Source organism: Arachis stenosperma, chromosome 4, assembly GCF_014773155.1.
Source record: "Arachis stenosperma cultivar V10309 chromosome 4, arast.V10309.gnm1.PFL2, whole genome shotgun sequence".
In the NCBI taxonomy this organism is placed as follows: domain Eukaryota; kingdom Viridiplantae; phylum Streptophyta; class Magnoliopsida; order Fabales; family Fabaceae; genus Arachis; species Arachis stenosperma.
In genome coordinates, this window is record NC_080380.1 from 88,321,448 (window position 1) to 88,393,536 (window position 72,089).

Sequence of the window (72,089 nt, forward strand, 5' to 3'; positions counted from 1 at the left end):
CAGCCATCAAGCCTACCCATGAAAGCTCAAATTCATGTTAGAAAAACCATTAATTATTGATATTAAAATAAAAGAGTGCTCTTTTAGTGTCACTAGCTTGACATGAGTTCTTGTTAGGGTGGATGATGATTATAATGCCTCAACTTGTCTCCTCTTACTGTGAGCCTTTTTCCTGTATTTTGATGAACAATTTCTACATGCTCCATTAAGAGTATTTTGCTCACAGTATAATAATCATCATATCGTGGAGATGTGTCCTACTGTTGGTAGATTAGCCTCACTTTATTTCCCTCTGAGAACCCTTCAGTTGGAATTTTCTTGTTCTTCCACCATGTCAGGGCCTTTTTCTTGTTCTCCTTTCCTTTCCTTGGTGATCCTCCATTCTTGGCAGCAGATTTTATGTCAAGGGCCTTCTTCTTAGTGAGCAAACTTGTAACCTCTTCCTCAGCTTTCTTGTCCTCATAGCCCTTTTGTTTTTCTTCAATGTTTTCCTTCTATACTAAGGGTAAGCTGATGAATGATTCCTTGGACTTTTTCTACCAGTTTAAGTTTTCCTCCTCAATTCTCATGTAGCCTCTCTTTTCAGCCAGAGGTTGCATCTCCTTGAAGACATGTAAGGTGGTCTGCTCATCATGTACCCTCAAGGTCATTTCTCCTTTCTCCACATCAATAATGGCTCTTGCTGTGGCTAAGAAATGTCTTCCTAATATGATAGAATCACTTCCCTCTTTATCTAGATCCAGGATTACGAAATCCGCTGGAAATATGAACTTACCCACCTTGACTAAAAGATTTTCAACCACTCCATTGGGGATTACCATTGATCTATCAGCAAGTTGCAAGGACATCCTTGTGGGTTTAACTTCTTCTATAGACAACCTTCTTATCATAGATAAAGGCATCAGATTAATACTTGATCCTAGATCACATAATGCCTTATCAATGGACATGTTACCAATAGTGCAAGGCAAAAAGAAGCTCCCCGGATCTTTAAGTTTTGGTGGGAGACCTTTTTGAATTACTGCACTGTACTCTTGGGTCAAGTCCATTGTCTCCTTTTCATTCCAGCTTCTCTTCTTGTTACTGAGCTCCTTAAGGAATTTTGCATATAGAGACATCTGCTCCAATGCTTCAGCAAGTGGGGTATTGATTTCTAACTTCTTATAGACCTCCAGAAACTTAGGAAATTGTTGATCTTTGAGCTCCCTTTGCAACCTTTGAGGATATGGCAGAGGAGGGATGTAAGGTTTCACTACCTTTCCCCTGCTCTTGTGGATGCTCTTCCATGACTTGCTTTCCCTTCATTGATGCTTGTGGCTCTTCTTCCTTCTTCTTGGGACTTTCCTTGTCATGCTTGTCCTCCTCTACTTGCTTCTGGCCAGCACTTTTGTCATTCTCCAAAGTCCTTCCACTCCTTAATTGGATTACTTTGCATTCTTCTTTGGGGTTTGGAATGGTATCACTTGGGAAGGCATTGGTTGGTCTCTCAGCTACTATTTGCTTGGACAATTGTCCAATTTGTCTTTCCAAGTTCCTCAGTGAAGCTTCATGGTTCTTGTTAGCCAAATTTTGGTGCTTGATCATTTTTTCCATCATCATCTCCAAATTGGAGATTCTTTGAGATTCTTGGGGTGGTTGTAGTTGAGTGTGGGATGTTGAGGGTAGATGGAAGTTATTTTGGTTAGCTGAGGGGTTATTGGGTGGATAGAAATTGGATGTAAGGTGGTTATTTTATGGTTTTCTGTATGAATTTTGGTTAGTATTTTGATGGGTTTGATGGTTTGTGTTTCTAGAGTTATTTTGGTTTGAGTTTCTCTGCCAAGAATGCTGGTTTTAGTTCTCTCCCCATTTCAAATTGGGGTGGTTCCTCCAAGATGAGTTGTAGGTGTCTCCATGGAAATTATTTGATCCAGCTCCTTAAGTGTGCATGTATTACACTTGTTCTGGCTGTTGCTCCTCATAGCTCTCTTCTTGTTGTTTCCACACCACTGAGTCATCCCAATTGGTGATGCTCTCTTTTGAGAATGTCTCTAACCAATGTGTGGCTTTATCTCTCAATGAAAATGGGAATAATAAGAGCTTGTAGATGTTAGGGTGGACTCCATTGGTTTTAACAGTGTCACAAATCTATTGGATCTTCAGCAGCACTTCCTCCATACTGACAATTATTCTGGACCAGGGTGATCAATTGAGGTTTGAATTCGAAGTTATTTGCATGGACATTGGGGGTTAAGATACTGCTCCCACAATTCCTTGGGTTGGGGATTGTGTAGGAAGCTAAAACTCTTTTCTGAGGTTGGCCATTATTGTTAGCCACATCCTCATATGGATTAGGGATGTTACTCTTCTTCTGATTCTTCTCCAACAACTCCCTTCTCTCTTGCTTCTCTTCTCAATCTCTAAAATGTTCTCTCTGGTTCAAAATCAAAAGAGGTAGATTCACCTCTTCTACCACCTGGCATACAAACAAAATCAAACCAAAAACACAAAAGCAGGGTGGTGCACGAAAATTACACTCACACTATGTAATTCCGCACAACTAACCAGTAATCCCTGAATCCTACTCAAAATACCACAGACAAGGTTTAGACTTTTCGGATTCTCAAGAATGCTGCCAATGGATTCTAGCTTATACCACGAAGATTCTGATTAAGGAATCCAAGAGATACTCATTCAATCGAAGGTAGAACGGAGGTTGTTGTCAAGCACGCGTTCATAGATTATGAATAGTGATGAGTGTCACGGATCATCACATTCATCATATTGAAGTGCGAATGAACATTTTAGATAAAAACAAGCGTGTTTGAATAGAAAACAGAAATAATTGCATTAATTCATCGAGATGCTGCAGAGCTCCTCACCTCTAACAATGGAGTTTAGAGACTCATGCCGTCAAAGAGTACAAAGTTCAGATCTAAAAATGTCATGAGATACAAAATAAATCTCTAAAAGTTCTTTAAATACTAAACTAGTAACCTAGGTTTACAGAAAATGAGTAAACTAAGATAGATAGTGTAGAAATCCACTTCTGGGGCACACTTGGTGTGTGCTGGGGCTGAGACTTGAGCTTTTCACGTGCCTGGGCTGTTTCTGGTGTTAAACAACAGGTTGTAACCTGTATTGAGCATTGAACTCCAACTGGTAACCTGTTTCTGGCGTTTAACGCCAGAATGGAACATAAAACTGGCGTTAAATGCTAGTTTACGTCATTTATCTTTGAGAAAAGTATGGACTATTATATGTTGCTAGAAATTCCGGGCAATCGGAAAGTAAAGAAATGGTTAATATATTCAAGATAATTATGTATTTACAAAATACTGTCTCAATTCATCCTATTTCATCAGATCCGGGATGTGATATGGTTCCGAAGGATGAACTGGACAGTTCCAATAAGATTTCATTCTTGAACAAAAATCCGATAGACTTATTTGAGGGAGGGTCCCATTGGCGTGCATCCAGTAGGAATTGAACCTACGAATTCCCCTGGATATCTACTTTCCAACCCAATTAAGAGCGCGCCAATTGGACTTCTATAGCTCCAAAAAATCCATTCCGAGTGTAGAGAGGTCAGAATCCAACAACATCAGCAGTCCTTTTTCAGCCTGAATCAGATTTTTTCTCAGATCCCTCAATTTCAGCGAGAAAATACCTAAAATCACAGAAAAATACACAAACTCGTAATAAAGTCTAGAAATATGAATTTTGCCTAAAAACTAATAAAAATATACTAAAAACTAACTAAAACATACTAAAAACTACATGAAATTACCCCCAAAAGCGTATAAAATATCTGCTCATCACAGGGCACTCTATTGCTAGAGTGGGGTTATGGTTAATAGGAACAAAAATTCAAACAGTTAGTGTGCTTAACAAAAACAAAACAAAATGCTTAATCTAGATTATCACCTTACTTAATCATTGTTAATCTAAATCAATCCCCAGCAATGGTGCCAAAAACTTGATGAGGGAAAAATGATTCCACACAAACTCACCGGCAAGTATACCGGGTTGCATCAAGTAGTAAAACTCACAAAAGTGAGGTCGATCCCACGAGGATTGATTGGATTAAGCAACTTTAGTTGGGTGATAAATTTAGTTAAGCTAATAAGTAATAATTTGAGTGATTTGTGATTGACCGAAAGTAAAGTGCAAGAAATTTGAATACTGGAATTAAAATAGCAAAAACTTAAATGGCAAGTAAGGTAAATTTCTGAAACTTAAATTACAAGAAAGTAAAAGAACTGAATCTTAAATTGCAAGTAATGTAAATAGCTGAATCGTAAAGTGCAGGAAATTCAAATGTTAGAACTTAACTTGCAAGGGAAATTAAATTGCATGAAAATTAAAAGGAATTGGGTAGTGGGATTTACAACAGAACTAAACAATTGTAAATTGGAGCAAGTGCAGAAAATTCACAGCGAAAGAAATTCAAAGAAAATGAATCATCAGGGATTGGAGATACTATAATCCTTCATGAATTAATTGAGTCTCAACTCCTTTCTCAATCATATGCATAGATCTATGGCGGATTGAAATTGATTGGATCCCAATTCCTTGGCAATCCAATCTCTCTAATCACAATCAATCTTGCCAATTTCTTGATGTAATTGTCATAAGAAGAGTTAGAGAACATTTTTCTCATCCATAAGTCACACTAACTCTCAAGATCTCAGATCCTCCCGAATGGTGTTGATCAAGAGAGTAGTGAAGGATAGAGCTTCTAATTTATACACTTTCTAATTTGGTCATCCAAGTACTTGGAGTGGGCTTATTGGCCTTTGATGAAACAGATCAGAATGGGTCCTCTGTTGGTATGGTTGGAAGCTTGCTTCAGGAGAACGTAGTGATCTCAAAGTGAACACTGCATTCATTCACCAATGCGTGCGCATCCAATGTGCATGCGCGTCCCTTGCGTTGTTGCACCATCGACGCGTACGTGTACTGCATGCGTGCGCGTCGATATGATCCTCAGCTTCAACCATGCTTGCGCGTACCATGTGTGCGTGCGCGTCCCTTGGTAGCATTCATTGAATGAACGCTACGTTCACACCATGAACGCTCCTCACGCGTTCGCGTCCTGTGCGCGTGCGCATGGATGGTAAAATATCACTTCTGCGTTCTAGCATCATGTGCGCGTTCGCGCCAACCTCCACTTTTGTCAAATCGACGCGTGTGCGTCATGCACGCGTGCGCGTCGGTGACCAATTTCAAATTCCAATTCTGAAAGTATCGCAGGCGTTTATTCAGAGTGAACGTTGCGTTCTTGGCTTGAGAATGCTGATCCTCCATCCACGCGTGCGCGCCATGCACGCGCATGCGTCACTTGTGAGCGTAGTGGTGCACGAAATTGCAATCACACTTTTGTAATTCCGCACAACTAACCAGCAAGTGCACTGGGTCGTCCAAGTAATACCTTACGTGAGTAAGGGTCAATCCCACAGAGATTGTCGGCTTGAAGCAAGCTATGGTTATCTTGTAACTCTTAGTCATGATATCAATAATTCTCAGGTTTAATTGTGATGAGTAAAAGAACATGAAATAAATACTTGTTTTGCAGTAATGGAGAACAGGCTGAGGTTTTGGAGATGCTCTATCTTCTGAATCTCTGCTTTCCTACTATCTTCTTCTTCAAGCACGCAAGGCTCCTTCCATGGCAAGCTGTATGTAGGGTTTTACCGTTGTCAATGGCTACCTCCCATCCTCTCAGTGAAAATGTTCAACGCGCTCTGTCATAGCACGGCTATTCATCTGTCGGTTCTCAATCAGGTCGGATTAGAATCTAGTGATTCTTTTGCGTCTGTCACTAACGCCCAGCCTTTAGGAGTTTGAAGCTCGTCACAGTCATTCAATCCTTGAATCCTACTCAGAATACCACAGACAAGGTTTAGACCTTCCGGATTCTCTTGAATGCCGCCATCAATTCTAGCTTATACCACGAAGATTCTGATTAAGGAATCCAAGAGATATCTACTCAATCTAAGTTAGAACGGAGGTGGTTGTCAGGCACACGTTCATAGGTGAGAATGATGATGAGTGTCACGGATCATCACATTAATCAGGTTTAGGAACAAGTGATATCTTAGAATAGAAGCAAGCATGATTGAATGAAAAATAGTAGTAATTGCATTAATCCATCAAGACACAGCAGAGCTCCTCACCCCCAACCATGGGGTTTAGAGACTCATGCCGTAGAAGATACAAGAAGAAACGTGTAAAGTGTCATGAGGTAGAGATACAATGTCAAAAGGTCCTATTAATAGTGAACTAGTAACCTAGGATATACAGAAATGAGTAAATGACGTAAAAATCCACGTCCGGGGTCCACTTGGTGTGTGCTTGGGCTGAGCATTGAAGCTTTTATGTGTAGAGACTTTTTCTGGAGTTAAACGCCAGCTTTTATGCCAGTTTGGGCGTTTAACTCCAATTTTTGTGCCAGTTCCGGCGTTAAACGCCGGGAATTCTGAAGCTGATTTGCAACGCCGGTTTGGGCCATCAAATCTCGAGAAAAGTATGAACTATTATACATTGCTAGAAAGCCCAGGATGTCTACTTTCCAACGCAATTGAGAGCGCGCCAATTGGGCTTCTGTAGCTCCAAAAAATTCACTTCGAGTTCAGGGAGGTCAGAATCCAACAGCATCTGCAGTCCTTTTCAGCCTCTAAATCAGATTTTTGCTCAGGTCCCTCAATTTCGCCAGAAAATACCTTAAATCACAGAAAAACACACAAACTCATAGTAAAGCCCAGAAAAGTAAATTTTAACTAAAAACTAATAAAAATATAATAAAAACTAACTAAAATATACTAAAAACATACTAAAAACAATGCCAAAAAGCGTATAAATTATTCGCTCATCACAACACCAAACTTAAATTGTTGCTTGTCCCCAAGTAACTGAAAATCAAATAGAATAAAAAGAAGAGAATATACTATAGACTCCAAAATATCAAAGAAACTTAGCTTCAATTAGATGAGCGGAACTAGTAGCTTTTTGCTTCTGAACAGTTTTGGCATCTCACTTTATCCTTTGAAGTTTAGAATGATTGGCATCTATAGGAACTTAGAATTCAGATAGTGTTTATTGATTCTCCTAGTTAAGTATGATGATTCTTGAACATAGCTACTTTATGAGTCTTGGTTGTGGCCCAAAGCACTCTGTCTTCCAGTATTACCACCGGATACATATATGCCACAGACACATAACTGGGTGAACCTTTTCAGGTTGTGACTTAGCTTTGCTAGAGTCCCCAATTAGAGGTGTCCAGGGTTCTTAAGCACACTCTTTTTGCCTTGGATCACTTTTAAAAAATATTTTTTTTTTGCTTCAAGAATCAAAATTGATGATTTTTCATATCCTCAATAACATTTCTCCTTTTCCATTATTCTTTCAAGAGCCAACAAGTTTAACATTCTTTACTCAACAAATTCAAAAGACATATGCTCTGTTCAAGCATTCATTCAGAAAACAAAAAGTATTGTCACCACATCAAACTAATTCAACTAGTTTCAGAGATGAATTCGAAATCTTGTACTTCTTGTTCTTTTGTGATTGAATCATTTTTTCATTTAAGAGAGGTGATGGATTCATAGGACATTCATAGCTTTAAGACATGAACCTTAAATTTTATTAATCATGAAATAAGAACAAGACTCAAGATAATTATAAAAGAAGACTAATAATAATAGAAAATAGAAAATTAAAAACGAAAATTTAAATGACTCTAAAATTGATTCCTAATGATAGAGGTTATCACAGAGTTAGGACTCAACAACCTTGATTTTGAGAAGTGGATGCTCCCTCAACTTGTGGGGTGTTTGATCCTTTAAGGGAGAGCTTCTGGCGCTTCAGCTCCTGTAGCTCACGCCCCTGCTTCTCTTGTTCCTTCAGCAATTTGCAGAGCATGCAGTTTTGATTCTGCTGTTCTTCCTTAATTTGTTCCATAGCTTCTTACAGCTTAGCAACAGATGCTTCTAGGCGAGTCTAGTAGTCAATTTCAGGAAGTTCAGGGAGGAACTCATGCGCCCTCCTTTTGATAGAGTTATCTTGCATTTGCCCTTCCATTGACTTCTTGGTGATTGGGTGTTCAATTGGAATGAATTCATCTACTCCCATCCTCATCCCAGCATCTTTACATAGCAAAGAGATTAAGCTTGGGTAAGCCAGTTTGGCTTCAGTGGAGTTCTTGTTTGCAATTGTGTAAATCTCACAAGCAATCAGATGATGAATCTCCACTTCTTTTTCTAGCATAATGCAATGAATCATCGCTGCTCTTTTGATAGTGACCTCAGAACGGTTACTAGTGGGCAAAATAGAACGCCCAATGAAGTCTAACCAACCTCTTGCAATTGGTTTGAGATTCCCCCACTTGAGTTGGTTTGGGACACCTTTTGAATTAGTCATCCACTTGGTTCCAGGGAGGCATATGTCCTCTAGAACTTGATCCAACCCTTTATCTACTCTCACCATTCTCTTATTAAAGGATTCAGGATCATCCTGTAGTTGAGGCAATTTGAAGACCTCTCTTATTTTGTCCAGATGGAAGTAAATAATTCTACCTCTGACCATGGTTCTGTAGGTATGAAAAGCAGTTCCAGTCATTCTCTGCTTATCTGTCAGCCACAGATTTGAGTAGAATTCCTGAACCATGTTTCTTCCAACCTTTGTCTCAGGGTTGGTTAGAACTTCCCATCCTCTGTTTCGAATTTGCTCTTGGATCTCCGGATATTCATCTTCTTTTAGATCAAATTTAACTTCCGGGATCACTGACCTTAGACCCATTATTTTGTGGAAATGGTCTACATGTTCTTTGGTTAAGAACCTCTCTTGACTCCAAAGATCCTTTGGAGCATTCTCTTTCTTGCCTCTTGAATTGGTTTGTTTTCCTTTGGGAGCGGTTTGTTTTCCTTTGGGAGCCATGATCTTGATGAGCCTTAGCTTAGTGATCATGAAAAAACACACCAAACTTAGAGGTTTGCTTGTCCTCAAGCAAAAGAAAGGAAAGAGGAAAGAGAGGAGGATAGCAAATTCGAATGGTGGAGAAAGGGGGATGGCCGAACGTATATTTATAAGGGAGGGGGAGAGATTTCGAAAATTTTGAGGGAGATTTGAGAAGATATGGAAAAAATTTGAGAAGATATTCGAGTTTTTGAAGAAGATTTGGAAAGGATTTGAAAGAGATTTGAAGAATGATTTTAATTTTTTTTGAAAATTGAAGGTGAATGATGAAAGTTTGAAATGTGTTTATGCAGAAAATTATGGATCAAAACAAGAAAGTTTGAAAAAATTTGAAGTGGAAAGCGAAATCTCTGTCCCCCACCCATCTGGCGTTAAATGCCCAGAATGGTATCCATTCTGGCGTTTAATGCCCAAATGTTGGCCATTATGGGCGTTTAACGCCCAGCCAGGTACCCTGGCTGGCGTTAAATGCCAGAAACCCCTTCATCACTGGGCGTTTTGCTAAACGCCCAGGATGCTGCACACCTGGCGTTAAACGCCCAGAATGGTGCCCATTCTGGCATTTAACGCCCAAAATGGTACCTTTAGTGGCGTTAAACGCCCAGAATGGTATCCTGGCTCAAAGACTCTGGATGACAACTTCTTGTCATGCCACTTCTTTGCCTTTTCCTTATAAATTTTTGCATTTTCAAAGGCACTGAGTCTAAATTCATCTAGCTCATTTAGCTGGAGTAATCTTTTTTCACCAGCTAACTTAGCATCCAGGTTTAGGAATCTGGTTGCCCAGTAGGCTTTATGTTCCAGTTCCACGGGCAGATGACAGGCCTTGCCATACACAATTTGGTATGGAGAGGTTCCTATAGGAGTGTTGAATGTTGTTCTGTATGCCCACAGAGCATCATCCAAGCTCTTTGCCCAATCCTTTCTACGGACAATCACAGTCCATTCTAGGATTCTTTTTAGCTCTCTGTTAGAGACTTCAGCTTGCCCATTTGTCTGTGGATGATACGGAGTTGCTACTTTGTGGCTAATTCCATATCGGACCATAGCAGAGTACAGCTGTTTATTGCAAAAATGAGTGCCCCCATCACTGATTAGTACTCTAGGAACACCAAATCTGCTGAATATGTGTTTCTGGAGGAATTTCAGCACGGTCTTAGTATCATTATTGGGTGTGGCAATTGCTTCTACCCATTTAGATACATAGTCTACTGCCACCAGAATATAAGTGTTTGAGTATGATGGTGGGAACGGACCCATGAAGTCAATACCCCATACATCAAACAATTCAATCTCTAAAATCCCTTGTTGAGGCATGGCATAACCATGAGGCAAGTTACCAACTCTTTGGCAACTGTCACAATTACGCACAAACTCTCGGGCATCCCTATAGAGAGTAGGCCAGTAGAAGCCGCATTGGAGGACTTTAGTGGCTGTTCGCTCACTTCCGAAATGTCTCCCATACTATGATCCATGGCAATGCCATAGGATCCTTTGTGCTTCCTCTCTAGGTACACATCTGCGGATCATTCCGTCTGCACAACTCTTAAAGAGATATGGCTCATCCCATAGGTAGTACTTGGCATCTGAAATTAATTTTTTTCTTTACACCCTGCTGTACTCCTGGGGTATGAACCTCACAGCTTTATAGTTTGCAATATCTGCAAACCATGGTTCTTCCTGAATGGCAAAGAGTTGCTCATCTGGAAAGGTCTCAGAGATCTCAGTAGAGGGGAGGGACGCCCCAGCTACTGGTTCTATCCGGGACAAGTGATCAGCTACCTAGTTCTCTGTCCCTTTTCTATCTCTTATTTCTATATCAAACTCTTGCAGAAGCAACACCCATCTTATGAGCCTGGGTTTCGAATCCTGCTTTGTGAGTAAATACTTAAGAGCAGCATGGTCAGTGTACACAATTACTTTTGATCCTACTAAATAGGATCTAAACTTGTCAATGGCATAGACCACTGCAAGTAACTCTTTTTCTGTGGTTGTGTAATTCTTCTGTGCATCATTTAGAACACGACTGGCATAATAAATGACGTGCAGAAGCTTGTTATGCCTCTGTCCCAATACTGCACCAATGGCATGGTCACTCGCATCACACATTAGTTCGAATGGCAATGTCCAGTCCAGTCTGGTGCAGAAATGACTGGTGCTGTGACCAGCTTGGCTTTCAAGGTCTCAAACGCCTGCAGACACTGTGTGTCAAACACAAATAGTGTGTCAGCAGCTAGCAGGTTGCTTAGAGATTTTGTAATTTTTGAAAAATCCTTTATAAACCTTCTGTAGAATCCTGCATGCCCCAGAAAGCTTCTGATTGCCTTAACATTGGCAGGTGGTGGTAATTTTTCAATTACCTCTACCTTTGCTTTATCCACCTCTATTCCCTTGCTTGAAATTTTGTGTCCAAGGACAATTCCTTCAGTCACCATAAAGTGACATTTCTCCCAATTTAAGACCAGGTTAGTCTCTTGGTACCTTTTTAGGACAAGTGCTAGATGGTTAAGACAGGAGCTGAATGAGTCTCCATATACTGAGAAGTCATCCATGAAGACTTCCAGGAACTTCTCCACCATATCAGAGAAGATAGATAGCATGCATCTCTGAAAAGTTGCAGGTGTATTACACAGACCAAAAGGTATTTTTCTGTAGGCAAACACGCCAGAAGGGCAAGTTAATGCTGTTTTCTCTTGGTCCTGAGGATCTACTGCAATTTGGTTGTAACCTGAATAGCCATCAAAAAAGCAGTAATAATCATGACCAGCTAGTCTTTCTAGCATTTGGTCTATGAATGGTAAAGGAAAATGATCCTTTCTGGTGGCTGTATTGAGCCTTCTGTAGTCAATACACATACGCCACCCTGTAACTGTTCTTGTAGGAACCAGTTCATTCTTTTCATTATGAACCACTGTCATGCCTCCCTTCTTGGGGACAACTTGGACAGGACTCACCCAGGGGCTATCAGAAATAGGATAAATAATCCCAGCCTCTAGTAATTTAGTGACCTCTTTCTGCACCACCTCCTTCATGGCTGGATTTAGCCGCCTTTGTGGTTGAACCACTGGTTTGGCATTATCCTCCAATAGGATCTTGTGCATGCATCTTGCTGGGCTAATACCCTTAAGATCACTTATGGACCATCCAACAGCTGTCTTGTGTGTCCTTAGCACTTGAATTAGTGCTCTCTCTTCCTGTGAATTTAAAGCAGAGCTTATGATCACTGGAAAAGTGTCACCCTCTCCCAGAAATGCATACTTCAGGGATGGTGGTAGTGGTTTGAGATAGGTTTGGGAGGCTTATCCTCTTCCTGAGGAATTTTCAAAAATTCTTTTATTTCCTTTGGTTCTTCCTGATCAGGCTGAACATCCTTGAAGATATCCTCTAGCTCTGATTCTAGACTTTCTGTCATATTGATCTCTTCCACCAAAGAGTCAATAATGTCAGCGCTCATGCAGTCATTTGATGTGTCTGGATGCTGCATAGCTTTGACAGCATTCAACTTGAACTCATCCTCATTGACTCTCAGGGTTACTTCCCCTTTTTGTACATCAATAAGAGTTCGTCCAGTTGCTAGGAAGGGTCTTCCTAGGATGAGAGTTGCACTCTTGTGCTCCTCTATTTCCAGCACTACAAAGTCAGTTGGAAAGGCGAATGGCCCAACCTTGACAATCATGTCCTCAATTATGCCTGATGGATATTTAATGGAGCCATCAGCAAGTTGGAGACATATCCGGGTCGGTTTGACTTCTTCAGTCAACCCAAGCTTTCTGATAGTGGATGCAGGTATTAGATTGATACTTGCTCTAAGGTCACATAGGGCTGTCTTGGTGCAAGCACCTTCTAATGTGCATGGTATCATAAAGCTTCCTGGATCTTGAAGCTTTTCTGGTAAGCTTTTCAGAATGACTGCACTGCATTCTTCAGTGAGAAACACTTTTTCAGTCTCTTTCCAATCCTTCTTATGACTTAAGATCTCTTTCATGAACTTGGCATAAGAAGGTATTTGCTCAAGTGCCTCTGCAAACGGAATCTTTATTTCAAGAGTCCTTAGATAGTCTGCAAAGCGGGCAAATTATTTATCCTGTTTCGCTTGGCGGAGTTTCTGAGGATAAGGCATCTTGGCTTTATATTCTTCAACCTTAGTTGCTGCAGGTTTGTTCCCTACAGAGGTGGTTGGAGAAGCCTTTTTAGAGGGGTTACTATCAGCACTCTCAGGTGTATGATTCCTCAGTGGCGTTTGAGCGCCAGGACTGGGTGAGAAATGGGCGTTTAACGCTAACTTTTCCCCCTTTTCTGGCGTTTGAACGCCAGAACTGGGCAAGGAATGGGCGTTTAACGCCAGCTTTTTCCCCTTTTCTGGCGTTTCAACGCCAGGAGTATTCCTCTCTGGGCTCTTACTGTCCTCAGAGGGATTTTGGGCAGTGGTTTGGTTATCCTCTGTCAATTGTTCCTTTCTTGGCTTTTTGCTACTTTGAGCAGTGTTATTCAATGTCTTCTCACTCCTCAGTTGAACTGCTTGGCATTCTTCTGTTATTTGTTTAGATAGCTGTTGTTTTGTCTGATTCAACTGTGATTCTATATTCTTGTTAGCAATTTTGGTTTTTTGGAGCATCTCTTTAAATTCTGCTAACTGTTTTGCCATCAGGTGTAATTGCTGATTAAGCTCAACAATCTGTTCTTGAGGATTAGGATCAGTAGCTACTGCCATAGCTTCTTCTTTTGTAGAGGACTCATTGCTAGAGTATAGATGTTGATTTCTAGCAATAGTATCTATAAGCTCTTGAGCCTCTTCAATTGTCTTCCTCATATGTATAGATCCACCGACTAAGTGGTCTAGAGACATTTGAGCTTTTTTTGTAAGCCCATAGTAGAAGATGTCTAACTGTACCCACTCTGAAAATATTTCAGAGGGGCATTTTCTTAGCATACCTCTTGTTCCGAGGGTTACCTGAAACGTGTAGCTCGGTCGTCTGGAGAGACCCGAGGTGGGGGGTCAGTGGCCCGAGCTTGATATGCAGAGCGGTTGGTGGTTGTACCTGCAATGACACTCCGATGCTTAAGTTAGCATGGGTCCAAGCAGATATGTGTAGAACGTGAATGAATGCCATACCTGGGTGCTCCAGTGTATTTATAGTAGTTGGCCGTGATCTTCCCTAGATAAGATATTCTTATCTTATCTTATCTTTTTGGGAGTTTTATCTCTATCTTTGTGGAACCGCCTTTTCTAGGCCTTTTTGGCCTTTAGGCTTTGGGCTGCGTTCCTTTTGATGGGCCTTCCTTGCTTTATTGTCCGAGGTCCGACCTTGAGGCGTGAGCCTTTAGGACGAGGTCAGACCTTTTATGGATTCTCCGAGTTGGAGGAGCCCGGTCAGGGTATGAACACCTCTGTACCTCTCCCAGACATTATAAAGGGATTCATTATCCTCTTGTTTAAAGCCTTGGATGTCCAGCCTTAGCTGTGTCATCCTTTTTGGAGGGTAAAATTGATTCAGGAATTTGTCTGTTAACTGTCTCCATGTTTTTATGCTTGCTGTGGGTTGGTTATTCAACCACCTCTTAGCTTGATCTTTTACAGCAAATGGAAACAGTAAAAATCTGTAGACATCCTGATCCACCTCTTTATCACGTACTGTGTCAGCAATTTGTAAGAATTGTGCCAGAAACTCAGTAGGTTCTTCCTGTAGAAGACCGGAATACTGGCAATTTTGCTGCACCATGATAATGAGTTGAGGATTTAGCTCAAAGCTGCTTGCTTTAATGGGAGGTATACAGATGCTACTCCCATATGCAGCTGTAATGGGGTTAGCATATGACCCCAGAGTCCTTCTAAACTGCTCAATTCCACTTAGGTCCATGATGGAGAAAGGGAGATGATGCGGATATTATTTTATTTTTATTTTTTTATTTTAATTAAATGTGACCGAAAATAATAAAATAGAATAAATGAAAAATAAAATAAAATTTCGAAAACTAAAAGAAATTAAAATCAACGCAAATTGAAAACTAAATTAATTAATTAATTAAAAAGATTTTGGAATTAGCAATTAAAAAGATATGATTGAAAATTATTTTGAAAAAGATATGATTGAGAAGATATGATTGCAAATAAAAAAAATGATTGAAAAGATATGATTGAAGAAATTAAAAAGATTTGATTTTTGAAAAAGATTTGAAAAGATCAATTTTTGAAATTAGAATGTTGACTTGACTAAAAAAAGATATGATTTTAAAAAAGATTTGATTTTTTGAAGTGAGGAAAGAGAAAAATAACAAAATGACACCAAACTTAAAATTTTTAGAAAATCAAACACAAATTTTCGAAAATTTAAAGGAAAATTTAAAGTAAAAGCAAGCAATTGACACCAAACTTAAAATATGAAACTAGACTCAAATAAAAGACTCTAAACCAACAAAATAAAATACTCCTAATCTAAGCAACAAGATAAACCGTCAGTTGTCCAAACTTGAACAATCCCCGGCAACAGCGCCAAAAACTTGGTGCACGAAATTGCAATCACACTTTTGCAATTCCGCACAACTAACCAGCAAGTGCACTGGGTCATCCAAGTAATACCTTACGTGAGTAAGGGTCGATCCCATGGAGATTGTCGGCTTGAAGCAAGCTATGGTTATCTTGTAACTCTTAGTCAGGATATCAATAATTCTCAGGTTTAATTGTGATGAGTAAAAGAACATGAAATAAATACTTGTTTTGCAGTAATAGAGAACAGGCTGAGGTTTTGGAGATGCTCTATCTTCTGAATCTCTGCTTTCCTACTGTCTTCTTCTTCAAGCACGCAAGGCTCCTTCCATGGCAAGTTGTATGTAGGGTTTCACCGTTGTCAATGGCTACCTCCCATCCTCTCAGCGAAAATGTTCAACGCGCTCTGTCACAGCACGGCTATTCATCTGTCGGTTCTCAATCAGGTCGGAATAGAATCCAGTGATTCTTTTGCGTCTGTCACTAACGCCCAGCCTTCAGGAGTTTGTAGCTCATCACAGTCATTCAATCCTTGAATCCTACTCAGAATACCACAGACAAGGTTTAGACCTTCCGGATTCTCTTGAATGCCGCCATCAATTCTAGCTTATACCACGAAGATTCTGATTAAGGAATCCAAGAGATATCTACTCAATCTAAGGTAGAATGGAGGTGGTTGTCAGGCACACGTTCATAGGTGAGAATGATGATGAGTGTCACGGATCATCACATTCATCAGGTTTAAGAACAAGTGATATCTTAGAATAGAAGCAAGCATGATTGAATGAAAAACAGTAGTAATTGCATTAATCCATCAAGACACAGCAGAGCTCCTCACCCCCAACCATGGGGTTTAGAGACTCATGCCGTAGAAGATACAAGAAGAAAACGTGTAAAGTGTCATGAGGTAGAGATACAATGTCAAAAGGTCCTATTAATAGAGAACTAGTAACCTAGGATATACAGAAATGAGTAAATGACGTAAAAATCCACGTCCGGGGTCCACTTGGTGTGTGCTTGGGCTGAGCATTGAAGCTTTTATGTGTAGAGACTTTTTCTGGAGTTAAACGCCAGCTTTTATGCCAGTTTGGGCTTTTAACTCCAATTTTTGTGCCAGTTCCGGCGTTAAACGCCGGGAATTCTGAAGCTGATTTACAACGCCGGTTTGGGCCATCAAATCTCGGGAAAAGTATGGACTATTATACATTGCTGGAAAGCCCAGGATGTCTACTTTTCAACGCAATTAAGAGCGCACCAATTGGGCTTCTGTAGCTCCAAAAAATCCACTTTGAGTGCAGGGAGGTAAGAATCCAACAGCATCTACAGTCATTTTCAGCCTCTGAATCAGATTTTTGCTCAGGTCCCTCAATTTCAGCCAGAAAATACCTGAAATCACAGAAAAACACACAAACTCATAGTAAAGCCCAGAAAAGTGAATTTTAACTAAAAACTAATAAAAAATATAATAAAAACTAACTAAAATATATTAAAAACATACTAAAAATAATGCCAAAAAGCGTATAAATTATCCGCTCATCACGTAGCGTTCGTCAAATAAATGCTGCGTTCGTCTGCACCTTGTGTTTCTCTGTTCTTAAATCTTCATATTTTCACCTGTCATCAACCAAACAAGCAATTAAAGTCTCACCAAAATCACAAGATTTTGCATCATTCATAATAATCATCTAAATTGTGCATAAATCCCATGATTTTCTATAAAATCAACCATGATTGATTGAGTCAAGATAAACATGAAATTCTACTCTAATCACTTACTTATTGGGCAAGAAAGTGCATAAAACCTAATAAAAGCAAGCAAAAATGCTAGTAAAACTAGCATAAGATGACTTTTCATCACTTCTCCATTACAGAGAGTGGCATGAGATTTATACTTGACCCTAGGTCACACAGAGCCCAAAGGTCATGGTGCCTATACTACAAAGAATTAGGAAGAATCCAAGATCCGGAAGCGTCTGAGGTAGCTTTTGCTATACCAAAACATTGAGTTCTTTGGTAAGCACTGGAGGTTCTTCCTCCAAAGGTTTTATACTAATTAATTTAGCATTCAACTTTATCAGAGCTCCTTGGTACCGGGCAACTTGCTCTTTCCTAGTGCCCTCATCCTCATCAGAGGATGAGTATTCATCAGAACTCATGCACTGCAGGAGTGCATGCAAGAAAACCTCTATGGTCTCTACATGAGCCTGGGCTTTCTTTAATTCTTAGATAGGAATTTCTTCAGTGGGTGTTGAACACTCAGTAGGTATGTCATTACTGGCGTTTAATGCCAGTTCTGGTGGTTCTTTGGGCGTTGAACACCCATCATGCATCCCTTCACTGGCATTCAACGCCAGTTCTTTGCCAAGTTGGGTGTTGAATGCCAGTAAGACCTTGCTTACTGGAGTTCAATGCCAGATTCCCTGCCAGTTTGGGCGTTGAACGCCCAGTGAAGGCTTCTTCACTAGCGTTCAATGCCAGCTTCTGCGCCAGCTTGGGCGTTAAACGCCGACTGAGGACTTTCTCACTGGCATTCAATGCCATCTCATTTTCTCCAGATTTGGCCTCATCCTCAGTGGTGACGGCCTTGTACTCTTTTCTTGGGTTTACTTCAGTGTTACTAGGAAAAGTGTCAGGAGGGGTCTCAGGGATTCTCTTGCTCAGTTGACCAACTTGTACCTCCAAATTTCTAATGGAGGATCTTTTTTCAATTATGAAACTATGAGTGGTCTTAGAGAGGTTGGAGACCATAGTGACTAAGTTAGAAAGGCTCTGCTTAGGGGTTTCCATGTGTCCTTGAGAAGATGGGAATGGTGGCTTGTTATTGAACCTAGACTCTTCCACCTTGATTATTATTGAAGCCCTTCTGAGGCTTCTATTGATCCTTCCATGAAAGGTTAGGATGATTCTTCTATGAGGGGTTGTAGATGTTTACATAGGGTTCTCCCATGTAATTCACCTCCTCCATCATAGGTTGGTCAGGATCATAAGCTTTTTCTTCAGAGGAAGCTTCTTGAGCGTTGCAAGCTGTAGCTTGTATTCCAATTAAATGCTGAGAGATTATATTGACCTACTCAGTCAAGATCTTATTCTGAGCCAATATGGCATTCAAAGTGTTAACTTCAAGAACTCCTTTCTTCTAAGCTACCCCATTATTCACAGGGTTTCTCTTAGAAGTGTACATGAATTGGTTGTTTGCAACCATCTCATTGAGTTCTCTTGCTTCTGCAGGCATTTTCTTCAAGTGGAGTGATTCACCTACAGAGTTGTCCAATGATATTTTGGACATCTCAGATAGACTATCATAGAAGATACATAGGATAGACCATTCTCCTGATCAGTTGCTTGTATCTTTTCTAAGCTTCATATAGGGATTCACCTTCTTTTTGTCTGAAAGTTTGAACTTCCACTCTGATTTTCCTCAATTTTTGAGGAGGAAAGAATTTGGCCAAGAAAGCATTGACCAATTTTTTCCAAGAGTCTAAGCTTTCTTTAGGTTGAAAATCCAAAGATATTTTAGCTCTGTCTCTAACAGCAAAGGGAAAGAGCATAAGTCTGTAGACCTCAGGATCCACTCCATTGGTCTTAACAGTGTCACAAATTTGCGAGAATTTCGACAGGAATTGGTGTGGATCTTCCAGTGGAAGTCCATAGAACTTACAATTTTGTTGCAGAAGAGACACTAACTGAGGGTTAAGCTCAAAGTTGTTAGCTCTAATGGAAGGTATGGAGATACTTCTTCCATAGAAATCAGAGGTAGGTATGGTGTAGTCACCAAGAACCTTTCTTGCATCTCCTCCATTATTAGCATTGTCTGCCATTTCTTTAGCTTCTTGTTCGAGAATTTCTGAGGTTTCATCCAGAGTGTTCTACTTTAACTTGTTGTAAATAGCTCCTTAGAGTTTTTTCAGGTTAAGGATCAGGTTTAAAGAGAGACGCTTTATCTTTGTTCTTGGTCATTGTTCATACCCTGGGTCGAGTAGTCCGATCCGGGATGTTCTACTGATGAGATGACCGCCCTCTTCAGGTTAGGACAATCCGACCTCTCCTCAAAGAGCTCGGCCAAATCACCAGGAAAAACCCAAAAAGGGCCCAAATGGAGGAACACGACCTAAATCCAAAGGCAGCCCAAGCTTATAGAGATAAGGGCGGTTCTCTTGAACACAAGATGACCTCACTCAAAGATAAGATAAGATAAAGATAAAGATAACTAACTTATCTTATCTAAGAAGGTCGCTCTACACCATTATAAATACACTGGAGCACCCAGGTATAACTCATACTCTGATTCTACCAAAAACCTGCTTAATACCCTTGCTAACTTAAGCATCGGAGTCCCTTGCAGGTACCACTACCCTCCGGTGATGAAGGATCAGCAACATTGTCGGTCCAACCAGTCGGACACGGTAGCTCTAGCCACCATGCACAAGCCGGATACGTCATCTCCGATCAGTACAAAAGATCTCATCCGAGATCGACCTACAGTTTCAGGTAACCCTCGGAACATTGGCACCGTTACCGGGGAACCTAAAAATCATCCCACCACCATGGCAGACGACCATGACAACGACCACGATTCGGATCTAGAAGATAGAACGCCGTACAAAAATGCAGATGCTACACCAAAAGATATCCCGCAACCTAACGGAGACAAGAATTCACCAAACCCGGGAGCCCTTGAGACGCTTCAAAATCGTTTAAAACAACTTGAGGATGAAGCCCAGCATCAGCGAGAAGCTGGGAAGGACCTACAAAGGGAGATAAGGCGATACCGGGAATCGGAGGACAAACTCCTAAAATTCGAAGCCGATCTCACAGCCAAAGCGACTCGATCCACTCACGAGGACAGCTCCCGCAAGGACCAAGATCCATTTACCAAGGAGATCATGAAGACCAAAATCCCAAAAGACTTTAAAATACCGGATATGGCTTTATACGATGGCATGGCAGATCCCAGCCATCACCTTAGTAATTTCAGGAGTCGAATGTACCTCACTGATGCCTCAGACGCAGTCCGCTGCAAAGCCTTCCCGACTACCTTAACAAAAATGGTGATTAAGTGGTTCGATAATCTACCCCCCAGGTCCATCTCAAGCTTCGACGACCTAGCCAAAAAGTTTCTAGCCAGATTCTCTATCCAGAAAGGCAAAACCAAGCACGCCCCAAGTGTATTAGGAATCAACCAAGAAGATCGAGAAAGTCTCCACAGCTACATGGAAAGATTCAACAAGGCATGTCTTGATATACAAAGTCTGCCCACAGAGCTGTCCAACCCGGGATGTTCTACAGACAAAGCGACCGAACTCTTCAGGTCAGGACGACTCGACCTCTTCTCAAAGAGCTCGGCCAAGTCACAGGAAAGCCCAATAAAGGGCCCAAACAAAGGGACACGTCCCGAATCCAAAGGCAGCCCAAGCCTGTAGAGATAAAGGCGGTTCCCTTGAAGATAAGATGACCTCACTCAAAGATAAAATAAGATAAGATAAGATAACTATCTTATCTCTAAAGAAGGTCACTCTACGCCATTATAAATACACTGGAGCACCCAGGTATAACTCATACTCTGATTCTACTCAATACCTGCTTAATATCCTTGCTAACTTAAGCATCGGAGTCCCTTGCAGGTACCCCCCACCCTCCGGGGACGAAGGAATCAACACCACCATCAAGTTCAACAAATCAGATACAATTGTTCCGACCAGCACAGAAGATCTCATCCGAGATCGACCTACAGTTTCAGGTAACCCTCAAAACATTGGCGCCGTTGCCGGGGAACCCTGAAGTCATCCTATCAGATCTAGAGGAAAAAATGCCACATAAAAATGCGAACACTACCCCAAAAGATACTTCCCAAAACAACAACAAGAAGAACTCCCCAAACGAGGGAGCCATGGATGCATTTCAAGACCGGTTGAAACAACTTGAGGAAGAAGCCCTACGCCAACGAGAGGCCAAGAAGGACCTACAAAGGGAAATAAGGCAACACCGGGAATTAGAGAATAAACTCCTAAAACTTGAGGTCGGTGTCAAGACGAAAGCCAGCCGATCCACTCCTGAAGGTAGCAACCGCAAGGAGCAAGATCCATTCACCAAGGAGATCATAAAGACGAAAATACAAAAGGACTTTAAACTCCCAGACATGACCTTATACGACGGCAATACAGATCCCAGCCATTATCTCAGCAACTTCAGAAGCAGAATGTATCTCACCGATACCTCAGATGCGGTTCGTTGCAAAGCCTTTCCAACTACTTTAACAAAAACAGCAATTAGATGGTTCAACAACCTCCTTCCTAGGTCCATCTCAAGCTTCGACGACATGGCTAAGAAATTTCTGGCCAGATTTTCCATCCAAAAGGACAAAGCTAAACATGCTCTGAGCTTACTGGAAATCAGGCAAGGAGAACGGGAAACCCTGCGTAACTACATGGAAAGATTCAACAAGACATGCATGGATATATAGAACCTGCCAACAGAAGCCGCTATCATGGGCCTCATTAATGGCTTGCGAGAAGGGCCCTTTAGTTAATTTATATCAAAGAAGTACCCCACATCTCTGAATGAGGTGCAGGAACGAGCGGAAAAATACATCAACATGGAGGAAAACTCCCGATTAGGAGAGACCTCGAAGGCCGGGTTCACCCCCCGGGATAAAGATAAAGATTCCAAAAAGAAGGAAGATCGACATGGAGAGAAAATCAAAAAATATAACAATTACACCCCTCTTTGGGTGTCTCTTGTGGATATATACAGAGAGGTTTGCAACATGGAAAAAATACCACCAGCTCGACCACTCAAAGGCAAAAAAGGAGGAGGAAACCGGGCTGAATATTGCAAATACCATCGGATCCGCGGATACTCCACCAATGAGTGTTTCGACTTAAAAAATGTCATAGAAAAGCTCATACGAGAAGGAAAGCTAGATCGATATCTGGCCACCCATGATGATAAACAAAGAAAAAGAAGAAGAGCAGAAGATGTCGAACCAACCGCGCGATCATCTTGAACGCCAGAAAGACATGTCCACATGATACATGGCAGATTTACCGGGGGGATCTCCAAATCATCTCGCAAAAGACATCTCAAAGACGTATATCATGTCGCAGGAAAGGAGGAAGCACCTGACATCCCGGCGATCACTTTTACCAAGGAAGACGCATCCGGCGTCGCATCAGGGCATGACGATCCCATGGTCATCACTATTATACTGGCAAACGCAAATCTTCACTGCACGTTGATAGACCAGGGGAGCTCCGCTGATATCTTATTCAAAACTACTTTCGACAAACTCGGCCTGGAAGAAAAAGAACTCAGAGCATATCCGGACAGCCTGTTCGGGCTAGGAGATACCCCAGTTCAACCGATGGGATACATCTCGCTCCACACAACTTTCGGAAAAGGAAGTCAGTCAAGAACACTCAAAATAGATTATATCATAGTCGACGTAAGTTCAGCCTATAATGCCCTACTAGGTATTAAATCAGCTCGTTGCAATAGTCTCGACTCCGCATCTATGCATGAAGTTTCCAACTGCAGGAGGAATAGCCACGATAAAGGCAGATCAGAAGATGGCACGCCGCTGTTACAACGAAAGTCTAAACCTCAGAGGCAGAGGAGAAGAATTCCACACAATTGAGCTCGGTGGAGTTCAGAGGCAGGAAGAGCACCGCCCACAACCTGAAGGAGAAATAGAGAAAATCCAAATCGGGGATACTCCGTACCAAATAACCAATATCGGCACACTCCTAAAAGGAGACATAAAAGAATCACTCATACAGTTTTTACGAGACAACGCCGACCTCTTTGCGTGGAAGGCCACAGACATGCCAGGCATAGATCCCAAATTAATGTGCCATAAGCTAGCAGTCTACCCAAGATCTCGGCCGGTATAACAAAGGCGTAGAAAGCTAGGACCAGAACGCTCTCAAGCTGTGGAAGAATAGGTACGAGCTCTACTGGAGGTAGGTTTCATAAGAGAAGTCAAATACCCGCTATGGCTTGCTAATGCCGTATTGGTAAAAAAGTCAAACGGAAAATGGAGAATGTGCACTGATTATACCGATCTCAACAAAGCCTGCCCGAAAGATCCTTATCCGCTCCCAAACATCGACGCTCTGGTAGATGCCTCTTCCGGATATAAATACCTCTCCTTCATAGATGCATACTCAGGATATAACCAAATCCCAATGTACCCACCCGACCAAGAAAAAACCTCATTCTTAACCCCAAAGGCAAATTACTGCTACATTGTTATGCCCTTCGGTCTTCAAAACGCGGGAGCCACTTACCAAAGATTAATGAACAAGGTTTTTTCGGATCACATCAGAAAAATCATGGAGGTCTACGTAGACGACATGTTAGTGAAGACGCAAAATGAAGAGATGCTATTATCCGATCTGACACAAATATTCAACACCATAAGACGACATGGCATGCGACTCAATCCCGTAAAATGTACCTTCGCAGTAGAAGCTGGTAAATTCTTGGGTTTTATGATCACACAGAGAGGAATCGAGGCAAACCCGGACAAGTGCAAGGCCGTACTCGACATGAAAAGTCCGACTTGTGTCAAAGAGGTACAACAACTCAACGGGAGGTTGGCAGCTTTGTCCAGATTCCTGGCCAGATCAGCAATAAGATCTCTCCCCTTCTACGCCACTCTAAGGAATGGAAAGGAGTTTGAATGGACGGCAGAATACGAGCAAGCCTTCCAAGACTTCAAAAGATTCCTAGGACGACCACTTATACTAAGTCGGCCACAGGAAGGAGAACCGCTCATATTGTACCTCGCAGTGGGAAATCAGGCAATAGCCTCAGCACTGGTCCGAGAAGACAACAACGGGCAACAACCCATATACTTTATCAACAAAGCATTACAAGGATCCGAGCTGAACTACCAGAAAATAGAAAAGTTCGCTTGTGCTCTCATAATAACATCTTGACGACTTCACCCATATTTTCAGTCTCACACCATTAAAGTTCGGACCAACTAGCCCATAAAAGGGATCTTACAGAAAACAGACTTGGTAGGCAGAATCTTGCAATGGGCAGTCGAGTTGTCCGAATTTGACCTTCAATACGAAGCTTGGACGACCGTCAAATCTCAATATCTGGCCGACTTCATTGCGGAATTTACAAACACACCGAAAATCCCCACAGAATGGAATCTATATGTGGATGGCTCCTAAAATAAAACGGGAAGAGGCGCGGGTGTAATAATTGAAAGTGACCAGGGAACCCAAATCGAAGTCTCCCTCAAATTCGGGTTCCCTGCCTCAAACAATCAAGCGGAATATGAGGCACTACTAGCTGATATGAAGCTGGCTAGGGAGGTTGAGCTCAAAAACTTATCATCTTCAGCGATTCACAGGTAGTTACTTCACAAATAGTAGGAAGCTACCAAGCCAAAGATCCCACTATGAAAAAGTACTTGGGCAAAACTAGGGAACAGCTTGGACAACTCGGAGAGTATGAGATTCGTCACATACCCCGAGAATAAAATGTCGGGGCCAATGCACTCTCAAAACTAGCCAGCACCAAACCAGGAGGCAACAATAGAAGCCTTATCCAAGAAATTCTACAGAATTCATCAATCTCAGAAGAAGAAAAAGTCCTAGCCATAACAGGTCGCGATCAGGGATGGATGACTCCCATAATTAATTACCTCAAAACAGAAGCCCTCCCTACAGATGAGAAAGAGGCAAAGAGGTTAAAACAGGAAGCACAATACTATACCATCATAAATAACACTCTATACAAAAGAGGGAATTCAATACCATTACTAAAATGCGTGCCGACTTCCAACACAAAAGATGTCCTAGAAGAAGTACACAGTGGCATTTGTGGGAATCACCTCGGAGTGCAGGCACTCGCCAAAAAAGTACTTCGGACAGGATTTTATTGGCCAACTCTACAAAAAAAAGCCACAGAATTTGTAAGGACATGTTCACCATGTCAAAAACATGCCAACTTTCACACCGCTCCACCAGAGGAACTCATCAGCGTAACCTCACCTTGGCCATTCGCAAAATGGGGACTCGATCTCCTCGGACCTTTTCCTCAAGGATCAGGACAAGTCAAATTCCTCATAGTAGGAATAGACTACTTCACAAAATAGATTGAGGCAGAACCCCTAGCCAACGCCACAGCTCAAAGAAGTCGGAAATTCCTATATAGAAATATCGTCACAAGGTTCGGAGTTCCATACTCCATCACCACACACAATGGTACCCAATTCACAGACGCAGGCTTCAGAAAACTAGCAGTCGACTTGAATATAAAACAACAATTTGCCTTTGTTGAGCACCCCCAAGCCAATGGACAAGCTGAAACTGCTAACAAAGTTATATTAGCAGGGTTAAAACGGAGATTACAGGACCGGAAAGCAAACTCTATCACAGAATCGGGTGCTACTAACTCGTAATTGCTCTCCTGATCCTCACTGCTACAGACACGATGATGCCTTCTAAGCGTCACACAAAATTCAGAATCGGCTAAAGAAACACACAGCAAGACAAGAGAGTCCAGCCAATCGGACATCCCTTCAAGAACCACAGGAGATGCCTCGATAATATTTTTTCGGGAAGACATGGCCAACAAGTCCTGCAAACAAGAAAAAGATTGGATTACTAAAAAAGGTAGAAACATCCCAGATCAAATTAAAACCACTCGGACAGCACAATCCAGTGCCAGTATAACAGATAAAAAGGAAAATTCCTCGACACAACCCAAGGTCCAGGGGCATCCTTTGGAGGCAATGATAGAGTAAGGTTTCAGAAAAATACTACAAAGACAAAAGTCTCTCCCAAGCAAACAACATCCCGAGGAGAAAAAGGCGAAAGTCAAGGAAAAGTCATCAAACAAAAACAAAATCATCAATGGAGCAAACAAAGTTATCAAAGGAGCAACCTTTTTTAAAACAGCAGTACAAAAACCAACGACAGACACACGAAACCCCAAAAAGAAGCCAAAACCAAGAAAATCACTCAAAGTATACATAAGGACGAAAGAAGACCAAGAAACAGGCGTCACAGCAGTAAACCAAGCACAAAAACAAGAAAAAGGTTCAAACTTTCCAACATACAAAATCAGAGCATCATCAAAAATAAAAAACAAAGCACCAGAAATAAACAGTGAAGAGAAAGCAAAGACCAACCTGGAAGAAAGAAGAAAAGCTTTGAAAGAAAAGGAGCAGCGAAGAATCGACCACGAAGCGGAAGCACCAAGCGAATGCCAAAACGTCACAGAAAGAAAACGAGAAATGCAGGACAGGAAACGGCGAGAAAGAAAGGAAGTTACAGGAAAAAGAAAACCGTCTCTTGGATACAAAATTTGAATAAAAGAAACCAAGAGAAAATGGGGCATTAAAAATAATTAATGAAGGCATTAAAACCCTCGCACATTCCCAAGGCTAGGACGCTAATACAAAAGCGCACGCTCTCAGAGGAAGCGAAACGATCCGCATTCAAAAAGGAACTCTACAAAGATAAAGTCGACAAAATTCTCGAGTTCGGCTCCACCCGAGAAGGTTCAAAGTCCTAAAAACTAAGCCTCTGCCTCCAAAAGAAGACCGAGCTCGAGCAGGGGCACTGTTCATACCCTGGGTTGAGCTGTCCGACCCGGGATGTTCTACAGACAAAGCGACTGACCTCTTCAGGTCAGGACGACCCGACCTCTTCTCAAAGAGCTCGGCCAAGTCACAGGAAAGCCCAATAAAGGGCCCAAACAGAGGAACACATCCCGAATCCAAGGGCAGCCCAAGCCTGTAGAGATAAAGGCGGTTCCCTTGAAGATAAGATGACCTCACTCAAAGATAAAATAAGATAAGATAAGATAACTATCTTATCTCTAAAGAAGGTCACTCTATGCCATTATAAATACACTGGAGCACCCAGGTATAACTCATACTCTGATTATACTCAATACCTGCTTAATACCCTTGCTAACTTAAGCATCGGAGTCCCTTGCAGGTACCCCCCACCCTCCGGAGACGAAGGAATCAGCACCACCAACAAGTCCAACAAATCGGATACAACCGTTCCGACCAGCATAGAAGATCTCATCCGAGATCGACCTACAGTTTCAGGTAACCCTCGGAACAAGACTCAAATCTAATGTTAGATAATAACTTGGAACAATATTATAAGGGTTAACCACCAAAAATGCTCCTGAATTATTCAAACGCGGACAGAAATGCATCCGAATTTTACTATCGACAAAAATACCTTTAAATAATTTAAAAACATAACAAAAATACCCAATAGTAAATATATATTTTAAAAAAATACTTTAGAGATTGAATTTTGATGTAATATTTTACAAGAATAATTAAAAAATGAGATATTATTATTCTTAAAATTTAATATTTTTTCTAAGTATATTTTTTTGTGATTTTTTAAAAGTATTATTAGTTGTTAACAAAAAAATTACAAAAAAATATATATACTCAACGAAAAATTACCAAATTTTAAGGATACTAATATCTCATTTTTTTAATCATGCTTGCAAAAATTTGTATCAAAATTCAATCTCTAATATATTTTTTGAGAAATACATATTTAATGTTAGATAATCTTACAAAAAAACTAATATTAAATATGTATTTCTCAAAAAATACATTAGAGATTGAATTTTGATGCAATTTTTTGCAAGCATAATTAGAAATAAGATATTATTATTCTTAAAATTTGGTGATTTTTTGTTAAGTATATATTTTTTTGTGATTTTTTAAAAGTATTATTGGTTGTTAACAAAAACAATTTTAAAAAAGTTATACACTTAACAAAAAATCACCAATTTTGTGTATAATAATATATTATTTTTATAATTATGCTTGTAAAAAATTGTATCAAAATTCAATTTCTAAGGTATTTTTTGAAAATATATATTTTCTGTTGGGTATTATTGCTGTGTTTTTAAATTATTTGTAAGTATTTTTATTAATAGTAAAATTCAGAAGCGTTTTTTGGTGATTAACCCATAATATAAATATATAGATTATTATTATTGTTATTTTCTCGGACAGCAAGAATATGTTGATGCCAAGATAACAAATATGAACATATTTTCCTTAAGAGGAATTCTCCACATACAACCGTTTTTTATACAAGTCATACAAGTCATTTATTTCTTCTTCTTTTTCTTTCTCTATGCCTTCTCTTTTTCTTCCCCTTCTTTTTCTTTTTCCGTGGCTCCTCCTCTTCTTCTTCTTCTTCTTCTTCATTTTTGAAGTGTTTCATCTTCATCGTTGTGTTTCTCCTCGTTATTCTTTTGATTTTGCAACATTATGTATTTTTTCTTCTTTGTTTGATTTTTTCTTCCCAAAAAGAATTATGAGAATATGAAATAAGAAAATGAAGAAGAAGAAGAAGCAGTAGAAGATGAAGAGGAGAAAGAGGAAGAGTTCTGAATTATGCATAAGGTGTACTTCAACAAATTTTGGGTGTATTTTTTAAATCCTTTGGGTGTATTTTTGTAATCCTTTGGGTGTATTTCTATAATCCTTTGGGTGAATTCATGTTTGGGTGTATTTCTGTAATCGGTTGGGTGTATTTCTGAAGTTCTATTATCTTCAAAACGATTTCAAAACTTGATTTCAAAAACCATGAAAATTGAAAAAAAAACGAAGCAAGAATACCAATGATAAACGCAGATAAAACAACGAATGAAAAGGTAAAAAGAGAACGCACGAAGGAGATCAAACAAATTTGACAAGAAACTCGTTTTCATGGAGGAAGAAGAAGAAGAGTAGGAGAAGAAGAAGGAGAAGAAGAAGGAAGAGGAAGAGAAAAAAGAAGAACACAAAGCACACCGTAAAAGTCGTATATAAACCAGCGTTTTCTCCCAACTTGTATACATGTATGACTTGTAAATCAAATGACTTGTACGTGTAACACTCCTCTTTTCTTGCCTGATACTTATCGAGACAATAAAATTAAAATAAGTTTTTCTTGAATTGCAATTTTTAAAATAATAAAAAATGAAACAAAATTCCCACGAGTGATGGTGTGCGATCTCTATTCTCTAGTAAGGGTTTCCTTTCTAATAAAGACTGTGGCACCGTTTGGACTCACCATTCAGGTATAGGAACGTATGGATGGCTGCAGGCACAAATTCCGGAGGTAGAGCGCCTCAACAAAACAAGCGGCAACTCTAAAACCCAAAACTGCCTTTCTCTCTCTCTCTAAAAACCACCAAACCAACCTCTGTCTCTGTCTCTCTCTTCACTTCATTTGTTTTTTGCTTAGTGAGAAAACGGAAAACCATCATTTGAACTTATCTAAGAAAGAGAAAAGTCGATAAATTTAATTCAATTTAATTTAATTTAAATAAAAAAGAAAAGGTTTGGACAATATTAAAAGTGAAACTTCCCAGAACAAACCAGAATACACACATCGGTGGTGGAATCATCATAAGGGTTATTAAAGGTTTCAAGAGTCAATTTAAAGCATGTGCCTTGTCTCAGAAAAAAATGGTCATGTTCTTATTAACCCTTTTTTGATTGGCTTCCTGGGTTTGTTGAAGAAACTCTCCTACTCTCTCTCTCTCACTCTTTTGTAACATTCATCACTCACATACGTCTCTTTTTTTTGTTGAATTTAACGTGTTTTCTTTCATCTTGTAATAAGTTGTATCCACCATAAATAGATATAGAAGTTCTTTTTCAAGTTTTTTGTGTTTTCTGCTATACTATTCCTTCATTTTCTCTGCGATGTGAGTTTGAGTTGCATGTGTATGTGTTCTTCTGCTGTTGTAGAAGAATTTTACTTAGTTGTTAAAGAGTTCTGATAGCGAAACACACAATTGAGAATAAATATTAATTAAGAAGATATTTTTACAAAGAAAGTCGCTTTCTTTGAAGGTAACAGAAAGGGTTCGTTTTTGTGATGGTCTTCAATTACTATATTATTTCTTTTTATGTTATATATAGCCAACTTGATATCCCACCTTGTGGATTGTGTTGATGTATAGAAATAGAAGAACCAGATGCTTTATGTTGCTTCTCTTCATAGGATTTTGAAAGCAAAAGCGGGCCCTTATCTTCTTTGCTTCCTTAACTAGAAACAACACTATACTACACCAGATCTCTTCCCATATCTTGCACTTATCCGTACACAGAGGCAAAGAAAAAAAAGAGAGAAAGAATTAAATAAATAAAAATATCAATCTCTCTCCCTCCCTTCATACCATACCATACACCTTTTTTATCCATTTTTTTCTTTGTCTTTCTCTCTCCCTATATATATATAATATATATATATATTATATTTCCCTTTCCCTAAGCATACACCACACAATAACAAGCCATCATAACTCAAAGATCTTCAAGTTTAACCTTTTTTTGTGTAGTTTAAATTTCTTCTTAGTCCTTTTCTTTTTTCCCCCTTTTTTTTCTCCTTCACAAAGATCTAGTTTTCTTGAAGTGCTCTCTTTTAATGAAATGGAGTGTGAAGTGGGAGTTCAAGGTTTGGATCTGCATGCAAAGGTGGCAAAAACGGAAACAGTAGACCCTATTCTTGGTTTTGGAGCCATGGATCATCATCACCACAACAATCATCATCATCATGATGCAGAGATTTATGCAGATGCTGATGATGCAGATAAAGATTTGTGGCTCAACACAACAACAGAACAAGAAGATTTACTTGTTGGGGATGTGAAAACAGATGCATCTATGTTCTACGACGAATTCCCTCCTCTCCCTGATTTCCCATGCATGTCTTCGTCATCGTCTTCGTCTTCAACTCCAACACTTCCATTGAAGAATCTAGCATGCTCAACCACCTCGACCACAACGGCTACCGCAGCAACCTCTTCGTCTTCGTCGTCTGCTTCTTCTTGGGCAGTTCTGAAGCCAGAAGCGGAGGATAATAACAACGGAGAGTGGAACTGCAGTAATAAACAGCAACTTTACATGCAACATCATGATCCACTGGACGCAACGGGAGCGTTGTCCTCAACAGCTTCCATGGAGATTTCACAGCCAAAGTTTCCGGATCAAGGTGGATTTGACGGTGTTGTTGGTGACGTTGATTGCATGGATGATGTGATGGACACTTTTGGGTACATGGAGCTTCTAGAAGCCAACGAGTTCTTTGACCCTTCGTCTATCTTCCAAGGCGAAGAGAATCCCTTAGCGGAATTCACACAAGAGGATCAGGTTTTGCCACAGCAAGAAGAACAACAGAAGCAAGAAAAACCTGCAGTAGTTCATAATCAAAATGATCTTGTTGTTCTTAGACCACAGCAAGAAGCAGTAGTGGAAGGTATTAGTAACAATAATTATGAACAGCTTCTTGGGTTGTGCGAAGCCAGTAACAATAACGATGCAGAGATCCAAGCAGATGCTGGTGGTGGTGGTGCAATTGCGGATGATGAAATGAGTATGGTGTTCCTGGAATGGCTGAAGTCGAACAAGGATAGCGTATCCGCGAGCGATTTGAGGAGCGTGAAGCTTAAGAAATCCACAATAGAGAGTGCTGCTAAGCGATTGGGCGGTGGAAAAGAAGCTATGAAGCAATTGTTGAAGCTAATTCTTGAATGGGTTCAAACCAGCCACCTTCAGAGTAAAAGGCGCAAGGAAAATAATAACGATAACGCAGTGGCAAACCCTTTCACGGAACAGTTTCAAAATCCAATTCATCAAAACCAGAACAACGCAAATGCTTCGAGTCCTTTTGTCATTGAACCAAACACATGTTTCACCCAGCAGCAACCATGGATGGATCAAGCACCTCTAATGGCAGCCGCTCCTCCGCCTCAGTCTCAGCCTCAGCCGCAATTTCAACAACCCATGGTTGGGTATGTTGGCGACCCTTACACAAACGCTGCTTCTGCAAACACCATGAATGGCAGCAATAATTTTCAGGCTGGTAATGAATACCATATGCTGGAATCGGCGAACTCATGGCCTCCTTCTCAATACACTGTTACTGCTTACTATACCCAGCCATTTGGGGACCATTGTTTTCAACCTCCGGCGGCGGGTGGCTTCGGCAACCAGTACCCTTATCAGTTTTTCCATGGACATGGTGATGGATTGATGAGATTAGGACCCTCAGCTACAAAAGAAGCGAGGAAGAAGCGGATGGCGAGGCAGAGAAGGCTTTCCTCTCATTGTAGGCATCATGTTAATCTACAGAGTCAGGGTTCTGATCCAAATGCAAGATTGGGTGTTGGTGGTGAAAATTGCACTGGTGTTGTATCTGCAGCTCCGGCTAATTGGGTGTATTGGCCAACTATGGCTGGTGCTGTTGCTTCCGTTGCGCCCGTGGCTCCCGCCGAACCGTCGGCTGTGGTGGATAAACCTGCCATGCAGACACAGAATTATCATCATCAGGGTCGGCTCTCATCTGATAGGAGACAGGTTGGTGGATCTTATTAGTCCTTACTAATATTTTGATTTGCATTGGTAAGTTAATCTTATATGTTTTGTGTGGTTAATGTACCACCTATGAGTGTGTGTAAGAATGTCGTTTGATGCCTATGATATATATCATATTAATGTTGACTAGTTTTTTCAATTTGGTTAATGAGTGATTAATGATGATGTAGCTTGTTTTGGTTTTGTATCATTTTCGGTGTATTTTTTAGAAGACCAGGGGGATTTAGTGTTTTGATTTACAAAATGTCTGGGAAAGAATAGAAATCAGCTAAAAGTTACTATATTTTGCTTTATTAATTATCACAGAAATAAATGAGTAATATTAAATATCATAAGTCTGAATTATAGATGATATAGGCATGAAATTGTAGATGTTAATTTTAATTTTGGATTATTTTCTCTCTAGCATTGCTGATTGATTATAGATGTTACATGTTTCATTGGTAGGGTTGGAAGTCGGAGAAGAACTTACGATTCCTTTTACAAAAGGTGTTGAAGCAAAGCGATGTTGGAAGTCTGGGAAGAATTGTTCTACCAAAAGTAATCATTCATTCCTTTTTTTTACCCTGGAGTGTTTAGTAACGAGAGAACTATTAGTAATAAATTTTGTTACTTTTGGTTTTATTTAATGTACTCTACAAAAAATAAGTGTTAAATAAGGTAACTTTAGGCTGTTTGGATGAATTGTTTCTTTTTTCTCACCAGCATTATTGTTTTTATCCTTTTAGATTTCTTTTATTAAATCCTTTCTCTTTGATCATTATACTCCAATTCACAAATAGTGCAAGGTATTTTGTTAAAAATAAATACAAATATTGAGAAATCCATAATTATACAAATAAATAAATTGTTTAGACTAATTTAGCCTTTGATTTTGTTAGATGAAAATATTTGGTAACAAAAAAAATTTAGCCAAAATCAATAAGAACTTGCCTTATTTAACATTCTTAAAAGAAAATACTAAAACATTCTTAAACAAATCAAATGACTTGTATTATTGGACAAAGTTTTGGGTAAGTTATTTATATTATTGGATCGAAGAAACATACTGTTTATCTTAAAGAAAAATCCCATTCATATGTAATAATTTCATGTGCAATCTGATTGTGTAAACAAATTTAAATATCCCATATGTATGATGTAATAATTTGATTTCTCATTTGGTTGTGTGAAAAATGTAATCAGAAAGAGGCAGAAACACATCTACCAGAACTAGAGGCAAGGGATGGAATCACCATAACAATGGAAGATATTGGCACCTCTCGTGTTTGGAATATGCGCTATAGGTATTCCGAGACTTCATTGTCTAATTTTGACATTTCATTTGTCTTAGTTTACGGATTTTCCTTTCTGCTTGCTTGTTTTTATCTTTATGATTCATTGAAACTAAATTTTCTCTTTTCTTGAATTGTTTCTTCTTGGAGCATCAGATACTGGCCAAACAATAAAAGCAGGATGTATTTGCTAGAGAACACAGGTTGGTTCCATTTCTATGATTTTGACTTATACTTGCTAATATTCTTTTTTTTTTTTATTGGCTTTCAGTTTTCATCCTTTTTGTTTGGTAATTAGAAACTTTATTTTTAACATTGCTGGGTGTTTGAATTTATAGAGAGAAAAAAAAGGTAAATATAGTGAAAATAATAAAATTTACTTTTAATAAAAAATTCAAAAAACAGAATATTAAACAAGTATAAAGTAAATTTACAACGAGAAAGTATAGGGAACAAATGGAATATTTGTACGATGTGTACAATGGAGGTTTAGGGAGTATTAGAGATGTAACCATTAGTATTACCTTTTCCCATCAATGTAGGATTTTGGGATGAGTGGTATCATGACATGGTATTAGACGAATTTTTTTCGTAGGATCTTGGATGTTACGTAGCTTCGAATGTATATATATAGTATATATGAATGTTTATATGATGAGTTAATGAAATTTCTACCAATAAATACTTAGCTCCCTAATTAAATTGTTTTGTCATTATCATTGATGGTGGTGTTGCCCAAGCAAAGGCAGTCCTAATGATTTATATACATGTTTTCTCCGAGTCAACTTTTAATTAGTCAATATTAGGATTTAGGTTTAAGGATTTATATTTGGTAGAAACTCAGGTGTAGTCGGATTTTAATACCTGAGAGTCATTAGATGATTTGACTTATTTGATTAAATTTTTATTTAACGATTCTCAGATATTAACCTGTGAAGATATCAACTTCAGGTGAAGTCGATTTCACATAAGTTTTCACCTTCATATTTTGGAGTCTAGAATTTAACATAACTGATGGAATAAGAAAGTCTCGCAACATTTTGTTTTTCTACTTTTCTCTTCTTGGTTTTCCCTTAGTTTTCACATTGTCAGGATAGTTCCCACGATTTTCACACTTTAAAGCAAGTCCTCGTTACTAGCTATTAGGGTTTTAATGTATTCATTAAATTTTTCAGGTGACTTTGTTAAAGCCAATGGACTCCAAGAGGGAGATTTCATAGTGATATATTCAGATGTGAAGTGTGGAAAATTTGTAAGACCCTCCTGTTGGTCAATAATTTTTATAGATTTTGTTTCTAATTCAATTGCGTAGATTGATGTCTGAAATATATATATATATATATATATATATATATATATATATATATATATATTGAATCATTGTGCCAATAATTATTTTCTTGAAGAAAGCTGATATATAATTTAATTGATGGGGAATATCAATGATAATAAATAGTTTTGCTAACAGATGATAAGAGGAGTTAAAGTAAGGCAACAAGAAGGGGCGAAAGCAGAGGGCAAGAAAACAGGAAAATCTCATAAAAACCAGCTTGGGAACAATGCGGTGCCTACAGCTGGTGCACCTTATACGAATGCCACGTCATCATCCACTCAGCAAGAAAATGAAAAAGAGAGTATATAATAATAATAATATAATAATAATATTATAATTATTAGTGTAGTAGAATAAAAGGGACTACTCTGAATACCATGCACATCATCAGTTCAGTTTTCCTTCATGCACGAACGAAGCTTGGATAGCCAAAGCAACGGTTGAGATTCTTTTGTGGTTGATTTTTGTGGATTTTTTACCCTAAGATGTCTCTGGCCCTAGTAGTTTTTTCCTGTCCTATTTCTCGAGTGCATAAATGAAAACCGCTGCACAGTGCCCACAGATTTGTTCTGGATTTTGGGCATATATGTATGTGCTATGTGGTGTCCATTTACTATGTGAAGTTGTATTTTGTTTTGGTGTGATGGTGATGTATATGTATCGAATTCGAGAAGATTGTATGACTTCCATTTATTTATAACTTTTATTGGGATAATTTACAATTTAAGTTGCATACAAAATGAATAGTGCTTTTTGTATATGATTGTGTCATTTAAACGGGGAAATTAAATTTGTATAAGATTTTTTTTTATATATTTTTTAAATTAAATATTAATATTAACTTTTTGAAACAGCTTAGGTACCAAAGCAATTACCCTTCTTGGTTTTATGTGGAATAATACAGGCAGTGTTCTACTTTAGGCCGTGTTTGGTTGTGTCTCTTTAAGACATGGATGGACATGGCCACACGATACAGGCTATAGAGACACTAAATATGTGTACCATTAAGTATGTGCCTATTTATGAGATATTAATTTTTTATACTTTTATCTCTCACTTATAATTTTAAATTTATCCTCCCAAATTCATGTTCACTACAAAAAAAAAAGGTCTATTGTCACCACAATAAAAAAATTGTGACCATAGCTAGTAAAAATGGTGACTATAGATCTATGGTCATATTTTGGACCTATGGTCAAGATTTTTTACCGTGGCCTATTTTCTCGTGGTCATAGGTCTATGGTTACGGTTGTTTGATCTATGGTTATGGTTTTTATGGTCATGGTTTCAATTTTTAAAATCTGACACTTTAGGCCATGTTTTTTTACCGTAACCATAGGTTAATCTATGGTCACGCGTAAAAACCGTGACCATAGCCTTATCTATGGTCATAGTTTCCACCATGACCATAACTTCTATGGTCACCCATCTTTAAAATTATGACCACAGCCTTATCTATGGTCACGGTAAAAAACTGTGACCATAGGTTATCTGTGGTCACCCTATTTTAAAAACGGTGACTATAGCCTGTTGTTGTTTATGTGATTTAATTTATTTTTAAATTATAATCACATCCCAAAACGATGATAATCACAAAATAAATATAAAAATAAGAAACTCAAGAAATCTAAAACATAAAAGTTTCATTATAAGATAGATATGTTTAATTTTTATTCTAAACAACACAAATCAAAATAGAGTGTAATTTATCCAATTACATGTAATACCTCAAAAAGTACAGAACACATCAAAATATTACATTTACATAACTAAAGTCATTGTAAGACTCATCCCATGTCATATATGTATGGAACATATTTTCTTCATCACATCATGTCTTCCTGCTAGCAAAATAAATAAACATGTTAGAACAGAGCAAAACTAAGGCTATAAGATAAACTATGCTTATTTAGTTTCTTGCTTTTGGAACTTTGCAAGTTATACTTGCTGCAGTAACTTATTGAGTTTCTTCATTGGTCAAAATAAATAAATAATAAAAAAGAATTCATTTCCATTATTAATACGGGGGGAAGATAAAATAAAAGGAGTTTTAAACTTTTTTCTTACTTGATTTTGCGTTCAGTTAGCAAGTAAGCTGCTGAAATAAGGTTTTCATATATGACTAATTCGTGTATTGAAACTAAGTTACTAGTAGTATAAATGAACAAATTAAGAAACATAAGCAATATGATTTGAATTGAAGAACATAGGAATTAGAAGGTGAATGAAAATTCTTGAATGAATTTTTTCAGCACTTAAACATAACATCTGCACTTTCCAAAAAAAAAAAAATGCATCACTTGTGAGACATCCACGTACGTCACAAATTGAGAGGCCAAGCAATTGTTTTCACTATGAAAGGCCTAGTCTTGTCTTGTGCATATATTTGTTTCAGTTTTGCAGCCAGTTTTCATGTATAAATATAAATTATTCACAATCCTAAAACCTTAACTTTAACTCAAATTCATGATATATCATTTACCAAAAGCATACTATTAATTTAACTACTAATTTTGAACAGTACTTACTTCCATATCCTTTGATACATGGTTCGATCCAAGTGAAGGAGGAATGCTTCGCCGCACATCATTTGGTGCACTACTCGCGTCAGGCGGAGATTGTTGGGTGGCTTCTATCATTACTTGCACTTGTTCTGCACTCATACCAGGATTGACTTGTTGCAACACCGTTTTAATCAAGTTTGTTAAACCATCCAACTTGGAAGTTAAGCTATTTTGATTTTCCTCCATAGTTGAAACCACTTCATTATGTTGTTGTTGCATTTGTCGGATTTCCTTATCCTTTTCAAGAGAGGATTTTGTGACTGATCGACCATAGAAACGAACTCTACCATGTCTCTCCTTTTCAAAAACTGTTTGAACTATTTCATCATCATTGTATCCTGATTATTTCAAATTTTGAAGAGGATCCTATTACACACAAATAGGATCAAAATAAGTGCATGCACCTAAATGCTTCAGAATAAAAAAATAGCTAACACATTTCTTGTTTGGTGTACTTTTCTAAGAAACTAGACAACTTACAATCGTCTCTTGTGTTCATGAATCAGTTTCTCCCTTTTTGTTCGTGCGAGTTACAACAAACATCTCAGATTGTGATGGATCTTCATTGTCCTCCTTCTTTGCATGCTACAAAGAAACCACCAACATGTGACTAAGTAAACACATATAACATGAAAGATGCAAAAATACTTAAATAAAAAGCACAAAAAAATACCAATTCAGCGCGTACTAATTCAAAACTAACTAGACCCATTTGATGATTTCATTTTTGCTTGGATCTATTTTCACGATTTTTTTCAGAAATAACCTACATTTTGTTGCAATATAAAATTACATAGAGTTAGTTAAATACACGATACCATCACTAAAGCCAAGAGAGTTGTGAAAATAACTTACTTTGATGATATCGAGCCTCCAAAATTGAACTAATTTTTAAAAATACAGTTCAGGTACAGTCATTGGACGATTTTTCATCATCTCTCTAAATGAGCTGTACAGTATATATTGAAATTTTTTTATGCATTTCTTAAATTGCTTCCATGCCTCTCCAATGGTATCTATCACCCAAGGTTCAGCATCACTAGGAATGTTATATTTAGACTACGAATAAATAAAAGAATTATGTTATTTTACCATACATGCTAAGCCTATTTGTAAAGAATTTAAAAAGAAGAATGATCAATTCACCTTTGCATAATCCAACATTGAAGTTTTAGTCTCACTGGACACAGCTTGCCAATTAGTATATAATAACGTGACCAACTTAGAGTTTCTTGCAAGTGTACCCAAGAACTGACTAAACAATTGAACCTGTGTCTTTGTTGGGCCTATGGGTTTGCCGTTGTACCATGTTAACTCTATCTGTGTTTCCATAGCATGAATATGCTTGAGTTGGGTGGGACCACGAACTTTTCTCTTTTTGGTACCTATTTCCAATGTTATTACTAGAGAATATTAACAAGAATACTAATCTAATGCATAAAAGAGTAATCTACTAAATACAAGAGTTAGGTTGGCATCTTTCACTATTTGCTATTGAAAAAAGGGATAAAGGAATTACCGAGTTGACTGTCACTACTATCACCAACACTTGAATTGTGATAATCATAATCATATTCATATTCTTCATCATTTTCATCTAATGATATCCCATATTTTTCGAAGAATTCATCTAAAGTCATAGCTGGAATGAGAGAATCAATATTATGTTCTTCTTCATTGGTATCTTCTTGATTCGATTCCTTCATCTGCATCTTCTTATTAGTCGGCTTCTTGCTTTGACCATCAGCATCATTGGTATTCATTTTGGCTTTATTATCTTCCACGTTTGATTTCTTCATTGGCACCTTCTTCCTAGACGGCTTCTTCCCACTTTGACCCTCATGTTCATTGGCTTTCATCTTGACTAGATGATTTTCTTCGTTGGAATTCTTTGTTAGCATCTTGATTTGATCCTCACTGTCTTTGATGTTTGTTATCTTCTTGGTTGCCATTTTGCTTTGACCTTCATCGTCAACTATTGTCAACTGCTTTTTTGGCATCTTGCTCTTTTCCCTTGTCTCATGTTTACTACTTGATGATTGGATTTTTGACGGTCTAGAATTTTACAAATGAAATCTCGTCGAAGTATAGTTTCTAAACCAAGCAATAGTCCTTTCATACAAAAGATTGTTTGTCACAAGTACAAACCCCTAAAATTATAAACCGAAGTATTGAACCTCAGGTCATTCTCCCTAGGAATTGTAATAAAGTGTCTTGTTATTGGTTATGAGTTATCTTTTAGGGTTTTTGATAAGAGACATAAAAAAGTAAATGGCAAGGAAGTAAACTGATGGCTAAAAAGGTCTTGGCAAGGGTTGGTGGTCAAGGATCTCTATCCTAATTACTAACCACAACTTGAGAATTGGCAAGGATCAATCCCATTAAGTCATCATCTAACTAGTAGTAAAGGAAAGTCAAATGAGCTAGATCAATCCTAATCCATAAGTCCTAACTCTCCACTAATTCAATTAGTGAGAACTAGAGTCAATGGATCCCAATCATCAATTACTTGGACATTAGTAACTCAAGAGTTCCTAAGTTACCTCTCCAAGCCAAGAGCACTAAAATTCTACTCTAACATCCTTCCAATCATTTCATCAAACATTTAGAAGGCATAAAAGGAAAGCATAGTAAAATTGCAAGAAAAGTAAATCTACACTACTCAATTGAAAGGAATTAAACAACAACAAATCAAATGAACAAGATCTACATGAATTACCTCAAATTGCATAAAAGGAAAATAGAAGAAACAAAAGTGCATCAACGTAAAAGTAGAGAATTACAAGAATTAAATACTAAACTAGAGAGAAGAGATGTAGGAGAAGAATGATTACAAAAGGAAAAGTAAATCAAAGCATGAATTAAACCTAGATCTAAGAACTAAACCTAATCCTAGAGAGAAGTGAGAGCGTCTCTCTCTAAAACTAACTCTAAACTAATCCTAATGAGTGTGAATGATGGAATCCCTCTTTGCTCTTCAATCCTTGGCTTTAAATAGCAGTCTAGGCGCCAAAGTTGGTTGGGATTGGGCCCCACAACCCTTGAGAATTTGTTGGGTGCAAATTCACTTAAAAATCAAGTATCAGCATCGACGCGTACGCGCACAGCACGCGTACACGTCCATGGGCCATTTCGCAAGGTGCGCGTAAGCGCTTGGTGCGCACGCGTGTCCATAGGCGAGTTCAATTCTTTGGCTTTTTCATGATCTTCTCCACTTTGTATGCTTTCCTCTCACTCCTTTGATTCATTCCTAGCCTTTTCAACCTGAAATCACTTAACAAATAAATCAAGGCATCTAGTAAAATCAAATGTGAATTGAAATTAACTAATTTAAGATCTAGAAAGCATGTTTTCACACTTAAGCAGAAATTGGGAGACAATCACAAAATGATGCTAATTCATTGAATAAATGTGAGTAAAAGGTGTTAAAATCCCCTAAAATCAATACAAGATAAACCCTAAAAATAGGTTTATCATTACTATCCCCACATGCAGCTAAATCATGTTCCCTTTTGATTTAAAATTGTTTTAGAAATGCATAGGCACTGGTGAATTGAATTTTTTCTGAAATTTTTACTGGACTCCTCATCTTCAAGGGACTTCTTTGTGACTCTATTTGTGATAGGGTCCTTAACCTTTTTCTTTTGGAATTTCTTTATTGTTCATCCTGTATATAAAAAAAGAAGTCAAATAAAGCATCAACATAATTCATTTGCAGCAAATATAAAAAAAAGAAGGAAACTGTGATGCAGCAACAGCAGATCAGCTTCCCAATTTATCATTGATCTAATTCCTAATTATCATTTTTTTTAATAAAGACATGGTCATATGCAATGATCATACGGCAGGCACATAATAAAGTAATCATGCATTAATATTTGATATATATATATATATATATATATATATATATATATATATATATATATATATAAGCACCACACTTTTTTTGTGTAGAGGGCTATGGTAATGCATTTGAAAATAAGTTAAAAAATAAAGCATCATGGACAATTTGTGTACTACCTCAATTTCAGCATCACTGGAAAAATCATCAGACTCTATTTCTTTGTCTTTGGGTTTGATCTTGTTCGGTGTCACATCAACAATAGTAGGTCGCACACCCTGTCTAACCAAGTCTACCTCACCAATATCACTTAAGGGTATCGAACTATTTGCCGATTCATGTGGCTCTCTTATGTTAGGGTCAAACTGTAATTGGACACCAATGTTAAACAAGTCTCTTGGAACCGTTTTTATCACATAATGCTTTTGGAGAATATATGGATCTTTCACATAAAAGTACTGGTGTGCTTGGCTTGCCAACACAAATGGTTTGTCTTAGTAACATCTTTTGTTGAAATGAACATATGTCAAATCATAATCATCTTCCTCAGCCATAAACAACTCACACTTAAATAACACAACTTTAAATTGGCTTTAATAGTCTAACTCGATAATATCCATGATTCTACCATAATATCTTATATTGGCCTTGATTGGTTTTTTGTCCTTAACACTCGCAAAGCTTGTAGTTTCAGCCACCACAGTGACACCACTATTTTGTATTTTTCGCATCACTTCTCACCGCTTAGTATGAAATCTGTACTCATTGACGACATAAGCAGAAAATGATTTTGCAACTTTATTTGGACCCTTAGTCAACTGTCGTATCCAACCGGGAACATCATCCTTCATAGCACGTCCTGTAAACCATTCTATAAAGTCTTCATTCTGATCTTTAACGACGTTCCACTTCTGCTTCCTATTGTCTTGCTTTTGTTGCTCACCATGTTCTCTACAAGGGATGTATATTATCATGTAATACTACCAAAATTAGTCTAAAGAATAGAACTAATGTGAAGTGCAAATTTACCTTATGTAAGGCTCCACGTTAACGCAATTGTTCAATACATATGCATTAGCTTGAAGGAGTGACTTCTCGTCCAAAATAATTAGTTGTCCTTTTTTTCCACCCACTGGACTTCCCTTGTTTGTGAACAAATTTGAATCAACATCTTTAGTTGAAGTGCCTTCATCATTATTCCGAGATACTCTGTTGAATTTTATTTTCACTCCCTTATGCAAATATCTTGAACAAAAAGTTAAACACTCTTCAGCCAAATAACCCTCCGCAATTTATCCTTCTGGATGACTTCTATTACGTACTTACCCTTTTAGTGTGCACATGTATCTCTCAATCGGATACATCCATCGAAACTGGACGAGACCACCTAATCTTAATTCATTAGCTAAATGAATAGGCAAATGAACCATTATATCAAAAAAGGTAAGGGAAAAAATCCTCTCTAACTGACACAAAGTCTCTACAATCTCTGACTCCAAATCATTAATCTCTTCTAAAGAGATTTCCTTTTGACATAGCCGACGAAAAAAGGAACACAAGCGAACTAGAGGAACAACAACATGATCTAGAAGAATGCTCTTGATTGGTATTTGCAATAGGTAATACAACATGAAGTGAGCATCATGAGTCTTGTAACCGTAAAGCATTCTCTCTTCTTGTTGTACACAACGAGAAATGTTTGAAGCACTTCCATCAGGCAATTTTGTTTTCTTCAAAACACCACAAAAATGGATTTCTCCCCTTTGGTCATGGAGAAGCATGCTCTAGCAAGTTTAGTTCTTTTTCCATCCTTCGTATTTATTGGGTGGAGATTCTTTTGAATGCTCATCTCCTTAAGATCATAACAAGCTTTCGCATGATGCTTTGTCTTTCCAGAAACATCCAATAAGGTACTAATTATACTGTCGACTATGTTTTTTTCGATTTGTATTACATCAAGGTTGTGCCTGATCATACAATGCTGCCAAAAAAGATTGATCTTTTTTTTCATTGGCCTTTACTTTTGCTTTGTGTCTTTCCAAAGGCATTATCTACTGACTTTACAATATCTAGAACCTTTTCACCTGTTAACATTCGTGGTGGACCCTTGAATTCTATTTTTCTATTAAAAGATCTCTTGTTAGACCTCCATGCATGATCAACTGGAAAAAATCTCCTATAGTCCATGTAAACTGTCTTTTGGCTATTTTTCAAGTAACAAAAAGAAGTATCATGGTTACAACAAGGGCAAGCTAACTTCCCTTTTGTATTCCAACCGGACAACATCGCATACGCTGGAAAATCATTGATTGTCCAAAGAAGTGCAGCATGCATTTGAAAAGTTTCATTCTTAAAAGAATCATATGTATCTATCCCTGACACCCATAGCTCCTTCAGCTCTTAGATCAATGGTTGCAAAAAAATATCAATATTATTTCCTGGTAAACAAGGTCCAGGTATGAGTAAAGAGAGCATGAAATATTCTGAATTCATGGACATCCAAGGGGAAAAGTTGTACTCTATTAAGACAACTGGCCATGTGCTATATGACACGTTCATAGTTCGAAAAGGATTAAAATCGTCACTTGCCAAACCAAGCCTCAAGTTGCGAAGTTCTTTTGAAAAGTTTGGGTACCAACTATCCAAGTTCTTCCATGCTTGTCCATCAGCAGGGTGCCTTATGCAACCATCTTTCAAACGCTGCTCATCATGCCACCTCAATGCCTCTGCTGTGTTTGGGCACATAAAAATCCTTTTAAGCCTTGGTATTAAAGGAAAGTATCTTAAGGTTTTCGTAGCAACCTTATGAACTTTATTCGGAAGCGCAAAGTCATCTTTGTTGCCGTCCGTAGTCGGAGTCTGATTATATCGAGATTCTCCACAGATATGGCAAACTGAGTCATTTATGTACTCATTCCGATACAGCATGCAGTCATTAGGACATGCATCAATCTTTTCATAGTCGAGACCTAAGTCTTTAACCATATTCTTAGTTATATTAAAAGAAGTGGGAATGTTCAAATCAGGTATAGCTTCTTTTAATAACTCCAAGAGGGAGGTAAAATATGTCTTACTCCAACCATGCAAACACTTCAAGTGATAAAGACGAATGATAAACGATAATCTCAAAAATCTAGTAGTACAATTCGGGTATAATTCTAGACCTGCTTCGTCTACTAGCTTATAAAATCTCTTCGCATCTTCATTTAACCTAATGTTCCCTTATTCAAGATTTGCCATATTTCCAAATGCATCATGCAGCAACCCGTCAATATCATCAAGGCCGCCTCGATCATCCATGTCACTATCTACAACTGTTGGGATTACTGATTCCCCATGATTAATCCATCTTTTATAACCTTCGACAAACCCATAGCAACTAAGATGCTCATATACGTCGTCTCGTTCATGCCAATAAGTGTTTCCATACTTTGCATACGGACATTGGATTTCTTTTCCAACTGGTTTTCCAATTACGAAGGCAAACTCTAAAAAACTATTTACACCGTCTATGTACCCGTTCTCAAATCTTGGTGAATCCATCCAATCTTTTGACAAAACATGATTAAACCTAATAATGCAAATATCTGAACTTACTAAATATGGTCTAATAAGTCAATTATAGTGACAATTTAGCTACCATATACACACTTACTACCTAAATAAATAGAAGATCAAATTATTTTATATGACAAGAATGATATAAACTTACTGTTTAGTTCCTTTATTTTGAGATGCCATTTGAAGTTGTTATACACTGTGCCACAACAACTAGTCAACTCCTTTTGTCTTTACCAGTCCAAAAAAAAATAATCCTGTATGCAAAACAAAATAAAAAACAAAGGAAGGTAAAGAACATTCAAGAGTAGGTAAACAAAATAATCAATTAATAAATATTAATCCTGAATTAATATAAAATACAAGATAATTTTTATTTTAAACTTCCTGAAAATAATCAGTCTAAAAATGAGACATAATCAAGCATGTTCTGGAAAATATATGCAATTTAACAATTGAAGATTTTACATATCAATAATTAGAAAATATCTTGGGAAACACAGACCTATTTGAAAAATCAAACAAAATAGATACAAAAATCCTTAAATAATCTGAAATTATTATGTTAACGAAATTGAAGTATATAAATAATCTTACTATAATAATTGATAGCTAATATGTTGAGATATCTGATGAGCGGATAATTTATACGCTTTTTGGCATTGTTTTTAGGTAGTTTTTAGTAAGTTCAAGCTACTTTTAGGGATATTTTCATTTGTTTTTATGTTAAATTTACATTTCTGGACTTTACTATGAGTTTGTGTGTTTTTCTGTGATTTCAGGTAATTTCTGGCTGAAATTGAGGGACTTGAGCAAAACTCTGAAAAAGGCTGACAAAAGGACTGCTGATGCTGTTGGAATCTGACCTCCCTGCACTCAAAATGGATTTTCAGGAGCTACGGAACTCCAAATGGCGCACTCTCAACGGCGTTGGAAATTAGACATCTAGAGCTTTCCAGCAATATATAATAATCCATATTTTATTCGGAAATTGACGACGTAAAGTGGCGCTCAACGCCAAGTACATGCTGCTGTCTGGAGTTAAACGCCAGAAACACGTCATAACCCAGAGTTGAACGCCAGAAACACGCTATAACTCGGCGTTCAACTCCAAGAAAAGCCTCAGCTCATGGATAGATCAAGCTCAGCCCAAGCATACACCAAGTGGGCCCCAGAAGTGGATTTATGCATCAGTTACCTACTCATGTAAACCCTAGTAGCTAGTCTAGTATATATAGGACATTTAACTATTGTATTAGACGTCTTTTGACCACGTTTCATCTTTGGTCTCAGTTTTGTTTACTCTTCATCTTAAGAGGCTATTGATCACGTTTTGGGGGGGCTGGCCATTCGGCCATGCCTGAACCTTTCACTTATGTATTTTCAACGGTGGAGTTTCTGCACACCATAGATTAAGGGTGTGGAGCTCTGCTGTACCTCAAGTTTCAATACAATTACCATTACTTTATATTCAATTCTCCTTTATTCTTATTCCAAGATATACGCTGCACTTCAACTTGATGAATGTGATGATCCGTGACACTCATCATCATTCTCACCTATGAACGTGCGTGACTGACAACCACTTCCGTTCTACCTTAGGCCGGGCGCATATCTCTTAGATTCCCCAACAGAATCTTCGTGGTATAAGCTAGATAGATGGCGGCATTCATGGGGATCCAGAAAGTCTAATCTTGTCTGTGGTATTTCGAGTAGGATCCCGGGAATCCGAAAAGTCTAACCTTGTCTGTGGTATTCCGAGTAGGATTCCGGTATTGAATGACTGTGACGAGCTTCAAACTCCTGAAGGCTGGGCGTTAGTGATAGACGCAAAAGAATCTAGGGATTCTATTCCAATCTGATTGAGAACCGACAGATGATTAGCCGTGCTGTGACAGAGCATTTGGACCATTTTCACTGAGAGGATGGGATGTAGCCATCAACAAGGGTGATGCCTCCAGACGATTAGCCATGCAGTGATAGCGCATAGGACCATTTTCCCGAGAGATGAAAAGTAGCCATTGAAGACGGTGATGCCCTACATACAGCTTGCCATGGAAAAGAGTAAGAAGAATTGGATGAATGTAATAAGAAAGTAGAGATTCGAGAGGAGCACAGCATCTCCATACGCCTATCTGAAATTCCCACTATTGATTTACATAAGTATTTCTATCCCTTTTTATTTTCTGTTTATTATTAATTTTCGAACTCATCATAAACCAATTAAATCTGCCTAACTGAGATTTACAAGGTGACCATAGCTTGCTTCATACCAACAATCTCTGTGGGATCGACCCTTACTCACGTAAGGTATTACTTGGATGACCCAGTACACTTGCTGGTTAAGTTGAACAGAGTTATGATCATACCAGGGATTATTAAGATCCCAATTCATCATACCATGATCTCTTTGGGGTATTTTTGATTTCATACAAATACAAAGAGACCAAATTTGAGGATCACAATTTCGTCCACCAAGTTTTTGGCGCCATTGCCGGGGATTGTTCGAGTTTGGACAACTGACGGTTCATCTTGTTGCTCAGATTAGAGGATTCCTCTTCTTTTCTTGTTTTCTTCTCTTTCATATGAGCAGGAACAAGGAAAAAGGCACTCTTGTTGAAATTGATCCTGAACCTGAAAGGACTCTGAAGAGAAAACTCAGAGAAGCTAGACTACAACAATCTAAAGGTATCCTTTCAGAAACATTAGAACAAGAGAAAGAGATGGCAGCTGCACCCAACAACAATAATGCAAGGAGAATGCTTGGTGACTTCACAAAGCCAACGTCCAAATTTGATGGAAGAAGCATCTCCATTCCTGCCATTGGAGCAAACAATTTTGAGCTGAAACCTCAGCTAGTTGCCTTAATGCAACAAAACTGTAAGTTCTATGGACTTCCATCAGAAGATCCTTATCAGTTTTTAACTGAGTTCTTGCAGATCTGTGAGACTGTTAAGACAAATGGAGTAGATCCTGAAGTCTACAGGCTCATGCTTTTCCCTTTTGCTGTAAGAGACAGGGCTAGAATATGGTTGGATTCACAACCTAAGGATAGCCTGGACTCCTGGGATAAGCTGGTCACGGCCTTCTTGGATAAATTCTTTCTTCCTCAAAAGCTGAGCAAGCTTAGAGTGGATGTTCAGACCTTCAAACAAAAAGATGGTGAATCCCTCTATGAAGCTTGGGAAAGATACAAGCAGCTGACCAAAAGGTGTCCATCTGACATGTTTTCAGAATGGACCATATTAGATATATTCTATTATGGTCTATCTGAATTTTCGAAAATGTCATTGGACCATTCTGCAGGTGGATCCATTCACCTAAAGAAAACGCCTGAAGAGGCTCAAGAACTCATTGACATGGTTGCAAATAACCAATTCATGTACACTTCTGAGAGGAATTCCGTGAATAATGGGACGCCTCAGAGGAAGGGAGTTCTTGAAATTGATGCTCTGAATGCCATATTGGCTCAGAACAAAGTGTTGACTCAGCAAGTCAACATGATCTCTCAAAGTCTGAATGGATGGCAAAATGCATCCAACAGTACTAAAGAGGCAGCTTCTGAAGAAGCTTATGATCCTGAGAACCCTGCAATGGCAGAGGTTAATTATATGGGTGAACCTTATGGAAACACCTATAATTCATCATGGAGAAATCATCCAAATTTCTCATGGAAGGATCAACAAAAGCCTCAACAAGGCTTTAACAATGGTGGACGCAATAGGCTGAGCAATAGCAAGCCTTTTCCATCATCTTCTCAGCAACAGACAGAGAATTCTGAACAAAACACTTCTAATTTAGCCAATCTAGTCTCTGATCTATCAAAGGCCACTTTCAGTTTCATGAGTGAAACAAGATCTTCCATCAGAAATCTGGAGGCACAAGTGGGCCAGCTGAGTAAGAAAGTCATTGAAACTCCTCCCAGTATTCTCCCAAGCAATACAGAAGAGAATTCAAAAGGAGAGTGCAAGGCCATTGATGTAATCAACATGGCCGAATGCACAAGGGAGGAGGAGGACGAAAATCCTAGTGAGGAAGACCTCCTGGGACGTCCCTCAAGCAAGAAGGAGTTTCCTATTGATGAGCGGATAATTTGTACGCTTTTTGGCATTGTTTTTAGTATGTTTCTAGTAGGATTTAGTTGAGTTTTTAGTATATTTTTATTAGTTTTTAGTTAAAATTCACTTTTCTGGACTTTACTATGAGTTTGTGTGTTTTTCTGTAATTTCAGGTATTTTCTGGCTGAAATTGAGGGACCTGAGCAAAAATCTGATTCAGAGACTGAAAAGGACTGCAGATGCTGTTGGATTCTGACCTCCCTGCACTCAAAGTGGATTTTCTGGAGCTACCGAAGCCCAATTGGCGCGCTTTCAACGGCGTTGGAAAGTAGACATCCTGGGCTTTCCAGCAATATATGATAGTCCATACTTTGCTCAAGATTTGATGGCCCAAACCGGCGTTCAAAGTCACCTTCAGATTTTCCAGCGTTAAATGCCGGAACTGGCACCAAAGTGGGAGTTAAACGCCCAAACTGGCACAAAAGCTGGCGTTTAACTCCAAGAAGAGTCTCTACACGAAAATGCTTCATTGCTCAGCCCAAGCACACACCAAGTGGGCCCGGAAGTGGATTTTTATGTCTTTTACTCATCTTTGTAATTCTTAAGCTACTAGTTCTCTATAAATAGGACCTTTTACTATTGTATTTTTTTATCTTTTGATCACTTTAGATCTCTAGATCATCTTTTGATCATGTTTTTATGATTGAACCCTCTTTGGGAGGCTGGCCTCACGGCCATGCCTAGACCTTGTTCTTATGTATTTTCAACGGTGGAGTTTCTACACACCATAGATTAAGGTGTGGAGCTCTGCTGTACCTCGAGTATTAATGCAATTACTATTGTTCTTCTATTCAATTCCGCTTGTTCTTGTTCCAAGATATCACTTGTTCTTCAACTTGATGAATGTGATGATCCGTGACACTCATCATCATTCTCACCTATGAATGTGTGACTGACAACCACCTCCGTTCTACCTTAGATTGGGTGAATATCTCTTGGATTCCTGATACATGACGCATGGTTGATCGCCTGACAACCGAGCGCTCGCCTGACAACCGAGCCAGCCATTCCGTGAGATCAGAGTCTTCGTGGTATAGGCAAGAACTGATGGCGGTATTCAAGAGAATCCGGAAGGTCTAACCTTGTCTGTGGTATTCTGAGTAGGATTCAATGATTGAATGACTGTGACGTGCTTCAAACTCCTGAGGGCGGGGCGTTAATGACAGACGCAAAAGAATCACTGGATTCTATTCCGGCCTGATTGAGAACCGACAGATGGATAGCCGTGCCGTGACAGGGTGCGTTGAACATTTCCACTGAGAGGATGGGAGGTAGCCACTGACAACGGTGAAACCCTTGCATAAGCTTGCCATGGAAAGGAGTAAGAAGGATTGGATGAAGACAGTAGGAAAGCAGAGAGACAGAAGGGACAAAGCATCTCCATTCGCTTATCTGAAGTTCTTACCAATGAATTGCATAAGTATCTCTATCTTTATCTTTTATTCATATTTCATCTATAACCATCTGAGTCTGCCTGACTAAGATTTACAAGGTGACCATAGCTTGCTTCATGCCAACAATCTCCGTGGGATCGACCCTTACTCGCGTAAGGTTTATTACTTGGACGACCCAGTGCACTTGCTGGTTAGTTGTGCGGAGTTGTGATAGAGAGTTGAGATTGCAATGAGCGTACCATGTTGATGGCGCCATTGATGATCACAATTTCGTGCACCACCTATTAAGGATCCAAAGGAATCTGAGGCTCATATAGAGACCATAGAGATTCCATTAAATCTTTTTCTGCCATTCATGAGCTCTGAAGACTATTCTTCCTCTGAGGAGGATGAAGATGTGACTGGAGAGCAAGTTGCTCAATATTTAGGAGCTATCATGAAGTTGAATGCCAAGTTGTTTGGTAATGAGACTTGGGAAAGTGAACCTCCCTTGCTCATTAATGAACTAGATACCTGGATTCAGCAAATTTTACCTCAAAAGAGACAAGATCCTGGCAAGTTCTTAATACCTTGTACCATAGGCACCATGACCTTTGAAAAAGCTTTATGTGATCTGGGGTCAGGGATAAATCTTATGCCACTCTCTGTAATGGAGAAGCTGGGGATCATTGAGGTACAACCTGCCTTGTTCTCATTACAATTGGCAGACAAGTCATTGAGACAAGCTTATGGAATAGTAGAGGACGTGTTAGTAAAGGTTGAAGGCCTTTACATCCCTGCTGATTTCATAATCTTAGACACTAGGAAGGAAGAGGATGAATGTATCATCCTTGAAGACCTTTCCTAGCTACAGCAGGAGCTGTGATAGATGTCAACAGAGGTGAATTAGTCCTTCAATTGAATGGGAACTACCTTGTGTTTAAAGCACATGGCCATCCCTCTGTGACAAAAGAGAGTAAGCATGAAGAGCTTCTCTCAGTTCAGAGTCAAGAAGAGCCCCCACAGTCAAACTCTAAGTTTGGTGTTGTGAGGCCACAACCAAACTCTAAGTTTGGTGTTAAGACCCCATATCCAAACTCTAAGTTTGGTGTTGGGACTATACAACATTGACCTGATCACCTTGTGGCTCTATGAGAGCCCACTGTCAAGCTATTGACATTAAAGAAGCGCTTGTTGGGAGGCAACACAATTCTATCTAATTTTTATTTTATTTTATTTTATTGTTATTTTGTGTTTTATTAGGTACATGATCATGTGGAGTCACGAAAAAAATATAAAAATTAAAAACAGAATCAAAAATAGCAGAAGAAAAATCACACCCCGGAGGAAGGGCAGACTGGCGTTCAACGCTAGTAAGGAGCATCTGGCTGGCGTTCAACGCCAGAACAGAGCATGAATATGGCGCTAAACGCCAGAAACAAGCAACATTCTGGCGTTTGAACGCCAGGAATGTGCCTTAAGAAAAGCTGGCGCTGAACGCCAGTAACAAGCATGAAACTGGCATTCAATGCCAGAAACATGCTACATATGGGCGTTGAACGCCCAGAACATGCTTTACATGGGCGTTGAACGCCCAGAACATGCATCACCTCGGCGTTTAAATGCCAGAATGGTATGCAAAGGCATTTTACATGCCTATTTGGTGCAGGGATGGAATTTCTTGACACCTCAGGATCTGTGGACCCCACAGGATCACCTCAGGATCTGTGGACCCCACAGAATCCCCACCTAACATATTCCCACCTTACCTCCTTATCCTATTTACACTCTCCCCCATATCACACTTCCCAAAACCCTTCACCAATCACCTCAATCTCTCTTCCCCATCACCTCTTCACCACTCACATCCATCCACTCTTCCCCATAAACCCCACCTACCTCCAAAATTCAAAAATCTTTCCCACCCAAACCCACCCTAAAATGGCCGAACCTACCCTCTCCCCTTTCCCTATATAAACCCCTCCATTCTACTTCATTTTCACACAACACAAATCCCCTCTTCTTCCCCTTGGCCGAAACACCATCTCTCCCTCTCCTCTATATTTTCTTCTTCTTCTTCTTCTCTTCTTCCTTCTCTTGCTCGAGGGCGAGCAATATTTCAAGTTTGGTGTGGTAAAAGCATAAGCTTTTTGTTCTTCCATTACCATCAAATGGCACCTAAGGCCGGAGAATCCTCTAGAAAAGGAAAAGGGAAGACAAAAGCTTCCACCTCCGAGTCATGGGAGATGGAAAGATTCATCTCCGAAAGCCATCAAGACCACTTCTATGATCTTGTGGCAAAGAAGAAGGTGATCCCTGAGGTCCCTTTCAAGCTCAAGAAAAATGAGTATCCGAAAATCCGACATGAGATCCGAAGAAGAGGTTGGGAAGTCTTAACCAACCCCATGCAACAAGTCAGAATCTTAATGGTTCAAGAGTTCTATGCCAATGCATGGATCACTAGGAACCATGATCAAAGTATGAACCCGAGTCCAAAGAATTATCTCACAATGGTTCGGGGGAAATACTTAGATTTTAGTCCGGAGAATGTGAGATTGGCGTTCCACTTGCCCATGATGCAAGAAGATGTACGCCCCTACACTAGAAGGGTCAACTTTAATCAAAGGTTGGACCAAGTCCTTATGGACATATGTGTGGAAGGAGCTCAATGAAAGAGAGACTCCAAAGGCAAGCCAGTCTAACTAAGAAGACTGGACTTCAAGCCTGTGGCTAAAGGATGGTTGGAGTTCATTCAATGCTCCATCATTCCCACTAGCAACCGATCTGAAGTTACTGTGGATCGGGCCATCATGATTCATAGCATCATGATTGGAGAGGAAGTAGAAGTTCATGAAGTCATCTCCAATGAATTCTACAAAATAGCCGAAAAGCCCTCCACCATGGCAAGGCTAGCTTTTCCTCACCTTATTTGCCATCTATGTTACTCAGCTGGAGTTATCATAGAAGGAGACATCTCCATTGAAGAGGATAAGCCCATCACCAAGAAGAGGATGGAGCAAGCAAGAGAGACCCTCCACGGTTCTCAAGAGATGCATGAGGAAGCTCATCATCAAGAAATCCCTGAGATGCCTCAAGGGATGCACTTTCCTCCCAACAACTATTGGGAACAACTCAACACTTCCTTAGAAGATTTGAGCCACAATGTGGAACAATTAAGGGTGGAACATCATGAGCACTCCATCATTATCCATGAAATAAGAGAAGACCAAAGAGCAATGAGGGAGGAGCAACAAAGGCAAGGAAGGGACATAGAAGAGCTTAAGGACATTGTTGGTCCTTCAAGAAGAAGACGCCACTAAGGTGGACTCATTCCTTGTTCTTATTTCTTTCTGTTTTTCGGTTTCTATGTTATGTTTATCCATGTTTTGTGTCTCTACTTCATGATCATTAGTATGTAGTAACCATGTCTTAAAGCTATGAATAAAATCCATTAATCCTTCACCTCTCTTAAATGAAATATGCTTTAATTCAAAAGAACAAGAAGTACATGAATTTCGAATTTATCCTTGAATTTAGTTTAATTATATTGATGTGGTGACAATACTTTTTGTTTTCTGAATGAATGCTTAAACAGTGCATATTTTTGATCTTGTTGTTTATGAATGTTAAAATTGTTGGCTCTTGAATGAATTATGAACAAAGAGAAATGTTATTGATGATCTGAAAAAATCATATAATTGATTCTTGAAGCAAGAAAAAGCAGTGAAAAAGCAAAGGCTTGCGAAAAAAAAACTGGCGAAAAAAAATAGAAAGAAAAAGAAAAAGCAAGCAGAAAAAGCCAATAGCCCTTAAAACCAAAAGGCAAGGGTAAAAAGGATCCAAGGCTTTGAGCATCAATGGATAGGAGGGCCCAAGGAAATAAAATCCAGGTCTAAGCGGCTAAATCAAGCTGTCCCTAACCATGTGTTTGTGGCATGCAGGTCCAAGTGAAAAGCTTGAGACTGAGTGGTTAAAGTCGTGATCTAGAGCAAGAAGAGTGTGCTTAAGAGCTCTGGACACCACTAACTGGGGACTCTAGCAAAGCTAAGTCACAATCTGAAAAGGTTCACCCAGTTTTGTGTCTGTGGCATTTATGTATCCGGTGGTAATACTGGAAAACAAAGTGCTTAGGGCCACGGCCAAGACTCATAAGTAGCTGTGTTCAAGAATCAACATGCTTAACTAGGAAAGTCAATAACACTATCCAAAATTCTAAGTTCCTAGAGAAGCCAATCATTCTAAACTTCAAAGGAAAAAGTGAGATGCCAAAACTGTTCAGAAGAAAAAAGCTACAAGTCCCGCTCATCTAATTATAATTAATATTCATTGATATTCTGGAATTTATAGTACATTCTCTGCTTTTTATCCTAATTGATTTTCATTTGCTTGGGGACAAGCAACAATTTAAGTTTGGTGTTGTGATGAGCGGATAATTTATACGCTTTTTGGCATTGTTTTTAGGTAGTTTTTAGTAAGTTCAAGCTACTTTTAGGGATATTTTCATTAGTTTTTATGTTAAATTCACATTTTTGGACTTTACTATGAGTTTGTGTGTTTTTCTGTGATTTCAGGTAATTTCTGGCTGAAATTGAGGGACTTGAGCAAAACTCTGAAAAAGGCTGACAAAAGGACTGCTGATGCTGTTGGAACCTGACCTCCCTGCACTCAAAATGGATTTTCTGAAGCTACAGAACTCTAAAGGGCGCGCTCTCAACGGCGTTGAAAAGTAGACATCCAGATCTTTCCAACAATATATAATAGTCTATACTTTATTCGGAAATTGATGACGTAAAGTGGCGCTCAACGCCAAGTACATGCTGTTGTCTGGAGTTAAACGCCAGAAACACGTCATAACCCGGAGTTGAACGCCAGAAACACGCTATAACTCGGCGTTCAACTCCAAGAAAATCCTCAGCTCGTGGATAGATCAAGCTCAGCCCAAGCATACACGAAGTGGGCCCTGGAAGTGGATTTATGCATCAGTTACCTACTCATGTAAACCCTAGTAGCTATTCTAGTATATATAGGACATTTAACTATTGTATTAGACGTCTTTTGACCACGTTTCATCTTTGGTCTCAGTTTTGTTTACTCTTCATCTTAAGAGGCTATTGATCACGTTTTGGGGGGGGCTGGCCATTCGGCCATGCCTGAACCTTTCACTTATGTATTTTCAACGGTGGAGTTTCTGCACACCATAGATTAAGGGTGTGGAGCTCTGCTGTATCTCAAGTTTCAATACAATTACCATGACTTTATATTCAATTCTCCTTTATTATTATTCCAAGATATATGCTGCACTTCAACTTGATGAATGTGATGATCCGTGACACTCATCATCATTCTCACCTATGAACGCGCGTGACTGACAACCACTTCCGTTCTACCTTAGGCCGGGCGCATATCTCTTAGATTCCCCAACAGAATCTTCATGGTATAAGCTAGATAGATGGCGGCATTCATGGGGATCTGGAAAGTCTAACCTTGTCTGTGGTATTCCGAGTAGGATCCCGGGAATCCGGAAAGTCTAACCTTGTCTGTGGTATTCCGAGTAGGATTCCGGTATTGAATGACTGTGACGAGCTTCAAACTCCTGAAGGCTGGGTGTTAGTGACAGACGCAAAAGAATCAATGGATTCTATTCCAACCTGATTGAGAACTGACAGATGATTAGCCGTGCTGTGACAGAGCATTTGGACCATTTTCACTGAGAGGATGGGATGTAGCCATCAACAAGGGTGATGCCTCCAGACGATTAGCCATACAGTGACAGCGCATAGGACCATTTTCCCGAGAGGATGAAAAGTAGCCATTGAAGATGGTGATTCCCTACATACAGCTTGCCATGGAAAAGAGTAAGAAGAATTGGATGAATGTAATAAGAAAGTAGAGATTCGAGAGGAGCACAACATCTCCATACGCCTATCTGAAATTCCCACTATTGATTTACATAAGTATTTCTATCCCTTTTTATTTTCTGTTTATTATTAATTTTCGAACTCATCATAAACCAATTAAATCTGCTTAACTGAGATTTACAAGGTGACCATAGCTTGCTTCATACCAACAATCTCTGTGGGATCGACCCTTACTCACGTAAGGTATTACTTGGATGACCCAGTACACTTGCTGGTTAAGTTGAACGGAGTTATGATCACACCAGGGATTATTAAGATCCCAATTCATCACACCATGATCTCTTTGGGGTATTTTTGATTTCATACAAATACAAAGAGACCAACTTTGAGGATCACAATTTCGTCCACCAATATCCTTGCTCCTTAGCTTATATATGAGCAGGATAAAAAAAAAGGTCTATACCCCCAAACACTATATATGAATATATTTCTTCTTTGAATAAATTATGTATATCATCATTATAGAATAAACCATATAATTGATTTTCATGACTAGGAAAAGTTTTCTCAATGTTAGTTCTGCAGTTTATATATACTTACTTAAGATGGAAGGTAACAATAATGCATGAAAAGTAAAATAAAAGAAGCTATCTGTTTTAAAATATATTTATATATGAAAAGACAATTTTATTAGAGTATTTAAGATCCTATAATAAGGGATATAGCTAGTTATTTTAACCCCCTTTTTTTCATTCTCAAAAGTCAAATTTAAGACTATTGATTAAAGAAAATGAGTATCTGATAAATACTAGTTAATTAAGATATTAGATCTCTTCTCTTTGCAGCTCTGTCTTTGGATGAATACAGCATAGGGCTTAGCTTTATTAAGCTTATAAAGCTTGTTAGAAGTTGTTAATTAGAAATGTAACAAGGCTATCGATATATAAAATTTTGGTCATGTATAATCATCAATAATATTATTATGATAAATCATGCACTAATTATCAGCTTAATAAGACTATATATATAACAATAAGCACATACAAATCAAGTATATATATATATATATATATATATATATATATATATATATATATATATATATATATACAAGGTTGTCAAACTCGCGAGTCTAAGTAAACTCGTGGAGTTGACCTAGACTCGACTCGCGAGTTAACTCGTAGACTCGGACGAGTTTACTAGCTATGAATTCTTTAAAATTTTATATATATTTAATCAAATTTAGACATTTAAAATTAACAATTTCAACATTAAAATACAAAATATACTAAAATAGTAGAACAAATTATAATTGGTAATTTAGAATACACATTTAAATACAACAAATCAACAATTAAATATTCTAATAAACTAAATCTGAAATCCTTCGACATCTTCGTCTTCCATGAGAAACACTCAAATTACTAAATCAACAATATCAAATACTAAAATTAATAAATCCTATTCAAGTAATCTGTAAAATCAAGTGCAATAAAATTAAAGCAATACAAAGTGATTAGAAAAGCTTGTAAAATTTATATGCCTAAATCCCAATCTTTCTGAAAAAACTTAAAGCAATAAAATTACTAAATAATCAAATTACTAAATCTTAGTCTACAAGAATACAATCATGAACCAATGATAATACAGAGTGATTAAAAAGATTGTAATATCTAAATGGCTAAATTCTAATCTATAAAAATTTTAAATAATATTTAAAAAAATACTTGAATACAGCGATTCAGATGAGGAGAACAAAGTCCAGGCAACCAATTACGATTGAGAACAATGATAGCGTGAAATAGAGAGAGAGCAAAAACGTCATGTAGAGAAAAGATGGACGGCTTGGTGGCACGAAGCAAAGTAGAGAGCTAGAAAGTTAAAAACTTGAGAGTTTAGATGACGGCGTGACAAACTGAGGAACAGTGGCAGTGCGGTAGAGTTGCGGACGATACAAGCACAAAGCAAAGAAGAGCAAAAGAGCAATAGAGACCAGGGATGATGGCGTGAAGAAGAGCAGAGGTAGGAGAAATAGGTGAACGATGGAGAACAACAATGAACAGCGGCAGCATAATGAATGGCGGCATCGCGACAAAAGGCGGCAGCGTGACACAATGAGAGAGTGAGAGTTGGGACTCGAGTGAAAAATGGTGCAATGAATGAGTGAGTCTGTGTTTTGAAACCCTAAAAGGAAAACGTTTTTTATTGGGCCATTTTGGGCCAAAAAATTGGGCACAAAGCAAACTCGCTAACTCGGCCATGGAATCGCGAGTTTGACCGAGTTTGACCGAGTCTAGCCGAGTCTACCCGAGTTTACTCAAGATCGAGTTTATATCCGAGTCAACTCGATTCCACTACCTAAACTCGTAAACTCGTACGAGTTTACGAGTTAACTCGCGAGTTTGACAACAATGTATATATATATATATATATATATATATATATATATATATATATATATATATATATAAAGGTTATTAATTAAGATGGAAATGAATTAGATGAAGTATGGTTGAAAGTTGAAACCTTGTGTTTGCATATTCATAAAGTTTTGCAGTGCTGGAGAATATAACAAGACCAACTTCTGCATCGCAGAAGATAGCAAGCTCCTTAGTTTTATTCTATTTTATAACTCAAAACATTCAAATAGATACTTACTATAGATGATAAAAAATACATGATCTACAAACTGATGCAAATTATTTAACTCTCATAATGTCGAAATTCCCTCAGATTAACTAGTAACTTTTTCAATCACTCCCATCCAAAGCATCCTAAACTAGAAGACATGCCCTGATTGTAATGGAAATTAAACTTTTCCCATATTTCTCAAAAGCTTTTTCACCCAACATCTGCAGCATAGCATTCATTTGAAGTAGTAAGAATAGGATAGCATATCATTCATTTGAAGCACTAAGAATAAAGTTGATGATACCAAGACACACATTTCACATGGAAAACATTAAACAATAACATGATCCTAAATAGAATTAAGTACTAAATTAGCAAATTAGAAAACTTATATACTAAATCTATAAAAATCAGCTGCATTTAAAAGGAGAATGTAATGAGAGACAAGGATGAATGCATCATACATAATATTCCTCTAAAATAACTAGACATATTAATAGAAGCAGCAGTGATGATTAGATTTTTGATGGTTTAGAATTTCACAAATGAATTCTCATTGCAAGTATAGTTCCTAAACCAAACAATAATCTTTTCATACAAAAAGTTGTTTGTCACTAAAACAAACCCCTAAATTTATAAACCGAAGTATTGGAACCTCGGATCATTCTCCCTAGGAATTATAATAAAGTGTCTTGTTATTGGTTGTGAGTTATTTTGGGGTTTTTGAGATTTTAGACAAGAAATATAAATGGCAAAGAAAATAAACTAACAACTAACAAAGCTTTTAGCAAGATATGAGAACTAGAAGTCCTATCCTAGTTATCCTCCTCAACTGTGATAACAAATTGTCCATTATTCCCACTTAGTTAACCTCTAACCATGGAGGAAAGTCAAGTGGATGAGTCAATTTGATTCCTCAAGTCCTAATCAACTCCTAAAGGAGAGACTAGCTTTAAAGGCATTCAAATCAATTAGCAACTTCTAATTATCAATCAACAAAGGAATTAGATAACTCAAGAGTCACTAATTACTCTACTAAGCCAAGAGGAACAAAATCTATACTAAAATCCAACCAAGCATTTCATCAAACACTTGGAAGGTACAAAAGAAAGGCATAGTAAATTGATAACAAGAATAGAATCTAACAATAATTATTAAAAAGAATTAACAACAACAATCAAAAGAAACACAATTATTATGGATTACTGATGCCAGGGCATCTAGGCCAGTTTCACTGACATTTTCTTTACTGTTTTAGGGTAGTTTCATGCATTTTCTTAGTGAATAAGACAAGTTTTGGATGAAAATACACTCACACCTTAATTCAAGCAACTAGTGTGAACTTTGCATGATTTCATGAGAATTTTGCTAGAATTTCATGATAAATTCATGATGCATAATCTCATGACTTTGGCTAGAGCTTTGATGCACTTTAATTGCTTGATTTCAGGGTAAAGAAAGCAAGGAAGAACCACGTTAGTATTCACGTTAACCTAGTTAAAGTGATCACTAACGTGGAATGGTAAAAAGCTTACAACGTTAATGAGAAAAGTGATCACCAATAACGCCTGCGAAGCCATCCATAGCTCACGTTAGTGGTAAAAGTGAACACCACTAACGTTGGAGAACTTGGCAATGATCCATGTTAAGAGTCACGTTAACTTAGTTAACGTGAACTCTAACGTGGAAGAGGAAAACAAAAGCCAACGTTAGTGACACTCACTTTTGTCACTAACGTTGGACCAACTAGCATTGCCTACGTTAACTTTCATGTTAAGACCATTAACGTGAAAGTTAACGTGGAGTTGAGATCAAATAGCCAACGTTAGTGACACTCACTTTTGTCACTAACGTTGGAAGATGGCATCACTACTACGTTAAGAGCCACGTTAACTTAGTTAACGTGAGTTCTAACGTAGAGAATTTGGGCATTTAGAGCGTTAGTGACAAAGGTGAGTGTCACTAACGCTCTCGAAGGTGAGACACACCCACGTTAAGAGTCACGTTAGCTACACTAACGTGAACTCTAACATAGGAACAAAAGGCACCAAGCAACGTTAATGGGAAAAGTGATTCCCAATAACGTTGGCCAAAAATTGAGAAGGCCACGTTAGTGGTCACCTTAAGACCACTAACGTTGGAGTTAACGTGGGTACATAAGGGCGGAACGTTAGTGGAAAAAGTGAATGCCACTAACGTTCTCGAACCCACAATTGCACTCAACGTTAATCTCACTAAATACCCAAGCCTAATTCATATTTCTCTACAAGCTGGGCCCACTAAAGATGAGAACTGCTTCAACTCAAGATCCAGAGCTCACATCTAAGACTTGAAGAACTCACTAGAAGATCAAGAGGAGTAGTATATATAGGAGTAGTTTTGAACTATAGAGGAGCTTGGCACTTTCGGGAACTACTCTCTATAGATTTACTTTTCTGCACTTTTAGCATGGATTCTTCTTTTCTGCCATTTTTCATTTCTAGAGCTATGAACAAGTAAACCCCTTTCATTGGGTTAGGGAGCTCTGTTGTAATTTGATGGATCAATTATAGTTTTCATTCTTCTTCTTTCTTTTCTCTTGATCTTACTAGAAAGCTTTCGATCTTAATTCAATTGGTTAGTTATCTTGGAAATGAAACTCTCCATAATTGGATCTCCTTTGAGCCTTGGAAAAGGGATAAGGAGATCATGCTAGAAATGCATTCTCATGTTGGACCAAATTGGGGTTTGGGCGGATATAGTGACATGTAATCCTCCTAACACTTTGATTTGGAAATACATGTGGTATAATCAGTGACCACACTTCATCTCTTCCCATGAGCGATTAAATCAAGGAATTGGGCAATTGTCAAGCTTAGAGAGATTGGATTGCCAAGGAATTGGGATCCAATCACTTAAGATTGCCAAGGAGATCAATGAATGCAATGATTGAGGAAGAGATGAGAATGAACTTGATCCGGAGAATGCAACATCTCCTGAACCCAATGATTACCCCATTTCTGATCTTACCCATTCTCTTAATTTCTGTCATTTATTTTCATGCTCATTACCCCAAATTCCCAATCAAGATTCTGCACTTTAATTTCTGTTATTTACTTTCCAGTCATTTAAATTTTTGCAAGTTCTCAATCTGAATTCTGTTTAGCTCAACTAGCATATTCTTCTAACTAAAGTTGCTTGACCAATCAATCCTTGTGGGATTCGACCTCACTCTATTGTGAGTTTTACTTGACGACAATTTGGTATACTTGCCGAAGGGAAATTTGTTGAGAGACAAGTTTTCATGAATCAAGTTTATGGCACTGTTGCCGGGGATTAATTTTGAATCAACAATGATTAAGTTTGAAGATCACTAGATTGAGCATTTTTCTTTTTGTTTATTTGATTCAGTCAATTTTCTTTAATTCGTTTTAATTTCTTCCTCATCCCCTGCACCCTCTTTAATTTTTCGTTCTTTCTTTCTTTGTTGATTACAATTCTGCTCACTAACCCACTAACTGTTTGATAAATTGCATCACTCACACTAACAATTACTCTAACAAGAATAGTTTCTTCATTTTATCTCCTGTTGTGCAATCTATCTGTTGTATGACAGGGAGAAGAGAAGGAGCTTCAACATCCTTCGATTCAGAACCTGAAAGGACCCTTTGGAGACTAAGAAGGGAAGCAAGAGGAAAAAGAATTATTGGTGCTGAGGAAGAAGAGGAAGAGTACTTTGAACCCAACATGGAAGAGAATTTGGAGAACAATCATGAAGAAGAAGCTCACAACCATGCTAGAGAAGGCCATGCAAACCGTGCTGGGCAAGAAAGGAGAGTTCTAGGCTCCTATATCAATCCTAATCCAAGAAACTGTGGAAGTAGCATTAAGAAGCCCACCATACATGCCAACAATTTCGAAATAAAACCCCAGCTCATCACTCTTGTTCAGAATAATTGTTCATTTGGAGGAAGTGCTCAAGAAGACCCCAATCAACATCTAACCACCTTCCTGAGAATTTGTGACACTGTGAAGTCCAATGGAATCCATCCAGATGTCTATAGGTTGCTCTTGTTCCCTTTTTCACTTAGGGACAAGGCATCCAAATGGCTTGAATCCTTTCCAAAGGAGAGCTTAACAAATTGGGAAGATGTGGTGAACAAGTTTTTGGCAAGATTTTACCCTCCTCAAAGGATCAACAGGCTGAGAGCTGAGGTGCAAACTTTTAGGCAACAAGATGGTGAGACTCTTTATGAAGCATGGGAGAGGTTCAAAGACCTAACAAGAAGATGCCCACCAGAGATGTTCAATGAATGGGTTCAACTTCACATCTTCTATGAAGGTCTTTCCTATGAGTCAAAGAAGGCTGTGGATCATTCATCAGGAGGCTCTCTAAACAAGAAGAAAACTATTGAAGAAGACATAGATGTCATTGAAACAGTTGCTGAAAATGACTACTTCTATGCCTCCGAAAGAAGTAACACCAGAGGAGTAATGGAGCTGAACCACATGGATGCATTGTTAGCTCAAAATAAGATGATCACCAAACAGCTGGCAGATCTCACCAAGAAGGTGGAGGAAAACCAAGTTGCAGTAGCCATCACCTCATCGTCGGCTCAAGAAGGAGTAAACATAGGAGAAGAAGGTGATTGGGAGCAAGCCAACTATGTTGGAAACTCACCTAGACAAAGTCCATGATCCATACTCCAAAACTTACAACTCTGGATGGAGAAATCACCCCAACTTTGGATGGGAAAACCAACAAGACCAAGGGCAAGATCAGAGACGCCACAACCTCAACTCCAATAACAATGCAACTCATCAACACACCTTACAGAGATCTTACCAACATCCATCTAACCAATCTTCTCAACTACCTAATCTCAACCCACCATCATTAACAGATGATAGGCTCTCAAAGATTGAGGCTCTACTTGAAAACTTATGCAGAGAAGTCCAAGACAACAAAGTGTTTAAGGAAGAAGTGCGAGCCAATATAAAGAACCAAGGAGAAAACATCAAGAGATTGGAGTCCCAAGTAGGGTATCTATCTTAACAAATTCCCAAACCCACTGATGGATTCCCCAGTGATACAGAGAAGAATCCAAGAGGAGAAACAAAGAAAGTGAGATGGGAAGAATGCAAAATGATAACCACAAGTGATGAGGGGAGTATGAATGGAGTAGAACACCTCCAAAATAATCAGAAGGAAAGCCAGGAGAAAGGAAGCTATACAACTCAACCTACATCCAAGAAAGAGCTAAAGAAGAAGGAGGTATTGAACCCATATGCACCTTTTCCCCACAGGCTTAAAGGTGGTGTAGCAAGGAGAATGTATTCAAGGTTCCTTGATATGTTTGCATCTCTTGATGTAAATATACCATTCATTAAAGCCCTCCAGCAAATGCCTTTCTACATCAAGTATATAAAGAAGCTACTAGCCAGAAAAAGTCCATTGAAGGGTGGACAAACAATAAAGATGAACAGGGATTGCAGTGCTCTCATTCAACCAGGGCCACCCACAAAGAAGGAGGATCCAGGGAGTTTCCACATTCCTTGTGCCATAGGAGAAACAATGATTGACAAAGGGCTTTGTGACTTGGGAGCAAGCATCAACTTAATGCCTCTCTCCCTCATGAAGAAGCTCCAAATCAATGAACTAACTCCTACTGATGTAATTATCAGATTGGCTGACAAAACTAAAAAACAAGCAATAGGAGTGGTTGAAAATGTCCTGGTGAAGGTTGGGAGCTACTATCTTCCCGCAGATTTTGTTGTTCTAGAAATGGATGAGAATCTTATTTACCCCATCATTTTGGGAAGACCATTCCTAGCCACAGTCAGAGCACTCATAGATGTAGAGCGAGGAGAGCTAGTACTGAGAATACATGATGAGCAGCTCACTTTCAATGTTTTCAACCTCTCACAAGAAGCAAGTCAAGAAAATAAAGAATCAAGAGAATAGCAGAATGAAGCACTGATACAAGAAACAAGCAGTGAAGCACAAACAACACAACTGGAAATCCCATGGGTTGGAAAGCCACATATTCAGGAAGAACCACATTCAAGGGTGATCCAAAGGGAACCAGAACCACCAGAGTCATGCAGAGTCAACAACAAGGATCCCTTAGAGAAAGAATCTATAGAAAGCAAGCGAGCATCAAGAGATACAAAGAAGAAAGTTCCAAGGGGATGGAGAAATAAGAAAATTCCTACAGAAACTTTCTCGCCAGGTGATGAAGTGATTTCTACATACTTTCCATCTATACCACCTCACCTCCCCACTATTCCATCTTAGCTGCCTCCTGTGTACACTATCAACAAAATCTTGTCCTTAGAGCATATGGAACTTATCAACAAAGCCAATGGACATAGGTTCACTGCAAGAGGAGAAGACTTCAAGCGCTATCAGCCACCTTGACAAGGACCAAACGTCAAGCTAATGACGCTAAAGAAGCGCTTCATGGGAGGTAACCCATGTTCTATACCCTCGCTCTTAAATCTCTAATAATAGTAATAAGGCAATTTTCATGGAATTTTAAATCAATTTTGACAACTAATAGAAAGCCCCTCTACATGCAACGTATAGTACATGATAAGTTTGGTGTTCAAAGCACACCAAGTGAGGTTTGGACACACCTTGTGAGGAGAATTTATTCCCCAAACTTGTTGCACCATGTGATCACAAACAAGTTTGGTGTACCAACGTGCATGCATGGGAAGCTTAATGGTTGATTGATCTGTATTCATGGAAACCATTTAGTCATGTAAAAACAAAAGAAAAAGAAATTTTTTTATTTCACACTTTTTTCCACCAAAAATTTCAAATAACGGATTGCACTTTTTCTTCGTGTATAGGGAATAAAAAAGGACATTGATGGTACTTGATAGGACAATTGAGGAAGGGAGATTCGGCCACTACACCAAGGGAATTTCACACTTGTCTTCATGGGGAATGTCCTTAGAAGTATTGCCATGCAACATTGGGAGTGGAAAAATTTGAAGACCGAACCAAGACCCCCATAAAGGAGGTGATCCTTGTGCTCATTCAATCCTAAAACCCCAACCATCCACTATCAAACAACACCATCAATCCACACCCTTCAATCAATTGCCATCTTTCTATATAAAGCCCTTCACATAACCTCTCCGTACACACTTCAAATTCTCACCCTTCCCACTCCCTTCTTTCGGGCATATACACATCATCCTCCACCAAAGGCTTCATATACACCCTCATAGCCATCTTGAGAATAGCCAACACATCAACAATCTTGCATGGCATCATCAAGCTCCAAGAGACAAAAGGGAAAGGAACCCATAGAGCATCCTCCTTTTGATGAAGGGCGATTTAGAACCTTTCATCATGCACTCCAGTATGGGTAGATGACTGAAAAAGAAATCATTTATGAACTAGGCTTTTAAGTCACAAAAGCCGAGTGTCCAGAAATCACAAAGAAGGTGGAACAACGCCGATGGGAGCTCCTCACCGATCTGATCACAAGGGTGAATGCAACTCTAGTAAGAGAGTTCTATGCAAATGTAGTTAGATAAGACAAGGCGGATGACTCATACACAAGTTTTGTTAGAGGGGTCATGGTGGATTTTAGTCCCATGACTATCATGAGAGTGCTGAAATTGAGAAGCATACCCTTTGAAGAGGAGAGCTATCACTCGAGAATGGACAAAAACCCCAATTATGACCAGATTATACAGGATATATGTGTGCAAGGAGCAGATTGGGAAAGAGGCCCCAAGAGGAAGCCCAAATTTATAAAAAGAGGAGATCTCCTCCCTGAGGCTAAAGGTTGGTTCGAAATTGTAAGGAGATCCATCCTCCCTGCCGGAAATAACTCAGAGGTAAACCTCAAGAGAGCAACAATGGTGCAATGTCTAATGAAGGGAGGAGAGATCAAGGCTCATGAACTCATAGCCCAAGGCATTCGGAAGCTTGCTGAGAAGAGCAATTCTGGAGGAAAGTTGGGTTACCCCAGCACTATTTTTCGTCTGTGCAAACTGGCTAGGGTGATATTTGAGGATGAAAACCCCGAGTGGATAAAGGTGGGTATTCCAATCACTTATCATCGGATGCATGCTACTGCAGCTCCACTACCTCCACGAAGGGAACGAAAAAGGCCAGCCCATCAAGCTGAAGAAGAACAATATCCACAGGAGCAAACCCCAGCCACCTTAAGCATGCATCAATTGCAAGAGGCTATTGATACCTTATGTAGGCAATGCATGGAAAATCAAGGGGGCACAAAGGGAGTTTCAAATGCAATTAATAGACCGCCAAGAAGGATCACTCTCTAGATGGATGAATCAGCAAGAGGAATGGCAAAAACAATTGATGGACCAGCAAATAGAACAAGGGTGACAATAGAGTGAATCATTCCATAACCTGAATCAGAAGCAAGATCAACAACAAGAAGCCATTCAAAGGCTAACCAACATCCAAGCACATCAAAGTGCACACATCCATGAGATGCATCGGAAACAGAGAGAACAAGCAGATCTTTTCGATGAATACAGAGAATTTTCGGAAGGTGTCTACATGAGTGAGACTGGGTATCATGTGAATACCCAAGCCAGGCTTGGGTACTTAGTCAGACAACTACCTGTTTTGCATCCTGGGATAACAAAATATGAATATGTAAAGGATGAGTTAGCACGAGTGGAGCGCGAAAGGGTAGAACAAAGTCATGAATCAGTAAGGAAGGCACTGGAGGATTGGAAAATAGCCAGAATGAATTGGATGAGAGGAAGCACAAGCGGACAAAGTAAACTTAAAGAGGGCAAGAAAGCAGAAGAACATGAGCATGCCAACAAGTGAAAGGTGGTGAAGTTCTTTCTTAGTTTACCTTTTTCAAAGCTTTAAATAAGGAAAATCATGTATGAAATAGAACATGCTTCCATGAGTAGTTTAGGATTTTCAATTCTGCATTTGAATTTCGTTGCTTAGGTTAAATGTGCTAGCTTAATGTCTTGAGTGTTCACTTTCATCTTTCTTACTTGTATGCTTGTCTCTTTAAGTTAATCAAAAAGAAAATGTTATGAAAAGAACAAGAGTGGAGTTATTTTATGAAGTGCATTCTGAATGTTTGTGGTAGGATGATTAGTAAGCTAAGTTGGTTTACCAAATAAGGAAAGAAAGCAACTATCTATCCTGAGTCCTATGTTTGAGACACACCCTTTGAGACTAACTAAACAATAAGATCCCAATAAGAAAAGAGGAAGAGCAATAAAAGTGAAAAAGAAAGAAACACAATAAGAAACAATGATAGGCACCAAGGGTTTCAAAATTGAGGCATGTGTCTGTGGTGTTTATGTACAAGGGATATACTTGGATGAATAAGCTCTTAGGGGTGACTTATCACTTGGTAACTTGGATTAACTAATCCGGGATTATCAGCTGAAAGTCTACTATCAAGAGTAACCTTTGCTACAGAACACTTAGTAACCCAAAGAGGTGCTGCACACCAAGGTCTCAAGAAAGAAAAAATAACAAACCATGTGCCTGTAGTGTGTATGTATAAGGGAAAGAGACTTGAGGAAGTAAGTCCTTAGGGGTGTCTTAACACCTAGCACCTTAAACCAACTGGTTTGGGAGTGTTGGCTGAAAGCTTATCATAAAGAGTCGCCCTCTTACAAAGCACTTAGCAAAAAGAGAAATAAACTTTGAATAAAAGAAGGAAGGATCAATAAGAAAGAAGTCTCAAAGGATGCAATCAAGAAAGTGACCAAGGAGTTGATAAAGGCTTGAAACTTAAAGGGGAGGAACCTAAGTTGCTATGCATGAAACCCCATAAATCAGGAATTCTACTTCTATTTTATCTTCTTGCTCTTTCATTTCATTCTTCTTATGCTTCAGTAATTGCTTAGGGACAAGCAAGCTTTAAGTTTGGTGTTGTGATGCCAGGGCATCTAGGCCAATTTCACTGACCTTTTCTTTACTGTTTTAGGGTAGTTTCATGCATTTTCTTAGTGAATAAGACAAGTTTTGGATGAAAATACACTCACACCTTGATTCAAGCAACTAGTGTGAACCTTGCATGATTTCATGAGAATTTTGCTAGAATTTCATGATAAATTGATGATGCATAATCTCATGACTTTGGCTAGAGCTTTGATGCACTTTAATTGCTTGATTTCAGGGCAAAGGAAGCAAGGAAGAACCACGTTAGTATTCACGTTAACCTAGTTAACGTGAACACTAACGTGGAATGGTAAAAAGCATACAACGTTAATGAGAAAAGTGATCACCAATAACGCCTGCGAAGCCATCCATAGCTCACGTTACTTGCCACGTTAACTAAGTTAACGTGGTAGTTAACGTAGAAGCAAAAGGGAACTCCAATGTTAAGAGAAAATGTGAACACCAATAACGTTTTCCTCCAATGTTAGTGGTAAAAGTGAACACCACTAACGTTGGAGAACTTGGCAATGATCCACGTTAAGAGTCACGTTAACTTAGTTAACGTGAACTCTAACGTGGAAGAGGAAAACAAAAGCCAACGTTAGTGACACTCACTTTTGTCACTAACGTTGGACCAACTAGCATTGCCTACGTTAGTGACACTCACTTTTGTTACTAACGTTGGAAGATGGCATCACTACTACGTTAAGAGCCATGTTAACTTAGTTAACGTGAGTTCTAACATAGAGAATTTGGGCATTTGGAGCGTTAGTGACAAAGGTGAGTGTCACTAACGCTCTCGAAGGTGAGACACACCCACGTTAAGAGTCACGTTAGTGGTGGACGAAATTGTGATCCATGTTCTTTTGTTTTTGTATGAAATCCTTATTATGGCATCGGTTGTTTTCACAACTCCGTTCAACTAACCAGCAAGTGTACTGGGTCGTCCAAGTAATAAACCTTACGCGAGTAAGGGTTGATCCCACAGAGATTGTTGGTATGAAGCAAGCTATGGTCACCTTGTAAATCTCAGTCAGGCAGATTAAATTTGTTTATGGTTTCGAAAATTTATAATAAGAAGAAATAATAAAAGGGATAGAATACATATGCAGATTCATTGGTGGGAATTTCAGATAAGCGAATGGAGATACTGTATGGCTCAAGAACGCCTGCTCTCCTACTGCTTCAACTCAATCCTTCTTACTCCTTTCCATGGCAAGCTGTGTATAGGGGTTCACCGTTCGACGATGGCTACTTTCAATCCTCTCGGGAAAATGGTCCTCTGTGGCTGTCACTCGCATGGCTAATCGTCTGGAGGCATCACTTGGCCGAAGGCTACATCCCATCCTCGCAGTGAAAACTACGCTCACGCACTCTATCACAGCACGGCTAATCACTGGTTGGTTCCCGCGCCTACTGGAATAGAATCCCTTGATTCTTTTGCGTTTGTCATCACGCCCAGCACTTGCAAGTCTGAAGCACGTCACAGTCATTCATTACCGGAATCCTACTCGGAATACCACAGACAAGGTTAGACTTTCCGGACTCCCAGGATCCTACTCGGAATACCACAGACAAGGTGAGACTTTCCGGATCCTCATGAATGCCGCCATCTATCTAGCTTATACCACGAAGATTCTGTTGGGGAATCTAAGAGATACACATTCAAGCTCTGTTGCATGTAGAACGGAAGTGGTTGTCAATCACACGCGTTCATAGGTGAGAATGGTGATGAGCGTCACATAATCATCACCTTCATCATGTTCTTGGGTACGAATGAATATCTTGGAATAAGAATAAGAGAGATTTGAATAAAAGGAAATAGAATTGCATTAATACTTGAGGTACAGCAGAGCTCCACACCCTTAATCTATGGTGTGCAGAAACTCCACCGTTGAAAATACATAAGTAAAAGGTTCAGGCATGGCCGAATGGCCAGCCCCCATGTGGTCACAAGACCGAATGATCAAAGATATCTAATACAATAGTTAAATGTTCTATTTATAATAAACTAGCTCCTAGGGTTTACATGAGTAAGTAATTGATGCATAAATCCACTTCCGGGGCCCACTTGGTGTATGTTTGGGCTGAGCTTGTTCAATCCACGAGCTGAGGCTTCTCTTGGAGTTGAACTCCGGGTTATGACGTGTTTTGGGCGTTCAACTCCGGATCATGACATTTTTCTGGCGTTTAACTCCAGACAGCAGCATGAACTTGGCGTTCAATGCCAAGTTACGTCGTCAATTTCCGAATAAAGTATAGACTATTATATATTGCTGGAAAGCCCTGGATGTCTACTTTCCAACGACGTTGAGAGCGCGCCAATTGGAGTTCTGTAGCTCCAGAAAATTCATTTCGAGTGCAGGGAGGTCAGATTCCAACAGCATCAGCAGTCCTTTTGTCAGCCTTTTTCAGAGTTTTGCTCAAATCCCTCAATTTCAGTCAGAATTTACCTGAAATCATAGAAAACCACACAAACTCATAGTAAAGTCCAGAAATGTGAATTTAACATAAAAACTAATGAAAACATCCCTAAAAGTAGCTTGAACTTACTAAAAACTACCTAAAAACAATGCCAAAAAGCGTATAAATTATCCGCTCATCACAATACCAAACTTAAATTGTTGCTTGTCCCCAAGCAACTGAAAATCAAATAGGATAAAAAGAAGAGAATATACTATAAATTCCAGAATATCAATGAATATTAATTGTAATTAGATGAGCGGGACTTGTAGCTTTTTGCTTCTGAACAGTTTTGGCATCTCACTTTTTCCTTTGAAGTTTAGAATGATTGGCTTCTCTAGGAACTTAGAATTTCGGAT

At 38.8% G+C, this 72,089-nt stretch overlaps 2 protein-coding genes across 2 annotated transcripts; one reads left to right on the forward strand and one right to left on the reverse strand.

Moving 5' to 3' along the window:
* Window positions 1–536: 536 nt before the first annotated feature.
* Window positions 537–1,118, reverse strand: LOC130975180 (uncharacterized). Its single transcript, XM_057900005.1, has one exon. The coding sequence runs from the start codon at window positions 1,116–1,118 to the stop codon at window positions 537–539; it is 582 nt and encodes a 193-aa protein (XP_057755988.1).
* A 29,757-nt stretch (window positions 1,119–30,875) lies between these two features.
* Window positions 30,876–35,859, forward strand: LOC130972950 (B3 domain-containing transcription factor ABI3). Its single transcript, XM_057897302.1, has 7 exons — window positions 30,876–31,707; window positions 31,768–32,801; window positions 33,267–33,359; window positions 34,005–34,105; window positions 34,250–34,296; window positions 35,269–35,345; window positions 35,562–35,859. The coding sequence occupies exons 1-7, from the start codon at window positions 30,876–30,878 to the stop codon at window positions 35,733–35,735; spliced, it is 2,358 nt and encodes a 785-aa protein (XP_057753285.1). The 3' UTR covers window positions 35,736–35,859.
* Window positions 35,860–72,089: the final 36,230 nt, after the last annotated feature.

Excerpts from the sequence above, each read along its gene's own strand:
- LOC130975180 (XM_057900005.1), bottom strand. The coding sequence starts at position 1,118 with ATGTCTCTATATGCAAAATTCCTTAAGGAGCTCAGTAACAAGAAGAGA.
- LOC130972950 (XM_057897302.1), top strand. The coding sequence starts at position 30,876 with ATGGAGTGTGAAGTGGGAGTTCAAGGTTTGGATCTGCATGCAAAGGTG. Across the intron at positions 33,360-34,004 it reads GAAGAATTGTTCTACCAAAA|AAAGAGGCAGAAACACATCT; the intron begins GTAATCATTCAT and ends AAATGTAATCAG. Across the intron at positions 34,106-34,249 it reads GTTTGGAATATGCGCTATAG|ATACTGGCCAAACAATAAAA; the intron begins GTATTCCGAGAC and ends TTGGAGCATCAG.